Below are 72,089 nucleotides of genomic sequence, written 5' to 3'. Positions count from 1 at the left end.
GTATGACCCTTGATCAACCTCTTGTCAATTGGATTGAATGCTCTTATCACGAGAGTTCTTCTCATTATATGGAAAATGTTAGCGATGTACAAGACTGATTTTCAGCCATAAATCCAGGCTGATTACTAGAAATCTGTTTAAATCAATTTGTTAAATCAGGAAGGTATAGTTATACTATTAATACAATATATTTACAGCTAAGGAAATTATATCTATAATATATTTACAGCTATTAATTAAGGCTTGATATGTGTTGTCATATATGCTTCATTCTTGATATATGCTGTCATATATGATGTAATCCCCCTCAAATTGATGCTAGTCGATCAAGAAGCATCAATTTGCCTACTAGAAACTGATGACGTTTTCATGTCAAGTCCTTAGTAAATATACCAACTATATGAAGGTTGGTGGAAATATGAGTAAGAGAACTAATGTGTCAAAGGCTTCGCGAATAGAGTAACAATCTATCTCAATATGCTTAGCACGCTTATGATAAACAGGATTAGTAGTAATCTGAATGACACTAGTGCTATCAACATGAAGCGGAGTAGACTGAGAGAAACCAAGCTTAGCTACAAGACCACGATATTCGGACTTGATAGAAGATTTATAGAAACACGATCTTGCTTCTTACTCTTCCAAAAAATTAAGAAATTACCGAGAAACTCGTGATAGATTGGCGACTATCAAGCTAAATCAACGTCACTATAGGCAACAAGATGAAGAGGAGAACCAGCTGAAAAAACAATCCATGACAAGGTATCCCACGAAGATATTGAATGATTCAATGAATAATAACTAAATGTAGATGATGGGGATTTGTCATGAATTGACAAACTTGTTGAACAATAAAGGAAATGCCCAGTTGAGTAACAATCAAATAGTTCAAGCTGATCACCAATTGTTGGAATATAGTAGGATCAGAAAGAAGATTACCCTCACACTAGTACTTTGTGTTTACTTCAAGTTGAGTAGCTATAGTAGAAGCATCTTGGAGACCAATTAAATGAAGTAAATTTTGTGTGTACTTATGTTAATGCAAAAAATACCAAAAGAATCAGTATGAATTTCCAACCCCAAGAAATAAGTAAGAGGACCAAGATCCTTCATATGAAATGAGGCTTGAAGATGTTGTTGGTGCAGCGGGACCGGCAAGAGGGGAGGGGTGAATTGCCTGCAAATAAAACAAAACCCTCCTCGTACTTTCAACTCAAAAATTAGCAACAATAAAATAAAAAATAACAGAAAAGAAGGAAATGGAACTCAACAATTGATTTGGTTACAACCAAAAAGGTTGTTAATCCAAGGTGGTTGAACGACGCACTAAAAGTCTCCTTCTCTAAAGGCGGAGAAGCCTTTTACACACTTAGAGAGCTCAAGAGTTGCTAGGGATTGATTACCAAGTTGATTGCTTAATTCCTAGGTCCAGGGGCTTTTATATAGCTCCTGGAAACTCTATCTCGAGCCTTGAGGGATCCTCCAAAGGGGTTGAGGGCGCCTCTAGCCAAGACATTGGATAAAACTTTATCCAAAGTTGAAACGGTCAAGTAGACTGGGTAGAAGGCGCCTTCAATGACATTGAGGGTGCCTTCAATGTTGAGGGCGCCCTCAATGCTGTTGAGGATGCCTTCAACCTGCATGGTATAAATAACTTTCAGCTTCTCTTTTTCTTCTTCTTCCAAAGCTTCGATCGCTTGGGTGATTTCGGCCAACCGAAATAGGGCTCACCCGAACCCAATTTCCGGCCTTCTCCTTGAGCAGGCTTCCATCCCGGCTTCTTGTCCCTCGAACGTCACGCACGTTCTTCTCGTCCACTGGAGTACTCTTCCGCAACTCTTTCATCCTTCGGACGCACCGAGCCCGTCGGCTCTCTTCCCGTGCCGTCCTTCTCGCTAGCTGCGTCTTCCGCTCGACTTCCTGCGCTCCAAAGCTCCTGCACACTTAGACACATGATCAAAAATCAAACAGGGCCTAACCTAACTTGGTTGATCACATCAAAACAACCACGGGGTCCAACAATCTCCCCCTTTTTGATGTGCATCAACCCAAGTTCAAGTTAGGATAAACCAAACAAGTAATTTAAAGAAATTACAAAACTAACATTTCAAACATAAAGTTTGCAATTAAAAATAAATTGCAATACTAAGTATAGAATTTATCTATAAAAATTCAAAAGAATAACTTAAAAAAAATTTAACTCCCCCTGAACTTGTACTACTAACTCTCCCCCTTTGATCACATCAAAAAATAGGGGACTAATTTCCAAGTTAATGAAGTAAAGAAACTGCCTAAGTTAAAGCAAACTTTTAACACTATTTTTAAGCTTTTCAAAAAAATTCAAATAATTAACAAGAATTTTAAAAGCATTAACCGATATTTTATGATTTATTAGATTGTCTATTAAATATTTAATTCAATAATCAGCTTCCAGGCTGTGGTGAGGCACTAGACCTTCTTGGTTATTGGATCATCAACCACTTCTAGATAAAACTTTTTAAGGAATTTCAATATTTAATTTCTTCTGAAAGGCTTGATTAACAGAAGTTTTACTCTAGATATGATTTTATAACCCAATAGAGGTTCCTTCTTACTGGGTTAGTTAAAAACTTAGGGGGTATATATTCTTTAGATATTTTTCTAAGTTGACCGTGGTGATGTTTGATATACAAATTTAATTTACCATAAATTCTAACTTTTGATTTTTGAAATTTATTTAAACATGCATAACTATTTTCAATTTTTCATTTTCTGAGTTCATATTATCTAACAATATTTTTAAATGAGCAATTTCTTTTTCTGATTTGACTAACTCTTTAGTAAGTACTTTGATAAAGCGAAAAGATTGCTTAGGGGTTAGCGCACGTACTTGACTTACCTCTATTTCTGATACTCCCCTTTCATTGCAGTTTTCTTCTTCTGATGATCCTTCCCCTTCATCTATGTTCATTTCTGAACTGGTCTCATCTTCTTCTACTTGATGTTGGCCATCAGTGCTAATCCCGAGAAGGCTTCGACTTCATATTCAGAGGATGATGATTCATCCCATGTAGCCTTCAGACTCTTGCGTTTAGTGGTCGTCGATCTTTGGGATTTCTCCTTGTCCCTTTTCTTCAACTTTGGGCAGTCATCCTTGATGTGTCCTTCCTCATTGCAGTTGTAGATCTGACCGTCCTTTTATTGCGTTGATGCTTTCTTGACTGCGATCTAAATTTATTAGTCTTAATAAATTTCTTTAATTTTCTTACCAATAGCGCCGCTTCAGTTTCATCCATTGACGCTTCGGAGTCGGGATCGTCCATCTCGGTTGTAGGGCAACATTGAGGTTTGACTTCTCTATTTGTTTCGGTTATGCAATTTGAGACTCGTGAAGTTCGAAAGTAGAAAACAAGTTTTCTAGCGTACTTATCTCAAAGTCCTTAGAGATGTAGTAAACATCTACTAAGGACGCCCACTCTGGAGTTCTTGGGAAGACGTTGAGTGCATACCGAATAGAATCTCGGTTCGTTACCGATTCTTCGAGATTGGTCAGTTGAGTTATCAACTCCTTAATTCTCGCTTGGAGTTGCACCACCTTTTCGCTATTATTCATCCGAAGATTTGTCAACTGAGTCTGGAGGATGTCACGTCTTGCTAACTTCGCTTCTGAGGTGCCTTCGTGGAGTTCCAGGAATTTTTCCCAGAGGTCTTTGGCGGAGTCTTAATTTCGGATCCGACTTACCTCCTGGGGCGGCAGGACACTGAGTAGATGGAATTCTATCTTTCCGTTAGCCACGAAATCGGCTTGCTCCTTCTTTGTCCATTGGAATTCTTCCTTATCTTTTGGGATTGAAAAACCATATTTCATAGTTAATAAAATATTGAAATCTGTTTTGAAGAATACCTTCATTCGGCGCTTCCATGTCGCGAAGTCTCCGTCGAATTTCGGGGGATGAATACTTGTTCCGACCATCGTCTTGATCTTTGTTGCTTCAGACAGCAGTTAGTCCTTCTGAGGCGGTCTGGCTCTAATACCACTTGTTGGTGCAGTGGGACCGGCAAGAGAGGAGGGGTGAATTGTCTGCAAATAAAACAAAACCCTCCTCGTACTTTCAACTCAAAAATTAGCAACAATAAAATAAAAACTAACAGAAAATAAGGAAAAGGAACTCAGTAATTGACTTGGTTACAACCAAGAAGGTTGTTAATCCAAGGCGGTTGAACGGCACACTAAAAATCTCCTTCTCTGAAGGCAGAGAAGCCTTTTACACACTTAGAGAGCTCAAGAGTTGCTAGGGATTAATTACCGAGTTGATTGCTTAATTCCTAGGTCCAGGGGTTTTATATAGCTCCTGGAAACTCTATCTCAAGCCTTGAGGGTGCCTCCAAAGGGGTTGAGGGCGCCTCCAGCCAAGGCATTGGATAAAATTTTATCCAAAGTTGAAACGGTCAAGTAGACTGGGTCGAAGGCGCCTTCAATGGCATTAAGGGCGCCTTTAATGTTGAGGGCGCCCTCAATGCTGTTGAGGGCGCTTTCAATGTTGAGGGTGCCCTCAATGCTGTTGAGGGTGCCCTCAATGCTGTTGAGGGTGCCTTCAACCTGCATAGTATAAATAGCTTCTAGCTTCTCTTTTTCTTCGTCTTTCGAAGCTCCGATTGCTTTGGTGATTTCGACCAACCGAAATAGGGCTCACCCAAACCCAATTTCCGGCTTTCTCCTCGAGCAGGCTTCCGTCCCGGCTTCTCATCCCTCGAACGTCACGCATGTCTTCTCGTCCACCGGAGTACTCTTCCGCAGCTCTTTCGTCCTTCGGGCACACTGAGCTCATCGACTCCCTTCCCGTGCCGTCTTTCTCGCTAGCTGCGTCTTCCGCTCGACTTCCTGCGCTCCTAAGCTCCTGCACACTTAGACACAGGGATCAAAAACTAAACAGGACCTAATCAAACTAGGTTGATCACATCAAAACAACCACGGGGTCCAACAAATATTTCAAACGAGCAATTAAGATAGAATCAGTCTCAGTCATAACAATATCATCAACATAAACTAGGAGAATAACAACACTAGTAGATTAGTAGATGTCTTGTAAAGAAATAAAGATGAATCATATTGGCTTTGTTTGAATGAAAATTGGAGCAAAGTGAATATGAATTTATCAAATAATGCTCGAGGAGCTTGTTTTAACCCATTTAGAGATTTTTTTTCAACTTACAAACATCTAAAGAAGAGGAAGAAGACAACGGTGGAACTATATAAATCTCTTTTTTGAGATCACCATAAAGAAACACATTCTTAAAATCTCTCTGATGAAGTGGTCGTCCTTGTAAAGCAACAATTGAAATAACCATCTGAAGTATTGACATCTTGCAAAAGTCTCGTCATAATTGATGTCATACTCTAGTTTGTTACCCAAGGCAACTAATCGTGTCTTATATCAATCTAGAGTACCATCTGAACGAAGCTTGATAGAGCAGACCCATTTACAACTAATACCCTTAACATTTAGGGGGCATAGGTGTGATTGTCCACAAGAGCTTGAAGTTCTTCCATAACCTTGAGTTAACAATCATGTTTAGAAACCTTTGAATAACATGAAGGAATAGTGATGCCGGGTAGGATAGTAATTATTTTGTAGGATAATAAGAAGTGGAGAATCAAGGAGAAGACAAGAAGAGAACCCAAAGAAATAAAAAGAAATCCGTCGTTTACCAAAGCATAAATTTTATTAATAATAGATGATCCTCATACAGCTAAATAGGTGTTTATATAGATTCTAAATCCTAAGGAAAGAAACCCTAATACATGAATCTCAATTCCTATCTTGTAAAGAAAGAAAAGAAATTCTATCATAAAAGAAAATTTCTTAATAGAAATTCTAACAAAAAGAAATTAATAAAACATGGCACTGATATAGACAAATCATAACCTATAAATATTAGAAATACCAAAATTACTCTAAATACCATAAAAATAGAAATTACTAAAAATAGTAAAAAAATCTTCAGAGGCTTCAAAAAGGGCTTAAATGGTGCTTTTTGGATCCGAAACTTGACGGTTACGACCCTAGTAATAAATGTAAATATTTAAATTTTACTCGCGAGTCAAAAGTTATAACCCTTTGAAGTTCAAAGGTCATATTGGGTTGATTCTGGATTAGTCTCCTCGAGTTGAAAAGAACTTGCTCTCGAGTTTATAGTAGCCTCATTAGCATCCACCAAATATGGAGTCAAGTGTTCACATTGAAAACATCAAAAGTCTTCAAATGATTAGGAAGGCGCAACTTGTATGCATTGTCGTTGATTTTTTGTAGTATCTCACATGGTCCAATCTTTCGATCCTTCAGCTTATTATACTAGCCAACAGGGAAACGATCACGAGTTAATACAACCCAGATAATTTTTGACCTCAAAAAGTGCCTGATGACAATGACTATCAACCTGAGTTTTGTACTTGCTATTGCTCTCTAGAATTTTTAGTTTTACATGCTCATGAATGCCTCGAAGATGCTCTATCATCTTATCTACTTTAGGACTAAATCGTCATACCGTGGAATAAGGGCTAAGTCTAGAACCCCGGATAGGTTCCACCCATACACAATCTCAAAAGGACTCAAACCTGTATTCTTGTTTCTCGATCTGTAGGTAAACTCTGCATGAGGTAATGCCTACTCCCAGTACTTTGGCTTAGTTCCTCTGAGACATCTCAGAAGATTGCCCAGACTATGATTTACTACCTCGGTTTGTCCATCGGTCTAACGGTGGTAAGTATTGTTAAAGTTCAACTGTGTGCCCAATTTTCCCATAAGCTCTTCAAAAGTGTACAAGCCTACATTAGTGAGCACCCTCTTAGATCGCTCGCATATAGTCGGTCTACAAAGTGAGCGACATTGCTAGTTAACTTGGCCAATAAAAATCAGAAGAGATGAGGGCCAATGTCTTATCACGATTGAGTGTCCCTCATTATGAAGCTCGCTCATGATCTGTTGCTTTAGAGTAATTTGGAACATATAATTGTAAATCACGAAACAGATAGTCATTATGTAAAATAAAATCATGTCGGTGGCCATCATGTACTCTTGGAATATCTTTCCGAATGAGTCAACTGCGTATATATTTGGAAAAATCTTAAAGTTTGCAACGTTGGTACACATGGTGGTGAGTAATGAAGAATGACGACTCAGGGCATGTGCGACACGATTTAGACTTTCAGGTTCGTGTCTCATCATAAGGTGAACTCTTGAAGGTAAGCTACCCGCGTGGCATGTTGCCTGCTCAGTTTGTGTTGACCTTTGATGTACTCTTCATCATCAATAAACAGGATAAACTCCTTCTGTACTAGGTAGTGATGCATGTACTTTAAGGACTGAACAACGATATAGAACTCCAAGTAGTAAGTAAAATAATTCCTCTCTATCTGGACAACTTCTCACTGAAGAAAGTAACTGGACACCCAGAACACCTCCTATACCAATGCTAGATGCATCACAGTTGACCTCGAACACTTGGTATTAATCAGGAAGTCGTGCCTCAGCCATCTTTTGCTTGACAAGTTGGAAACTAGCTTCTATTTTTTAGACCACTTGAAATCTCGTCCCTTAGACAATCGGTGATGGAAGTAATCAAAGTGTTAAAATTTCTAATGAACCGACAGTCGGCTAAGGCCACTCCCAGATGACATCTATATTTGCTTGATCTCCATGCACATAATCACTAGACACAATAAAATCAAGAAAAATTACCGATGTAATAAAGAAAGAACACTTCTTCATGTTAACAATAAGCATTTTGTCTTCAATTTTTCAAAAACAGCACAGAGGTGATTGAAGTATGATGCCCATGTCGGACTGTAGATGAGAATGTCATCAAAGTAAAATCACTGCAACATTTTTTGAAAGGACACAGGATTTGATGTATAAACCTCATGAAGGTGCTGGGTGCATTGGACAATTTAAAAGGCATGACCATCCACTCATACATTTCATATTGTGTCTTGAATGCGGTCTTCCATTCATCTTTGAACTTTATTCTAATCTGGTGGTATCCAACATGTCTAAGCGGGGAATCAAAAACCTATACTTCATTATAATCTTGTTGATGACTCAGTTGTCAATGTACATACACCATAAATCATCTGTCTTCGGCACTAGTAGGGTTGTTGTAGTTCGGCATTAACTCAACGTCCGTGGCTGGGACATCGTGCATGGCAACAAAGTAAAGACAGCCCCTTCATACTGTTAGGATCTTCGGATCGCGGCTAGAGAGAGGGGGTGTGAATAGCCGACCCCAAATTCAAGTTTCTTCCTACAATTTTAGTTAGCGCAGCGAAAATAAAAGATAGAAACGAAACAGGAGAATATCAAACCTCAAACGCGACGATATAACGAGGTTCGGAGATGATACTCCTACTCCTCGGCGTGTCCGTAAGGTGGACGAATCATATCAATCCGTCGGTGGATGAGACCCCGGAAAACTGGCTAATAAAAACTCTTTCTGGGTGGAGAAACCTCGCCACAATCTCTCTTGCAACAGCAAGATCGGAGTACAAAGATAAAGCAAGAAGCAAAGAACAATATGAATGTAAAAACACTAGTTTGCTTGCCTTCTCGTCGACTGGTGATGAAGCAACCACTTCACGGATGCCAACAACAGTAGCAACTGATCAGTTGGAGTCCAGCCGAGGGAAGCTCACACGAAGCTTCAGCAGTGGAGAGCTCAATAAAGCTCAGATCGCAGGAGCAAGAAGAAGTCAACCTTTCTATAGAGGCCCTCCACCTCTTGTTTTATATGAACCTGCGAAGAAGAAGACACAGACACAGAAATCTAGCTGTTGTGACTCAACGGCTAGACCTGGACCGATCAGGCTCCACCCTGATCGATCCAGGACGGATCTGATCGGTCAGGGGACCGATCAGGCCCTAGGCTGATCGGTCCCCAGACTGATCCCAACTCTCACAGAGAGTTGGTTGCAGAGCCCTGATCGGTCTGTGGACCGATCAGGCCATAGGTGGATCGGTCCACAGACCGATCCCTCCTATTCCTTCTCCCAATCTGTTTGGTTACTGATCGGTCACCAGACCGATCAGATGACCCACAGTGAGAATCAGTGTATCACTGGATCGGTCAGCAGACCGATCCAGATACCCATAGTATCACTGGATCGGTCACCAGACCGATCCAATTTCCCAGCCTTAAACCCTAAAGCCTTCCTGATCTAGAGAACGAGCTACCGAGCCCTCTCTAACCTAGTTCGGAGAACAAGCTACCGAGCCCTCTCCGACTTCCACGTCCGGCCCAGAGAACGAGCTACCGAGCCCTCTCTGACCTAGTCCAGAGAACGAGCTACCGAGCCCTCTCCAACTTCGTCTGGTCCAGAGAACGAGCTTCCGAGCCCTCTCTGACCTAGTCGGGAGAACGAGCTACTGAGCCCTCTCCGACTCCATCCAGTCCAGAGAACGAGCTACCGAGCCCTCTCCGACTCCATCCAGTCCAGAGAACGAGCTACCGAGCCCTCTCTGACCTAGTCCGGAGAACGAGCTATCGAGCCCTCTCTGGCCTAGTCCGGAGAACGAGCTACCGAGGCCTCTCCGACTCCATCCAGTCCAGAGAACGAGCTACCGAGCCCTCTCCGACCTCCCATGCCAAGCTTCCATACTTGGACTTTTCTCCGTGCCTAGCTCCCTGCTTGGACTTTTCCCGTGCCAAGCTCCCTGCTTGGACTTTTCCGTGCCAAGTCTCCATACTTGGACTTTTCTCGAATCAGGTCAACTCAAGTCGGGTCAACCAGGTCAACCTTGACCAAAGGTTGTACCCACAATCCCCCAAGTTCCTATTCTTGTCAAACATCAAAATATAACTTCTCTATTCTTGTCAAACATCAAAATATACCTCGAGTCATGTCAACTCGAGTCGGGTCACCTAGGTCAACCTTGACCTAAGGTTGCACATACAATCTCCCCCTTTTTGATGTTTGACAAAAACCATAATCAAGTTAGGTTAACCCGATAACCTAACTTAGGTTTTCCAATAGTTCTCCAATGTTCTTCCTTGAACATTCTCTGAATATTCTCCCCAAACTCCAATGTTCTTCCTTGAACATTCTCTGGACATTCTCCCCCTTTTTGACACACATCAAAAGAAGTGAATCAAGGTCAAGAGTTTCTTCCTAATGAAAGTCCCATACCTTTCATTGAAACCCTTAATTTCCCCCTTGATACTAAAATCAACAATCAACTTAGTGATAATCACTTATAAAAAAACTTGACGAGCAAAAATTCCCCCTAAAAGTCAACTCCCCCTTGACCATTAGGTAAAACTCCCCCTAAAGGTCAACTCCTCCTTGATCATTGCACCAACAATGTCTTGGAGAGTTTCAACCCTTTAGAAATCTTAAGCACCAACTTCCATAGCTGAAATTTCAGACAACAATCGAAAACTAGCATTTTGGCACGCTCTGATCGGTCACCAGACCGATCAAAATCTTCTCTGATCGGTCCACAATTCTCTGATAAGAATTTCTGATTTTTCTCCCGAAATTCAGAAACCCCTAAAAAATTACAGAGAATTCCAAAAATTGTAAAATTTTGAGGATACATTCCTCATAACATATATTATCATGGAAAAATAGTTTTCTATGAAAATAACTCTCATTTTTTAATCTTGATACAAAGTTCGAAAGACTTTGAAATAGCTCAAGGTTAATCCATCTTTGTATCAACTTGCTCAATGATGAATGTTATCACTAGAAAAGCTTCATCAAGGTTTTTCAAATCAATTTTGAAATGATCTTAAACCATTCAATTTAGGACCACAATCTTAGGGCTAAATGTACATGACTTGTACACAAGTTTTCCCTATGATCCTCAAATTCGAATTAGGCTCATCTAGGTACAAGAACTATACACCTTGATCCTAACTCATAATCCTAATATCTCACACACATCTAAGGTGTATCAAACACATCCAAGTCAATTTTGATGTGAGATATGGGTTTAGGTCATCTTAAGCTAAGTTCTCATGCATTTTCTAAACAACAATTTGATCTCCATATCAAATTGTGTTTCTATCCTTAAATCAAATTAATTGATCATAAATACAAGAGATGATGACATGGCATAAAATAATATCATAAGTGGAATCATGTGCCAATGTCATGATGTCATGTCATCAAGTATGAAACTTAAATAAGACATGACATATAACTAACCTAAGCATTATCATGACATTTCAAATGATAATAAAATAAATATGATGTCATGACATGACATATGACAAACAATGTATGGCAAATAACATATAAAGGTATAGAAAATATCTAATTCTAGCCTTAGTTGCTATTTTTGATAATTTTGATCATTTTACCATAAATTCTATATTCCTAAGTGTAATAGACCTAAAATCATATACTAAAGATTTTTAGATCACTATGTGCCAATTAGATTGACCCTAGAAAACTCCTCAAATGTGGTTGGCACATTCTAATCACCTTAGGAATAATTTTTAATTTCATTTTCAAGGCTTGATTACACCTTGAAAATTCCTAAAATATCACCTTTTGCTATGAGTAGGTTAACTACCTATCCAATTAAGGTTGGCACACCCTAAACCATCTAGCGTGAAGGAATCACGCTCCTAGGAACCCAATACCTATTTGAGCTCATTGGGTTCACTAAATATTCACTAGGGATGACTTCCCTAGCAACTTTCCTAATGACCCTCCTAGGCTTTAAAGCATTGGTCATTTGGGACTCATCAAGATCAACTCTAGGAGTGACTCCCCTTGTGACCTTGATGATGGTCTTCTTAGCCTTAGGTCTTGTTCCATAATCGAATGGAACATTATGATAAGCGGGCTTGACCACTTGAGACTTAGGTTTGTGACCCAAACCTCATGTCCTTGGGTTTTGATTTTTGACCCTTAGACCCTAGAGTTGACTTCTCCAAATTCTTAAGAGTCTTTTCTAAAGTGTCAAGTCTTGACCTCAAGACTTGATTTTCCTTCTTTAATACCTCAAGCTTTAATTTTCCATTTTTCTTTGAGGTATTCCTAGGCATATGTCTAGTTGTTTTGGGATTCCTATCTAGGTTTTCCTTAACCTTAGATGAGTTAACTCTAGGGTTGGCATTTCTAGCATTGTTCTTATCTAGGCTAACATGTTTGGCACCTAAGCACATGTATCAATTTCTATGGTTATCATGCTTATCATTATTGACAATTGTAATAAAACTACTAGCATATGTCTTATTAGAATTGCAAGAATGTACCTTAAAGGATACCTTAGGGTTTGCCTTTGCCCCCCCCCCCCCCCCCCCATAGATGTGCTTGGTCTCTTGTCCTTGTGAGGTTGCCTCCCCCTTGGACATTGACTCCTATAATGTCCTCTTTGCTTGCATTGGAAGCACACTACGTGCTCCTTGCCCTTGCGTATCGGGACTCCGGCTTCCTTGACTTTTGGTTCCGGTGGAGTCTTCCTAATCCTCTTTGGACATTTACTTTTGTAATGCCCATATTCCCTACACTCAAAGCACATTATATGTAATTTACTTGAAATTAAGTTGCTTGAGTTACCTAGGGTTGAGAATGGATATAAGCTCTCTCCTTCATCCCTTCCGGAGGTAGAGGCTTCTTCTTCTTGCTCCAGTCTTGAAGAAGAACTCTCCTCCTCTTCTTCCTTAGATGTTGAGTAGCCCTCAACTTCTAATTCCATACCTCCATGATGTGAGCTACTTGGCTCACTTGACTCCTCTTCATGACTTGAATTAGAGCTCTCCTCATGGAACTTAGCCAAGTTGTTCCACAACTCCTTGGCATTGTTGTATCCACCTATCTTACACAAGATATCATTAGGTAATGAAAATTCAAAGATTTTTGTTACCTCGTCGTTGATTATGGATTGGTGGATTTGTTCCTTCGTCCACTTCTTCTTCTCGAGAGGTTCTCCTTCTTTATCCACCGGAGGAATAAAACTTACTTGTACACAATTCCAATTTACTAGGTTAGTCATAAGAAAATACTTCATTCTTACCTTCCAATACGCGAAGTCGTCGCGATCGTAGAAGGGTGGAATCGTGACGTCTTCTCCAAGTTGATCCATTCTCTAGCTCGTGCTCCCCCGGGTGTTAATTCGACGTAGAGCGACCTCGCTCTGATACCACTTGTTAGGATCTTCGGATCGCGGCTAGAGAGGGGGGGTGTGAATAGTCGACCCCAAATTCACGTTTCTTCCTACAATTTTAGTTAGCGTAGCGGAAATAAAAGATAGAAACGAAACAGGAGAATATCAAACCTCAAACGCGACGATATAACGAGGTTCGGAGATGATACACCTACTCCTCGGCGTGTCCGTAAGGTGGACGAATCCTATCAATCCGTCGGTGGATGAGACCCCGGAAAATCGGCTAATAAAAACTCCTTCTGGGTGGAGAAACCTCGCCACAATCTCTCTTGCAACAACAAGATCGGAGTACAAAGATAAAGCAAGAAGCCAAGAACAATATGAATGTAAAAACACTAGTTTGCTTGCCTTCTCGTCGACTGGTGATGAAGCAACCACTTCACGGATGCCAACAACAGCAGCAACTGATCAGTTGGAGTCCAGCCGAGGGAAGCTCACACGAAGCTTCAGCAGTGGAGAGCTCAATAAAGCTCAGATCGCAGGAGCAAGAAGAAGTCAACCTTTCTATAGAGGCCCTCCACCTCTTGTTTTATATGAACCTGCGAAGAAGAAGACACAGACACAGAAATCTAGCTGTTGTGACTCAACGGCTAGACATGGACCGATCAGGCTCCACCCTGATCGATCCAGGACGGATCTGATCGGTCAGGGGACTGATCAGGCCCTAGGCTGATCGGTCCCCAGACCGATCCCAACTCTCACAGAGAGTTGGTTGTAGAGCCCTGATCGGTCTGTGGACCGATCAGGCCATAGGTGGATCGGTCCACAGACCGATCCCTCCTATTCCTTCTCCCAATCTGTTTGGTTACTGATTGGTCACCAGACCGATCAGATGACCCACAATGAGAATCAGTGTATCACTGGATCGGTCAGCAGACCGATCCAGATACCCATAGTATCACTGGATCGGTCACCAGACCGATCCAATTTCCCAGCCTTAAACCCTAAAACCTTCCTGATATAGAGAACGAGCTACCGAGCCCTCTCTAACCTAGTCCGGAGAACAAGCTACCGAGCCCTCTCCGACTTCCACGTCCGGTCCAGAGAACGAGCTACCAAGCCCTCTCCAACTTCGTCCGGTCCAGAGAACGAGCTTCTGAGCCCTATCTGACCTAGTCCGGAGAACGAGCTACCGAGCCCTCTCCGACTCCATCCAGTCCAGAGAATGAGCTACCGAGCCCTCTCTGACCTAGTCCGGAGAACGAGCTACCGAGCCCTCTCCGACTCCATCCAGTCTAGAGAACGAGCTACCGAGCCTTCTCTGACCTAGTCCGGAGAACGAGCTACCAAGCCCTCTCTGACCTAGTCCGGAGAACGAGCTACCGAGGCCTCTTCGACTCCATCCAATCCAGAGAACGAGCTACCGAGCCCTCTCCGACCTCCCATGCCAAGCTTCCATACTTGGACTTTTCTCCGTGCCCAGCTCCCTGCTTGGACTTTTCCCGTGCTATTCTCCCTGCTTGGACTTTTCCGTGCCAAGTCTCCATACTTGGACTTTTCCCGAATCAGGTCAACTCAAGTCGGGTCAACCAGGTCAACCTTGACCAAAGGTTGCACCCACAATCCCCCAAGTTCCTATTCTTGTCAAACATCAAAATATAACTTCTCTATTCTTGTCAAATATCAAAATATACCTCGAGTCAGGTCAACTCGAGTCGGGTCACCCAGGTCAACCTTGACCTAAGGTTGCACCAACACATACTCCATCTCATCTAAGAATATGGATATAGAAAGTAGATTATTAGTTTTGGTTACCGGAAATGGGATGGTTTCTTGTCGTTGTAGTGCTAACACAATCTTCTTTCCCTTGATGTAAAGAGTGTAAGTATTCTTTCGTCCATCGTGGATAACGCTGCGATAATACTACCAAGGGCATCCCAACAGTACATAACATGCATTTGTGGCCACCACATTACACCAAGTACTATCAAAATATTTACTACCAATTGAACAAGGTACCAAGTATCGTTTGTCTACTGTTACTTTTAGTCAGCCACGACAACTTGTATGACTTAAGATGACATTCAGTCTTCAACCGTAATTTTTGGATAACCTCTTCGGATACTACTCATACTACATTCTCATAACTACCGCTCGATAATCATTTTGCAGACATTATTCACGACGATGCATGTATTGTGAAAAATATTAGTTTTCAACCACTCATCCCTTTAATGATCTTTGGGAGTTAGCAGACTCTTGCGTACGACCGAAGTCTCACGGTCATCATCGTAAAGCATGTCGTCAGCTTCATACTTTGGTCCGCCAATTGTTGTTATATCTTCTATCATGTTTTCCTTGATAAGTAAATGTTTGCCCTTTAGATTAGTAGAGCAGGATTTTTGTATTGGTTTGTCCTAGGTCCATGTTAACCACATTGATAATATCTGATAAGGACCTTAGAGTTAACCTATGGTGACTACTGCTATAAAGGACGAGAATTTGGAGGGTGGACTAGCTAATTGTTTTGGTTGTTTCTCCACACTAGTTTTCGATTTTGCTGTTTTTCAATCGCTAGTGCCCACTGATAGGCCTCTGAAACCATTAACAATGAATGAAAGCTGAGGACATTTTGCAAAGCTAGGCATACCCCCCCCCCCCCCCCCCTAACTATCATGCCACCATCTGCTCCTCTGTCTCGGACAAGTCATTTCGAGCAACCAACTGGATAACTCCATATATTCGTCAACTGATCTCACACCATGTCTCAAGAAGTGAAGTTGCTAGAATAGAGCTTGGGTGTAGCCGAAAGGAAGTGTTCTCTCATCTTCATCTTCTCCTAGATGGGTTATTTGGGATTTGTCATATCTGTTCTGTGGGCGCCGCATTTACTCCCACCACGTCGATGCTCGCCCCTTAAATATTTATGGCAATCAACTTCACCTTCATCCGATTTGGAACTTGCTTATAGTCGAAGTTTGCTCCACTTCAATGATCCAATCAACGAAATCCTTTGTTTGCAACGTACTAGAAAATTCAGACAATTAAACCCCAAAATCAAGATCTCAATAGGGCTCCTCCCGACCACGGTGTTCTTGGTATGTAGCCCGTCAGTGATATGAGTTCTCGAAGGTAGACTCAGATACACGATCTGAAATCTCACTATCCTCTAGGTTCGCATCGTCGTGATATGAGCACTCTGCGACTTGTCTCTATAAATCCTCAATCGATATTATGTCATGAACGTTACGATTACGATGCTTGGCTTCCACTATCAGAACTTGCTTGTTGTTGCAATCATGACCACGACCACGACGATCTTCGATCTAATTCGTTCTGTTACCAACTGAGGATAACGATTATCTCAAGGAGACGGTAAGAAGAGAACTTGAAGAAATAAAGAGAAACTCATCGTTTGTCAAAAAAAAAAAAAGTGTTTATATAGAATTTAGACCCTAAAACTTATAAAAATAAAAAAAATAATATATGAACCTAAATTTTTATTTTATAAAGAAAGAAAAAAATCTTACCAGAAAAGGAAATTTCTTCACAAAAATCCTAATAGAAAGAAATTAACAAAACATTGACGCTAATATATACCATAAAAATTACCCTAAATATCATAAAAATAAAAATGGCTAAAAAAAAAATCTTTGAAGGCTTCAAAAAGGGCCTAAAAGTGATTTTGGGGCCCAAAATTTGGTGGTTACTCTAATAATGTAAATCTCTGAATTTTGCACGAGTAAACGCTAATAGAATCTGATTTTGAGTCCTAACACAAATGTTATGACCCTTTGAAGTTCAATGGGTTATATTGGGTTGGTATGTATCAAATTGGAATAGTGGACAAAGTAATATGAAAAGATGTATGGGAAAAGTTGTATCGATCTGGTGGACGGGTGATTTTGAAAAAAGTGTCGTGGAATGGCATGTCAAAGCTAATTGAAAGAAGCAGTTTGAACAGACGTAAATGTCAGATCAAACTCAGAAAGGAGTAAAGTTGGACGTCGTCGTTGAAACACAAAGCGAACTTGATTCAGTCAAAAGTGTTAGGTAACTCATCAAAATTAGGAAGGATAGGTGGCTCTGGCGAAGACTCAATATGAGTAGAAAAGAAATATTAATTTTCAAAGAAAATAACATGACAAGAGATACATAGAAGCACATTTGACAGATTAAGTAAAAAGTTTATGGTGTTCATGAGGTGACAAATGAACAAAGTAAACACAACCAAAAATATCCATGTCAAGATAGTTGGAATGTTTATGAAAAAGACGATAATATGGAAATTCAAAATTCAAGACACGTGAAGGCAAGTGATTAATTAAATAAACTATTGTAGATAAGGCCTCAACCCAGAATTTAGATGAAACAAAAGATACAATCAATAGAGTTCGAAATCTAACAAATGTCGGTTCTTACGTTCAACCATACCATTTTGTTGCAGTGTATCCTTACAAGTGTTCGGAAGCAACGCGCTTTTTTTAAAATTTTTTGAGAGAATCATGAAATTCATGAGACATATTTGCCTCCAGAATAAGACCTTAGCACTTTTATTTTTGAAGAAAATTGGGTCTAAAGGTAGACTACAAATGTTTTAAAGACAATAAAAATCTCATATTTAGAACAAAGAAAATAAATCCAGTAATCGTTAATAAATGTGACAGTATTTGTAATTGACATGAAATATAACGGGAGTAATATCTCTCACATTACTATGAATCATATCAAAATAGCTTTTTGCACAACTACAAAAGGAAAAGAAAAAGACTCTTACCCAATTTACATGTAGAGTAATCAATGGAAAGATGAGATGAAAAATAATCTTTATTGCCAAAGACACTAGAATTTAAGAAGTGAGATAAGACAACAGAATTAGAATGACCTAAACGTTTGTGCCATACTTCGCCTATTTAGTTCATAGTACTACAAGCAAAAGAAAATAAACATCCAATTTTAGGTCCCTTCGCTAGTATCTTTCCCGACACTTGATTCTGTACAACACAATCATCACGAGAAAATTGAACATCACAGTCATTATCAACCAATTGTCCTATCGAAATGAGACTAGTAGAAAGCTCAGGAGATACCAAAAGATCTTTGATTGAAGAATTAGTATCCCCAATAACATGAATAGGTAACTTACTACCATTAGTGATCTAATATTTCTATGATATTTTTTAGCATTGCTGAGAACCTCAAGAGAACTAGTCATATCATTGGATGTGTTAGAATCCATTAGCCACAATAAAGATGGTGTAGTAATTACAATATATTTACTGCTAAGGAAGTTACAACTATAATATATTTATAGCTATTAATTAAGGCTTGATATATGCTCCATCCTTGATGTATGCTGTCATATATGCTATCACCTCTGAAACATATTTGGCGAGCTAAATCTCATCCAAGAGTTTCCTATTCACCTCGGCCGGATTGTGGCTATCTTGGGTGAAAATCAATTCCCAATCCACTTTGAGCAAGTTGTGTTCACCTAAGGAAAATTGAATCAAGCTTCAATTGACATCAACCAAACTCAACACTTCTTGTACTCATTTGTCTATAATTCCTGAATTAAGGTCCTAGCCAACTTAATATAATTGTTAGACCTTAATTTGTTTGAACTTAAAAGGAGTGTTTTGTTACTATTGCTAATTATTATCATGGTAGTTTCTTTTTTGTCATTCATCTTTTTTGTCTTTGTTTCCTTAAGAGTGTCAACCCTTCCTCCAAAATATGAATATTTTCATGGAGATGTTTTTTTAATATATTTTGTCATTATATTTCCTGTTACCAAGCATGCATTACTAAGAGTATTCTCAGTCTATGAGTTAAAAGATTGAACAACAACATCCAAGTTTTATCCCATTAGATAGAGTCGGCTAAATTAAAAGATTGAAGGTTAGAATATAATTCTGGTTTTCGCATTCAAATTTTAGGAGCAACTGTTGGTCCCTTGGTGGCCGGTAAGAGGGGAGGGGTGAATTGTCCTAAAAAACAAATCAACCCTTTCTCGACTTATAGCTTGAATAAGAACACTTGCAATTAAAAATAAAGAGACTAATTAAAAAGAAATAGATACAAGAGGAATTACTTGGTTTGCAATCCGAAGATTGCTAATCCAAAGAGAATGAAGCGCACTTTTCTGAAGATCTCCTTTAGCGGAGTAGCCTCTTACAACGTTAACAACTCACAAACAAAAGTAGAACAGAAAGAATGGAATTACAATTGTTGTTCTAACTGTTGAAGTCAACGTTATATTTATAGCATTGTTCCGGGTGCCTGGACTCTATAGGCTCCACATCATTTTTCCCCGACACTTCTATCCCCGACGCGTCGGTCAACGTCCACATCACTTGTAATAAACTTTGGGTTCCAGGCGCCCGGACTCTATAGGCTCCGGGCGCCCGGACCACAAAAGTCAACAAGGTTGACTTTTTACGATCCAGTTCCTTTGCTCCAGTTCTGTTCGTCTCAATCCGGGTCTTCCGCTCCAGCTCCGCTAGCTTGGGTGATCTCGGCCATCCAGAATAGGGCTCACATAAACCCAACTTCCGACCTTCTCCTCGAGCAACCCTTCTCCCCGGTTTCTCGTCCGTCGAACGTGGCGTATGTTCTTCTCATCCGCCGGTGTACTCTTCCACAGCACCTCATCCCTCGAACACACCGAGCCCGTCAGCTCTCTCCCGTGTTGTCCTTCTCTCTAGCCGCGCCTTCCGCTCGACTTTCTGTACTCCTAAGCTACTACACACTTAGACATAAGGGCTAAACCAAACAAGACCTAACTTAACTTGTTTGATCACATCAAAACAATCTTGGGTTCCAATAATCTCCTTATTTTTTATGTGAGCAATCCAAGTTAAGCTAGGGTAAACAAAATGCAATGTAAAAAATAAATACAAATAATTTTGCAAATAAGTGCAAAAAGATTTTTCAAATTGGATTATACCTCCCCCTAAACTTAATATCCTTCTCCCTCTTTGATCACATAAAAAATGGGATTTCTTAACAAGTCTAAGGGTAATTTCTCAAAAAAAAAAAAATTGCAATAAATTAGAACGTTTTTAAGTGTTGCAAAAAAAAAATTTCTAAGTTAAAGATAAAATTGTGCAACGTATCAAAAAAAAATTAAGTTAAAAAAATTTAACAAAAATAATTAAAATGAAGTTTACAAAAAAAATTATATTTGTTTAAAAGAAATTTTAACAGAATGTTAAATCATTGACAAATATTGAAAGCATTTTATTTAACTATTTCATGCTTATTAGTTTGTCAATTAAATATTTAATCCAGAAATTGGCTTCTAGGCTATGGCGAGGCACTAGGCCTTCTTGGTTATTGGATTATCAACCACTTCTAGACAAAGTCTTTTAATGAATTCAACTATTTAATTTTCTACCTGAAAGCCCTAAGTCTAATTTCACTTTTGATTTAAATAAGTTTTTGGAACTCAATATAAGTTCCTTCCTACAGGGTTAATCAGGTATTTTCTGTTGGTGCAACCTTAGGTCAAGGTTGACCTGGTTGACTAGACTCGAGTTAACTTGACTCGAGTTGTGTTTTGATGTTTGACGAGTTATGTTTGACAATGTTTGACGTGAACAGAAAAGTTGTATCTTAATGTTTTACAAGGATACAAGCTTGGAAGATTGTGGGTGCAACCCGTGGTCAATGTTGACCTGGTTGACCCGAGGTGAGTTGACATGACTCGGAAAAGTCCAAGCAGGGAGCTTAGCACGGTAAAAGTCCAAGCAGGGAGCTTGGCATGGGAAAAGTCCAAGCAGGGAGTTTGACATGGTGAAAAGTCCAAGCAGGGAGTTTGGCATGGTGAAAAGTCCAAGCAGGGAGCTTGGCACGGGAAAAGTCCAAGTGTGGAGACTTGGCACGGAGAAGTCCAAGTAAGGAAGCTTGGCACATGGGAAGTCAGAGAGGGCTCGGTAGCTCGTTCTCCGGACTGTGGTCAGAGAGGGATCGGGAACTCGTTCTCTGGACCGGATGGAAGTCGGAGAGGGCTCGGTAGCTCGTTCCCCGAACTGTGGTCAGAGAGGGCTCGGTAGCTCGTTCTCTGGACCGGATGTGGAAAGTCCTGGTGAGTGAAGCCAGGCATACGGGAAAGTCCTGGTGAGTGAAGCCAAGCAGTGGGAAAGTCCTGGTGAGTGAAGTCAGGCAGTTGTGAAAATCCTAGTGAGTGAAGCTAGGTAAAAGTCCTGGTGAGTGAAGCCGAGCAGGGGAAAATCCAGATGGATCGAGGGTGATCGGACATCTGGTGTTGAGAAGGTCAAGTAGGTCAAGGAAGTGACCGGATACTTGACACGAAGAGAAAAGTCCAAGTGGGTCAAAGGGATTGACCGGACACTTGGTGGGGAGTCTTAGCAGGTCAAGGGAGTGACCGGATGCTAAGCATGATGTACCAAGAGGTCAAGGTTGACCGGATGTTGGTTTGGAAGGCTTGGGACTTGGTTTGGGCAAAAAAGCTCGGATCGATCGGTGGATCGATCCGGATACATGAGATCCGGATCGGTGCGGTGACCGATCAAGTAACAAACGGTAGCTCATCGAGTGTTATCGATCGGTCTGCGGACCGTCGAAACAACGATCGAAGGCAAGAAGTTCGGGAGAAAAGGAAGGACATGCATGTTGATCGGTCCCGGGACCGATCAGGGTCCGCACAGGGACTGATCGGAGGAAGCTCTGATCGGTCCCCATGACCGATCAGCAGCACCTTGGACCGATCAGGCCTAGCCGTTGTGACTCAACGGCTAGGCTATTTCGGGCTTCTGTGTTCTGGCCTTTTTGCCTTGCAGGTTCGCAGGTTGGCTCAGGATATCAGAGGTTATAAAAGGATCGAGAGGCACTACAGAACATACTTCTTCTTCTTCCTCTTCTTCCTACTGACTGCTGAAGTATTTCTGCTTGAGCTTTGTTGAGCTCTTCTTCGCTGAAGCTTCGCGTGAGCTTCCCTCGGCTGGGACTTCAACTGGACAGTTGCTGCTGTGGTTGGATTCCCGTGAAGTTGCTGCTTCATCCAGTCGACGAGAAGGCAAGCTAGGGTTATTACATTTTTGTATTGTACTTAGTTTCTTGCTGTATTCTTGTACTCCTGTTTATCTTGCTGTTGCAAGACATTGTGGCGAGGTTTCTCCACCCAGAAGGAGTTCTTATTAGCTGATTTTCCGAGGACTCATCCACCGACGGATTGATAGGTTTCGTCCACCTCACGGACACGCCGAGGAGTAGGAGTTTCATCTCCGAACCTCGTTACATCGTCGAGTTCGAGTTTGAGGTTTGATCTTTCCTTTTTACGTTTCTATTTAGTTATTTCCGCTGCGCTAACCCTAATCGTAGGAAGAAACGAGCAATTTGGGGTCGGCTATTCACACCCCCCCCTCTCTAGCCGAGTACGACGATCCTAACATTTTTTAGGAATATAGGCTTTTGTTATTTTTCTGATCTGTCCTTTGTGAAATCTATAATACTAGTTTAATCCTCTATATATAGTTTCTAAAAATAGAAACATTTGGACATGCAGAATTTTTTAAGTTATCTATTTATTCCTTTAATTTAGTATTTTTCAAGTTTTACTTTTTCAAAATCTTCTATCAAACATGATTTTGCTAAAATTCTTTTTATTTTTAAGTTTTCATTTTTTTTTATTTATTATTTTTACTTTTTAACTTGTATATAGATTTTGCCATAGACCTAATACCAAAATAAAGTTGATCAGGAGGTAAGAGGCATACCTCACTTATCATATCAGACTTGAAGCCTGACTTCCCCTCTGCTTCGCTGCATTCATCTGAAGTCACTCTCCCTTCAACGATGCTAGCTTTTGAGGTGCTTTGCTCTTCATGGTTTGTCATCAGTGCTAGCCCAGCATATTCTCTTATTTCTAATTCTGATGAAGAGTTGTCGTCCCAAGTAGCAGTTAAAGTCTTGTGTTTGTTTTACTTGGGCATCTTGCCTTTTTTCCTTTTTCAGTTCTGGGCAGTCCTCTTTTAAGTGTCATTCCTTTTGACACTAACATCGGACCCTTCTTCTATTTCTTGAATTTTTCTTATTCTGTATTTCTTTAAATTTATTAGATCTAAATAATTTTCTAAAATTCCTTACCATATAAGCGCTTCTTGATCTTCTTCTGAGTCTGACTCGGGTGCATCCTTCTTGGTTGCATTTAGTGCCATAATTTGGCTTGAGTCTTTTGTTGTCCCTGCACATCTAGTTTCATGTAATTCTAGAGAAGAAAAGAGTTCCTTTAGGGTACTTACCTCTAAGTCCTTTGAGATATAGTAGACATCGATTATTGAGGTCCATTCTGGAGTCCTGGGAAAAGCATTGAGTGTGTAGCGTATCGTGTCCTGGTTGGTTACCATTTCACCGAGGTTTTCGAGTCCGGTGATTACTTCTTTTACCTTCGCGTGTAGATCGACTACCTTCTCACTTCTTTCCAGACGAATATTCGTTAGTTTGTTCCGAAGTATGTCTCTTCTTGCGAGCTTAGCTTCGGATGTGCCTTTGTGGAGTTCCAAGAATTTTTCCCAAAGTCCTTTGGCCGACGAGTAGCTTCCGATGCGGTTGACTTCTTGAGGCAGCAGCACACTCAGCAAGTGATATTCTACTCGGTTATTTGCTACGGAATCGTTTTGTTCTTTCTTCATCCAAAGACTCTCTTCCTTCTCCTCTCCATTTTGATTCGTAGGAGCTACGAAACCGTACTTGATTATTAAACGAATTTCAAAGTCTATTTTTAGGAATACCTTCATCTGACATTTCCAATATGCGAAGTCTCCCTCGAATTTAGGTGGAACGATGCTTGGTCCAGCCATTGGTTTCTTTGCTTCGGTCGACGGTTAGTCCTTCTAAAGCGTCCTCACTCTGATACCACTTGTTGGTCCCTTGGTGGCTGGCAAGAGGGGAGGGGTGAATTGTCCTACAAAAACAAATCAACCCTTTTTCGACTTATAGCTTGAATAAGAACACTTGTAAGTAAAAATAGAGACTAATTAAAAAGAAATAGACACAAGAGGAACTACTTGGTTTTCAATCAGAAGATTACTAATTCAAGGAAAATGAAGCGCACTTTTCTGAAGATTTCCTTTGGGCGGAATAGCCTCTTACAACGTTAACAGCTTATAAACAAAAGTAGAACAGAAAGAATGGAATTACAAGTTGTTGTTCTAACTGTTGAAATCAACGCTACATTTATACCACTGTTCTGAGCACCTAGAAGAGTTCCGGGCGCCTGGAGTGGGATAGAATTCTATCCCCGACGCGTCGATCAACGTCCACGTCACTTGTGATAAACTTTGGGTTGCGGGTGCCCGGACTCTATAGGCTCCGGGCGCCTGGACCACAAAAGTCAACAAGGTTGACTTTTTACGGTCTGGTTCCTCTACTCCTGAAACATCCCTAGATTATCCCTCAATTTTTTTTTTTAAACTATCCTCTCGTCAACTGCTATGTAGATAACCACAGTACAATCCCATCAAAAAGAACCATCTTAACCAATGAAAATGACTGCATCTCAAACAAGAGTTTAATGAATGAGGGCAATAATTCCCCAAACATCCCTCTTCACAAATAATGAAGAAAAATCTCTCGCAATGAAACCAGTATGCTCTGCACTCCTAGGCTTTTGGACAGTACCATACGTCTATCCCGCCTCCTCGTCTACTCCATCCGTAGGCCTTCTGTCATATCTTGGGAGACATCCTCATCTGTAATGTAGGCATCATGAGTCTACGGACCCAGCAAGTACAATCTTATATGAATAACATGACATCCATAAATTAGCAGAAATAGTAACTAGTAGGCATATAACTTAACTCAAATACAGTAAACCGAAGAAGGGTACGATATGTAAAAGTTCCTACATAGCTAATAAGGATGAATATGTCACATATCCGGTAACCACTAATAGAGTCAGTCAAATAGTCTCATGACCCTGGAGGTACCTCCTACAGAACATGCAGTCATATAGCCGAAGCTAACAATAAATTACAGTATCAGTCATGTTTGGAAGGGCCCTCCCCGGAGCTCATCCCGGGGCATCCAATCCGTACTGTCACCACATATGCTCATACTCATCCAATTACCCATATAAAAAGAAACATAAACAACCCACGTTATACTATAACAATAGCACCTTCCATTCATTCTATAAACATACCAACCTTAAAAGAAGACAACAGAATCATGCATCCATGAAAGAGAGTGATACGACATGGAAATTCAACACCTAAACATATAATAATACTTGAAAGGAAACAACCAATACATATTGGTGTCATGGTTCTATTAAAAGGAAATGAAATCCGAAATCATCACAAGAAGCAAGAACCACAAGGTTGCAGTTGACTCAATATAAGCCAAGATGACCCTCGAATCAAACTTCAAACAAACTATACTATCCTGGAATTTTTAGAACCCACAAGGAACATGGAATCACCTTGGAGACGCACTAAAATCTACCAAAATCAATTCCCAAAAGCCACACAAGTCTGTTGCCTTTCAATGAACAAAATCACAACGAATTGAATCCAGCATTACATAAACAATAGATAAACAAAGTCATCAACATTCTGTCTGTAGCTTCCCTGAACATTAGAAGGGAACAAAACATCAACCAACCAACCAAATCATCAAAATCCTGATTCCGAAATTCAACGGTCATGTGATAAACCGATCAAAAACCAAATATACTGACCTGATCTCGAGTAATTGCAAAAAAAAAAAACAGAACGACAACGATTACAAACACAAATGCCTAATCGGCGACTGGAAGCTGAATTCAATCACAAAACTACAACCCTTTCAAAAGAACCAACACCAAATCACAGCTAACCGAAGAACAGAACACTCCAACTTGAATCCACGACTTCCAAATCAATCCAACATTTCAAAAGCAATAGAGAAATAAAACCACAGTATCTCCGATCAAGGCCTATAGCACTAGCAATCGGTCCAACTCCTTCGGAAGCAAGGAAGGAAAAAAAATTAGAACATCATCAATCGAAGCTTCATCCACTAGAATCGGAGGTAGTGAGGGAAGAACAAGCTAGTACAACAATAGCTTTGCCGAGACCTCTGAATTGCCGACATGAAACAACGCAACAATGAATTCGTCCTAGGTCCCAAATCTGTGCTAGAATACCCCGTTCACGCCCAAAGCTAAATTCCTCTATCCCAAAAATCGATCAGCCATCAGGAATCCATTCCTTTCCGATGAAGCATAAGAAAAACCAAGCTATCGAGCAGAGCAAAACCTCCAGAAAACCAATTACAACTCCTAAAACCAACCGGAAATCCAGAAGCTATCATGAGAACCCCAAGCAAAACCCGATTCAATTACAAAGCCCTAATCCATCGTAGGAACCGAGGAGAAGTCTCCGATAGAATAAGAACAGCACAAGAAAATCCGATCGCGATTCATTCAATCAATCGATCATCCTAAGCAAACATAACATCCTCTCCTAGGTTACTATCCTTACCTCCACGGATCCCATACCATCATATAAAAATGAACTTGTCTTTCCCTTCTCGTGTCACCATCGAAATCCCTAGCCGGTGAGGTCGCGCCGACAGGGAGTATGCGAAAGTCCTTGTGCCCGGTCGCCATGTCCCTCGTAGCTCGCCGGCGTGTGGACGTTGATCGGCCGAAGCTCGGCGCCCGGTGAGGAGTTCCGTCGCGGATGGCGGAGTGAAGCAGGAGTCGGTGATTTTGAGGGAGTCGTCCGTGAGGATCTTGTAAGCTAGGTTTATATATCTAGGTTAATATATATACATAGGTTAATTAAATCCTAATCTTCTGTAATTAAGCTTAATCAACTCCTAACTTAATTGAGCATCATATACTTCCCTAAGCTTAATAGTTCTATCCCCTTAAAATATGTCATACCATTTCATTTTAAATCCCGAGAAATTCTCAAAAATTGTAGAAATTTATTTGTGCTCGTGAGACCTTAATTTATTATTATTATTTTTAATTTAATTCCTTAATTAATGCTTGGGAGACCTTATAGCTCCGGTTCTGCTCGTCTCGATTCGAGTCTTCTTATCCGGCTCCGTTAGCTTGGGTGATCTCGGTCATCCGGAATAGGGCTCACCCGAACCCAACTTCTGACCTTCTCCTCGAGTAGCCTTCCTCTCCAATTTCTCGTCCTTCGAACGTTGCGTACGTTCTTCTCGTCCACCGGTGTACTCTTCCGCAGCACCTCGTCCCTCGGACGCACCGAGCCCGTCGGTTCTCTCCCGTGCCGTCCTTCTCGCTAGCCGCATCTTACGCTCGACTTCCTGTGCTCTTAAGCTCCTACACATTTAGACACAAGGGTTAAACCAAATAGGACCTAACTTAACTTGTTTGATTACATCAAAACAATCTTAGGGTTACAAGAGCACTGCGTTGATTGTTCTCATACCCCTACCTTGAGTACAACATATGTAAGCAGTGGTAGTTTAAAACATGGAGAGCACCTTTACTCAGAAGGCTCTAATATAAGTAGTAGCTCCATTCAAATGAAGTCATATAGACGGGGGTCTATTTCTCTGAAACCCGTCCTCTGGAGTCGATATTTATCTTCTCAGGCTGGAGCAAATTCAGGTGGTAAGGAAGACGATCTAGAAGATGGGTTTTCTGACCTGGAGATACCACTGGAATCTGCTGATTGGGTGTATGGTTCAGGAAAAGAAGATGATGAAGAGCTCATTTCCAAAGGGGAGTTATCCTAAGAAGCTGCAGATAGTTCACTTGACTTGGTAGATGTTGAAGCAAATGAAGCTGGGGCAAAAAAGGAGCGGTTGAGGCTCTCACATTCTCCTATTTTCGAGTTAATAATTGAAACTCCAAGAAATTCATTAACAAGTGCACTTGATAAGTATGTTGAGGAAGGGAAACCTCTTGGAAGAGGTGAAATATCTATTGCTATGCTTAATATGAGGAAGCGGTTACTCTACTCAAGGGCACTGCAGGTGATTGTATCTTTACCCTAGTATTTATCTGAAATTTTGATGTTTCAAAAATGAATTTTGACCTCTGTTATACAAATGGAAGATAAAACTTCACTTTTAGGAACATTCACTGTTAACAAAGTGGACCAGGGCTTTCTCTTTCTAGTTATCTGATTGCATATGCCCATACCATACAAAAACCTCCTGTCTTAGATTTTGCTTGGGGCCTGCAATTCATAGTTTTTTTATATTTGGTTTTCTTTGTTAGTTTTATTCCTCGTACTGAATCATTATCTTCAAAATTCTCTTCCTCTTTATTTCTCTTACTTTTGTAGTATCCATTACTTAACTTTAACACATGCCTAATTATACTAATATCTAATTTAAACACATTGGGCATGAGCAAAAGAATCAATTAATGTTAAAATCTGTATTGTTTCAAAGGCTAATTGCCTGCTGTGCCTGGACAGAATGTAATCTTTATTGTGTCAAGTGTTAATCCATTAAATTCATGTTGCACAGTCAAATGTCGCCTTTTAAATTTATGTGCTGAATCAAATTATCATTCATTTTCCATAACAACTCTTGGTTGATTTATGTCGATGTTTATTCTTGCTCTGTGTTTTCTAATTGTAGTTTGACATTTGTAAATCTTCAGGATATGAGTTTTAATTCTTTGGAATATTGGTTTTGTGCATGAAATGAAATAAATGGAAATGTTTACGTATACCATCTTCTTCAGGATATGACTTTGCTTTTTTGGTTTGACATTCTTTCATCATGTTTTTACTTATATTTTTCTTTTAGATTTTTTTTATGGTCTAAAAGTTTGGACTTTTTTTTTGTTGACATTTGCAGTTTGTTGAATGGCTGGAAGCTAGAAATAAAATTGAACTTGTGGAGCGGGACTACGCATCTCATTTGGATTTGAACGCAAAGGTTAATGGTCTACTAGAGGCTGAAGAGTACATCAAAAAAAAAACATCCCAGAATCGTTCAGGAGTGAGGTGGTTTACAGAATTTGTTGGTTAATTGTGTTGCTGTTGTCAACGTCAAATCAGAGATCTTGGTCTTCCAATCACACCTTTTGCTTGTAACCAGTTGTTGCTGCTCTACAAACGGGTAGACCGTAGAAAGATTGCTGATGTACTCTTGATGATAGAAAAGGAAAATATAAAACCTACGAGCTTCACTTATAAGATGCTAGTCAATGTCAAAGGCAAATTCCATGACATATCGGGTATGGAGCAAATTCTGGAGACAATGAAATCTGAAGGTGTGGAACCTGATTTGCTGATCAAGAACTCGGTTGCAAAAGCTTACATACTCGCTGGTTTGAAGGAAAAAGCGAAAGCGTAAAAGAGATAGAAGGCGATGGCGTCCAGGAGAATCGCTACCTTTGCAAAGTTCTTCTCCCTCTATGCTGCCTTGGGCAAAGCAGACGTCGTTGTGAGAATATGGAAAGTGTGAGATACGTGTATAAATTAAGAAGAAGAAAAATTAATCATATTCTAAAATTGATAATTGAAAATACATAGTATAAAAATTCTAAATTCTAAATATAAAAAGGAAAGAAAAATTGACCTAAAATTTATAAATAAATAAATATATATAATTTAACATCTCCCTCAAACTTATGATGTTATAGCTAGAAGCATTGAGAGCTTGTCAGATAAGAAATAAAAGCATGAAGCAGAATGTGACTTGATAAACATATTAGTAATATGTAATTTTGAAGGAACAAAAGACAATGTGATGGTGTTAATCTAAAGATGCTGACGAATAGCGTGACAATCAATTTCAATATATTCGTCCGCTCATAAAAAATTGAATTACGTGTAATTTGAATAGCACTCTAATTATCACAATATAACAGAGTAGGTTGATAAAAAAAAATTCATATCTGCAAGTAACCAACACAACTAAACCATAGTTTGTAAAATAGCTATCCGGATCGTAGGATCGTACGATTCTGCGATCTGGATCGTAGGATCGTATGATCCTACAATCCAGAAACCTAAAATTGATCTAGAATCGTGCAAAATTGATTTTTATAGTAGGATCGCAGCAGGATCAGTAGGATCGGAATAGAATCGGTAGGATCAGAACAGAATCAAAGCACGATCGGTGGAAGTTTTGAGAGGTCATAACTTTTGACTCGGATTGAACCATGGGGCTTATAATATATCAAATCAAAGCTCGTTTAGAGATCTTTAATAAATTTCAAAGTTTATCCTTAATCACCCTATTTCAAACTCAAAAAATATCATTTAAATCTTTTTTTGGATGTCTAGAAGATTTTATCTTTTTTTATTATTTTTTTCATCTTATTAGAGTTTTAAATTATTTAAACATATGTTTAATTATTTTTGAGTTAGTTTTTTATCAATAAGATTCTGTCATTTCTTTTTCCCAAAATGATGAGTTTTTGGATGCCTATTGTCTAGTATTGTGTGACATCAATCAGTCTTTAAAAGATTATTTCCGGCGTTCATATTTGAATCAAAGAATTCAATAGCTTCTGTTATATACGTTAGGTGTTTTGTTGGTCTTTAAATTGAATTATCTTATAAACCAAGAAAATTTTTTTGATAATGAATGTGTTATTATTATTGTGTTAATAGAAATTTTATATTCTTTCATTTTATGATATGAAAATATAAATATTATCACTATTCGAGAATGATAGTTAAATTACAAGTTAATTTAAATTTATACATGTAGTAATGTATCTAAGGTGTTGAATGTAAATGATTGCATATATATACAAAATTAGTTATATATTTATATTAAATAAGGGTTTTTGGTAGTATCGTACGATTCTACGATCCGATTCTGACCGATCCGATCTTGACTCTAAATCGATTCTACGTAGGATCGCGATTCTACAAACTATGAACTAAACTATCTTACAAGTAGTTTAGGTCATGACACGATACTCAACTTCTGTGAAAGATCTAGAAATAACATATTGCTTCTTACTCTTCCAAGAAATAAGGGAATCACCAAGAAAAACGTAGAAGCGAGTGGTAGATTTACAATCCGTATAATCATTAGCCCAATCTATATCAAAGTATGCACGTAGTTCAAGAGATTAAGTAGATGGAAATAAAATGCTTTGAAATTGAGTGCCCCGAAGATACCTGAGAATATAAAGAACAACATCCCAATAAACTGTAGTTGGTACAGCGACAAATCGACTAACCATATGAACAGCATACGCAATATTTGGACGAGTTACAGTGAGATAAACCAAGCTTCCAACAATAGTTATGTACAAACTAGGATCCGACAAAGGTGAGCCATCAGATGGAGAATATCAAGCATTAGTCTCAATAGGAGTATCAACAACTCTATTATCAGTAAGACGAGCACGCTCAAACATATCAGATATATACTTTGACTGGGATAAAAGATAACCATTCGAGGTATAAACAACCTCAATGACCCAAAAGTAGCGTAGTATATCCAAGTCTTTTATAGCAAAACGACGAGCCAACTCAGACTTTAGGAAAGCAATTCCATCAGAATCATTATCAGTAATAATCATGTCATCAACATATAATAATAAAAGAATACGACCTGTACTCGTACATTTAACAAACAATGTTGAATCATGATTGCTAGGATGAAAACCAAGTGAAGTAATTACTGTAAAGAACTTCTCAAACCAAGCACGAGCTGCTTATTTGAGACCTAAAGCGTTTTATGAAGCCTGCAAACTTCACCAGGTTGGTGTGAAATACCAGGAGGAGGTGTCGTATAAACTTCTTCATTAAGAGCACTATTTAGAAATGTATTCTTGACATCCATCTAAGATATTCTCCATCGACGAACAGAAGCAACAACAATAAGAGTACGAACAGTCGACATTTTTGCAACAGGAGCAAATGTTTTCTCATAATCCATGTTATACTCCTGAGAATAACCTTTAGCGACGAGATGAGCTTTATATCGCTCGATAGATCCATCAAATTTAGTTTTGATCTTTTATACCCAACAAGAACCAATAGTGTATTTTCTTGGTGGCAATGAAAGCAAATCTCATGTATGAGTTTGATGTAAAGCAATTAGTTCCTCAGTCATAATACTCTGCCAAAGTGGGTTACAAACAGCTTCTTTATATGATACAGACTTAAAAAGACAATGAATAGATGCATCAAATAAAGCAAAAGAATGAAAATAACAAGAGTAAGCAAAATTTGATAGTTTAGTAGACTTACGAATGCGAGTGGATTGACAACTGTGGAGAGAATGATCATCCGTAATCTCAGGAGATGATTGGGTAGTAGCAGAAGGAGGAGCTTGTGGAGCAGATATCTCAGGAACCAAAGTACCAGATTCAGTTGAGCTACTAGTAAGAGCTGTGGGTGAAACTTTCTCAGTGTTAGTATTGAAAAGATCAATACAAAGTAGATTTGACTTTGTCATATTATGCGAATTAGCTGGAATAGAAAAGAATGGAATATGCTCAAGAAACACAACATGAGGAGAGACATATAATTTTTGACTAACAGAATCAAAACAACGATATCTTTTTTGAGTAACACCATAATCCCAAAAGACACAAAGAGCAGACCAAGAGATTAATTTATTATCCTCGACATGTGGAAGAAGGACAAAGCAAGCATAACAAAAAAACACGCAAAGAGGAATAGAGAGGAGCATGCCATACAATTTTTCAAAAAGTGACAAGCCTAAATTGTGTAAGGTTGGAATTCTAATAATCACGTGAAAAGTTGTAAGGATTGCTTTCCCCCAAAAGGTACTAGGAATACTGGCAGACAATAAAGATGAATGGGTTGTTTCAACAAGATGCCTATGTTTTCGTTCAGCCACACCATTTTGTTCAAGAGTATTTGGACAAGAGGTTTGATGAATAGTACCATCAGAAGCAAGTAATTGTGAAAAATAATTTAAAGTATATTATTCACCCCCCAAATCACAACGAAACTACTTTATGACACTAGAATCTTGAGTTTTCATAAAAGCTCTGAAATTGTTAAACATTCTAAGATAATCAGACCTGTGTTTCATAAGATAGACTCAAGTGTAATGAGTGCAATCATCAATAAATGAAACATAATACCTTGACCCCCTCTTTTGCAGGAATAGGAGAGGGTCCCCACATATCAGAATGGATATGATCAAATGGAGCAGAAGAAAAAGAATGACTTTTAGAAAATGGTAAAGTTTACAACCACTACAATCAGAAATATCAAAACTTTTTAAAGGTCCTAATACTTCTGTAGAAGCTAAAAACTATAAAAGAGATGTTGAAACATGACCTAAATGAGAGTGACACAAATAAAAATCAGAAGATGAACGATTCAGATGAAAAGATGATAAATCCACACTCGAAGCTACAACTTCTGTACTTTGAGTTAATCTAAAATATAGAGTCCTCCTTGTATTGGTATCCCAAGGTGGATTTGATGTGATCAACTAAGTCAGGTTATGTCCTATTAGTGTTTAACCCTATGCCTAAGTGTGTAGGAGCTTAGGAGTATAGGGAGTCGAGTAAAAACACAGCTAGCGAGAAAGACTGCATGGGAGAGAGCTAATAGGCTTGGTACATTCGAGGGATGATATGTTGCAGAAGAGTGCACAGGCGGATGAGAAGGAGATGCAAGGTGTTTCCGAGGGACGAGAAACCGGAGCAGAAGCTTGCTTGAAGGGCTGAAGTTGGGTTCAGGTGAGCCCTATTCCGGAAGGCCGAGATCACCCAAGTAGAGTCTGAGCCAGAGCGGAAGACCCAAACCAAGGCGAGCGGAACCGGAGTAGAAGATCGGGACCGAAAGTCAACATGTTGTTGACTTTCTTGGTCCGGGCGCCTGGAGTCGCCTGACTCCGGGCGCCCGGACCAGGATTTTTATCTAGATCACGTCAAACGCGATCCATTACGACAGGGATAAATTTGTATCTCCTTTCAAGCGCCTAGAACCCTTCCAGGCGTCCCGACCAAGGCTATAAATATAGTCCTGATTCCAGAAGCCAGAAAACAGCTAAAAAAATGAGAAACAACACTTATAGTCGCTTCATTTTCTGTTTAGCTTTGTGTTAGTGAGCTTTGACTACTGTAAGAGGCTTCTCCACCCGAAGGAGATATTACTAAGCTTTTTCTTCCTTCGATTAACCTCTCTGGTTGTAACAAAGTAAATTTATTGTGCCTCTTTTCTTTATTTAAATTCTTAATTCTTTTTATGCAAGTGTTTTATTTAATTAAGCTATAAAAGATCAAGAAAGGTTCGTTTATTTTGTAAGTTATTCACCCCCTCTCTAGTCGACTTCTAAGGGACCAACAAGTGGTATCAGAGCCCAACAGGTTCAGGAGGACTAACCGCCAAACGAAGCACTCGAGATGGTCGAATCGAGCATCTACCCACCAAAGTTCGAGGGGGAATTCATGAGTTGGAAGAAAAGAATGGATGTATTTTTTATGACAAATTTTGATTTACTTTTAATAATGGAATTTCGCTTTATTGCACCCGAAGGGAAAGAAAAATACCAATGGATGAAGAAGGAGCAAGCTGACTTCGTGGCAAATGGAAAAGCCGAATTTCATCTGCTGAGTGTCTTATTGCCACAAGAAGTTAATCAGATCGGAGTTTACGGGTCTGCCAAGGAGCTCTTGGAGAAATTCCTAAAACTACACGAAGGAACTTCGGAGGTGAAACTCGTGAGATGAGATCTACTTCGTAACCAGATCAGCAACCTTCAATTAGAGGAAAGTGAAACTGTTGCACACCTTCACTCAAGGATCAAGGAGCTCATCACCGGACTCACGAATCTCGAGAAAAAAAGTAAGCAATCGAGATTCACTAAGGCACGCGCTTAATGCATTCCTTAGAAATATAGAATGGGCATCATTAGTAGATGTATATTATATCTCTAAGGATCTATAATTTGTTATTTTAGAAGAATTATTTTCAACTTTTGAAGTCTATGAAACAAGATGTACAGATTCGAAGGAGTCGAAGCACAACATTGCCTTTAAGGCAAAAAATGGACGAACGAGATACGGAATCTTCTCTCGATGACGACGAAACGACACTGATGGTAAGTAAATTTAAAAAATTATTTAAATATAAGCAATTTAATCAAGTGCAGGGTAGAAGAAAAAGAAGGATAAGATGCTACCACTGCGATGAAGAATGACACGTAAAAAACAACTGATCTAAATTGAAGAATAAGGACAAGAGCGCAAGAAGCTAGCCTAAACGAACAAGTATAAGAACCTAAAAGCAACGTGGGATGAAACGTCGTCCGAATTAGAGATCGAAGCAATCGCCGGACTTGCACTAGTACCAAGTCACCAAGAAGATAAAGATGAAGCAAGCTCGTCCGAAATGAGCATCGAGAGCCTTGATGAAGGGAGGGCGACATCGGAAGAAAGTTGCACTTCAGAGGGAGTTTCGGATTGCGAGATCAATGAGGTAAGTCAAGTACAGTCTCTTCCCCCTGACAAGTTATTTAAGTTTGTTAAATTATTATCAAAGAATTATTGTATGTTAGAAAAAGAAAAGAAAATATTAAAATCAACTTTAGTAATTTCTTGTCGATTAGAAGATTTTGATAAGTTGAAATTAGAAAATAAAAAATTAAGTAAAGAAATAGAAAATTTGAAACATCATACTTGCTTAAATGTTCAACAAACTCAAAATTATAATAGACTAAGCTGGTATCTTAGATATCATAAGGGTCAAATCATAAAACTGTCAACAAAATATATTTCTAAGAAATTTTTGATTAACCCAATTGGAAGGAACCTATATTAGGTTCCAAAATCTTTCATAAATTAAAAATTGGACTTAGTACTTTCAGAGAGAAAATTAAATATTTAATTTATTTAAGAGGCTTTATTTAGAAAGTGGTTGTTGCTCCAATAACTAAGAAGGCATAGTGTCTCACCACAGTTTGGAAGCCAACTATTGAAATAAGTATTTAATTGATTAACTGCTAAATATTTAATTATCATGCTTTAAATGTTTGGCAAAAATTCACTTTAGAAATTAATAATTTCATCAATTAGAAAATTTTAAAGTTTTTTTTCATAGAGTTAATTTTGAAAATTATTGTTTTGGGAAATTTTTCTATCTCAAAATTTTCTTACACTTATAAAATTTTATATTAAGTCAAAATTTTTACCATTGTTAAATAACCCTTAGACTTTTTATCATTGTTAAGTGAAATGTTTTTTGGTTGTCCATTTTTAATGTGATCAAAAGGGGAGTAATAAAAATTAAGTCTAGGGAGAGGGTAGTATTTTAAATTTCAATTTTTTTTTGTACTTACAAATTTTTTTAATTATAACTGTTGTTTGTTTACACTAACTTAACTTGGATTTGATCATATGAAAAAGGAGGAGATTGTTGGTACCTCAAAGTGGTTCTGATGTGATCAACCAAGTCAGGTTTGGTCCTGTTGGTGTTTAACGCTGCGTCTAAGTGTGCAGGAGCTTAGGAGCGTAGGAAGTTGAGCAAAAGACACAGATAGCGAGAAGAACGACACGGGAGAGTGCTAATGGGCTCGGTGCGTTCGAGGGATGAGGTGCTGTGAAAGAGTATGCGGGCGTTCGAGAAGGAGGCGCACGAAGTTTCCGAGGGACGAGAAGCCAAAGCGGAAGCTTGCTTGAAAGCCGGAAGTTGGGTTCGGGTGAGCCTTATTTCAGAAGGTCGAGATCACCCAAGTGGAGCCGAAGCGGAAGACTCGGGCCAAGGTGAGTGGAACCGGAGTAGAAGACCGACCCCGAAAGTCAATAGGTTGTTGACTTTCTTAGTCCGGGCGGCCGGACTCATCGGACTCCGAGCGCCTAGACTCGCCGGACTCCAGGCGCGCGAACTCGCCGGACTCCGGACGTCTGGACCAGGATTTTTATCTGGATCACGTCAAACGTAATCCGTTGCAACGGGGATAAAATTTTTTCCCCCTCCAGACGTCTGGAACCCCTCTAGGCGCCTAGAACCCTTCCAGGCATCCCGACCAGAGCTATAAATACATATATGGTCCCAGAAGTTAGAAACACCTGAAAAACAAGCAACAACACTTTTAGTCGCTTCATTTTCTGTTTAGTTTTGTGTTAGGAGCTTTGACTATTGTAAAAGGTTTCTCCGCCCAAAGGAGATATTACCGAGCTTTTTCTTCCTTGGATTAACAACCTCCCCGGTTGTAACCAAGTAAATTCATTGTGCCTCTTTTCTTTATTTAAATTCTTAATTCTTTTTATGCAAGTGTTTTATTTAATTAAGCTATAAAAGATCGAGAATGGTTCATTTATTTTGCAGACTATTCACCCCCTCTAATCGGCCTCCAAGGGATCAACACCTTGCTTACGACCTGTCCCAATCAACCTCTGAGATTGCGGGTCCTGAACATAACAATTGGATGAAGAAAAAGAGACTAGGTATCCAGACTCACATAATTGACTAACAGAAACAAGATTTAAAGTAAGACTCGGAATATAATAAACATCAGTAAGAGAAAAATAAGATGTAACAATTGAACCGACACCTCCTAATGACATAGGAATACTATCAACAATCACAATAAATATAGATAAACGGGGAGAAAAAGAAACAAAAGATGATAAATTAGATGACATATGATGGGAAGCACCAAAGCCCAAGATCTATAAGGATGAAGATATACCTAAAATACCAGATGATGACAAACCTATATGAGAGGAAGCTGACATGACAGAGGCCTGTGAAGCAAGGAACTATTAAAACTGCTCCAACATATATGGATCAGATTTCCATGAAGCATCTGTATGACCAGGCATGATGATAGACGAATAATGCTTAGAATAACCAAACGTAAGGATACACATCTGTACGATCCGTAAAAACTAGTGTCAGGATGACCCATGGTCTCACAGAGAATTTGAGATAGAAAAGGATGTCAAACGTAGAAATCGACAACACTGAGCGTCAGTGTTGAAATTAGTAGAAAATGACATCAATACCAAAATTGGTAACACAGGATGTCGGTACCAAAATCGACAAAAAAGAGCATCAATGTCGAAATCAGCAACATAGGACGTTGATGTTGAAATCGGTAGAAAAGAGCGTCGGCATCGAAATCAGCAGAAAAGAACGTTGGCGCCGAAATCGACAAAGCAGGTCGTCGGCGTCGAAATTGGCAGGACAAGGCATCGGCGCCGAAATCGGTAGCAACAGGAGGAGACGACAGTGGGGCAACAGTAAGTATAACAGGGGACGACAGAAAAAATTAGGTCAGAGAAAGAAAACCTTGCTCTGATACCATATAGAAATTAAGAAAAAAAGAAAAACTAGCTATATTATTGAATCCAAAATTGATAATTGGAAATACAGAGTATAAGGTCTTTATATAGTTTAGTTAAGAAACCTTAAACTCTAAATATAAAGGGAAAATGACCAAAATGACCCTAAAGTTATAAACAAATAAATATATATAATCTAACAACATGAAACCTTATTTGGGTGAGTGCTTAGCTGCAATAGAGGCTTGGGGTAAGCTTGGGCAAATCAAAAAGATGGAGGAAGTCTTTGAGAAGATGATCGAGACTTGGAAGTGTTGGACCCCGTGGTTATTTTGATGTGATCAACCAAGTTGGTTAGGTCCTGCTTTGTGTTTGATCCCTGTGTCTGAGTGTGCAGAAGCTCAGGAGTGCAGGAAGTCGGACGGAAGACGCATCTAGCGAGAAGGACGGTACGGGAAAGGAGCCGACGGGCTCCGTGCGTCCGAAGGACGAGAGAGTTGCGGAAGAGTACACCGGTGGGTGAGAGGAACGTGTGCGACGTTCGAGGGGTGTTAAGCCGGGGGAGGAAGGCTGCTCGAGGAGAAGGTCGGAAATTGGGTTCGGGTGAGCCCTATTTTGGTTGGCCGGAATCACCCAAAAGAACGGAGCTTCGGAAGTTGAAGCAAAGAAGTAACTGAGCTGGAAAATCTGCTCAAGACGCCTTCATCATGGCTTGAAGGTGCCTTCACCTTGAAGGCGCTTTCAAGGCTTGATGAAGGCACCTTCAACTGGTTAAAAGTGACCGTTTGTGCACGAATAGAGTTTTATCCCCTGACTCGGTTGGAGGCACCTTGGACCTCTGTTGGAGGCGCCTTGGACCTCTGAGATTGACTTTCTAGGGGCTATAAAAAGGCCCCTGAAGCTAGGAATTAAACATGAATTAAGAGCTCAACTTTGTAATCAATTCTTAGCAACTAGTGAGCGTTCTAAATATGTAAAAAGGCTTCTCCACCTACAGTGAAGGAGACTCTGCTAGTGCGATCTTCGACTGCCTCGAATTAAAAACCATCTTGGTTGTAACCAAGTTAAACTTCTGTCTCCTCTTTTATTTTCCGTCTTAATTTTACTTATTGTTGCTGTATTTTTGAGTTGAAAGGTTTGAGGAGGGTATAGTTTAATTTTGTAGGCAATTCACCCCCCTCTTGTCGGCCTCCGCTGCACCAACAATTGGTATCAGAGCCAGACCGCCTCAGAAGGACTAACCGTCGAATGAAGCACAATGATCAAGACGATGGCCGGAGCGAATATTCATCCTCCGAAGTTCGACAGAGACTTCGCGACGTGGAAACACCGGATGGAGGTATTTTTCAAGACAGAATTTGATATTTGTTTAATCATGAAATATGGCTATGCAGTTCCAAAAGGGAAAGAAGAACTCAACTGGACAAAGAAGGAGCAGGCCGAATTCATGGCCAACGGAAAGGCGGAATTCCACCTACTCAGCGTGTTGGCGCCCTAGGAGGTAAGTCGGATCGGGAGCTACAATTCCGCTAAAAACCTCTGGGATAAATTCCTAGAGCTTCACAAAGGTACCTCAGAAGCTAAGCTAGCAAGACGCGACATCCTCCGGACCCAGTTAACGAACCTTCGGATGAACAACGACGAGAAGATAGCGCAACTCCAAGCAAGGATTAAGGAGCTAATAACTCAACTAAACAATCTTGGAGAAGAAGTATCGAACCGAGACTCGATCCGGTACGCGCTCAACACCTTCCCTAGGACTCTAGAATGGACGTCCTTAGTAGATACATACTACATCTCCAAGGACTTCGAGGTAAGCACTTTAGAAAATTTATTTTCAACTTTTAAACTTCATGAATCTCGAGTTGCAGAGCCCAGTGGAGTAGTGAAGACTAGTCAGAACATTGCCCTAAAGGCAATATCAAATGATTCTGACTCCGAAGCCTCGATCGACCAATAGGAAGCAACACTACTGGTAAAGCGTTTCAATAAATTTTTTTAATTCTAATAAATTTAGGTCTCAGACATAGAGGCATCAGCAAAGAAAAAGAACGGTTCGTTGTTACAACTGCAACGAAGAAGGGTACATCAAAGATGACTGCCCAAAATTAAAGAAAAAGGAGAAAGAGAAGGAAAAGACAAAGTACAAGAAACCCGAATCCTCCAAGCAGAAGAACCTGAAGGCCACTTGGTCATATTCGTCTTCTTCTGAATCAGACGTCGAAGCCTTCTCTGGGTTAGCACTAATGGCTAACCATCAGCTTGAAGAAGAGTCAAGCTCAGAAATGAGCATAGATGAAGAGGGAGGAATTTCAGACAAAGAAAGCGACGATGAAGGGGGAGCATCACCGAGTCAGGTACGTAATCTAACCCCTACTCAATCGTTTCAATTTATTAAGTCTCTTTCTAAAGATTTATTCAAATTAGAAAAAGAAAATGCTGAATTGAAATTGAACCTAGTAAAAGCATGCTCACTAGAAATGTATGATAATCTAAAATTAGAAAATGAAAAATTAAAAGTTGAAATTGAGAAATTGAAGAATAATGATGCATGCTTAAATAAATTTCCAAAATCAAAATTAAGAATTTATGGAAAATTGAATTGGTATATTAGAAAACATCATGGACAACTTAGGAATGTCCCCAGAAATTATGTACCCCCTAAATTTTTGAATAACCCAGTAGGAAGGAATCTATACTGGATTCCAAAATCCTTGCTAGATTAAAATTTTTGTAAGGCTTTTAGAAGAAAAATTAAACGTTAAAATTTCTTTATGAAGCTTTGTCTAAGGAAGTGGTTATTGCTCCAATAACCAAGAAGGCCTAGTGCCTCGTCACGACCTGGAAGCTAAAATATTGAAATAAAATGTTTAATTAACTTTCTGAAAAAACATTAAAACTAGAATTAAATAATGGTTTGAAAGTTTTCAAATATTTTTTGGAAAATTCTAAAAATTAATTTTGACTTAGAAATTATTTGAAAATTTCTAAAAATTCAGTTTACATAGAAATTTTTTTTACTGGAAAACTCAAAAAAAAAAATTCATTGTTGCTTAGATATTTTTGGAAAATTCTAAAAATTCAGTTTACTTAGATATTTTTGGAAAACTATAACCCCGTTTTTGCTGTGATCAAAGGAGGAGAGAAAAGTGCAAGTTCAGGGGGAGGGAATTTTTTAAAATTTTAAAATATTTTTGAAAAATAATATTTTTGAAAAATTCGGCTTAACTCTTAATTAACTGGTTGCAATTTTATTTATTGCAAACTTATGCTTAACATGTTAATTTAGTAATTTTCTTTAAATTACTGTTTGTCTATTTTTACCCTAACTTGAACTTGGGTTAATGCACATCAAAAAGGGAGAGATTGTTGGACCCCGTGGTTGTTTTGATGTGATCAACCAAGTTGGTTAAGTCCTTCTTTGTGATTGATCCCTGTGTCTGAGTGTGCAGGAGCTTAGGAGCACAGGAAGTCGAGCGGAAGACGCAGCTAATAGAGATAAAAGAGAAATTATCTAGATTAACCGGGTCAAATTACCAAATCAACTCAAATTAAGTATTAGGATTATTCTAATAATTCTGTTATAATTATTAGAATAATTCTAAGAATAATTTTTAGAATTATTCTATTATTTGTTAATTGGTTAATTGACCGAGTACTTGTTTAAACCCTATATATTGTATTGTCCTTAGGGCAAATATCAATGAACAATAGATTTTATTGCTCTCATGTTATTTCTTGCTCTCGCTCTCTCCCTCTTCTTCTTTTAACATGGTATCAGAGCCATATCTCTTTCCCTCCTCTCAAACAGAGATCTAAAACCAATTTTTTTTTTTAATCTTATCCTTTGTTTTCTCTCTCCACAAAAGCAATCCATTACACCTTTGTTTTTCAGCCACATCACCTTTGTTTTTCTGCTGCCGCCGTTTTTGGTTTTCAACAGCAATCCATTACAGAAGCTACTGCCACCTTTATTCTTCAACAACAATCCAGCGTGCTGTTCACGCCAAGAACCATATCGCCGAACGCCGCGGATCCCAGCAAGCCAGCAACAGCCACATCCCAGAGGTGATGTGATTTCGCTCCTCCTCAAGCTGTTGATCTCTGGAGTTTCTGCCAATCTCTGGAGTGTCCATCATCCACCATCCCAGAAGAGAAGCTCCAGCTATCTATTTGCTGCTTGTCTTGGTTTTCTGCCACAAGAAGCTCCGACTGTTCACATTGGTCACAACGCATATTTGTTCTCTTCTTCACCACAGATAAGTTTGCATTACACAGCTCATTCCTTTTATAATGTCAGAACTTTCTTCTCCATCTTCCACCACAGAAACAAATTTTGCGACACAATTCTCTTCCTTACCCCTAAATGTCATGTCTTATTTACCCATCAAACTCACCAATGATAATTATATGCTTTGGAAGATGCAATTTATTTCGCTACTTCGTGTTCATGATTTACTCGGAATTATTGATGGCACTTCTCTTAAACCGCAAGAAGATGATTCAGGCTATACTATATGGAATAAGAAAGATCAACTAATTATGACATGGCTGATTTCAACAATTAGTGAGCCTATACTCCTGCGATTGTAGGGCTTGTTAACTCTCGTCAAATATGGGAAGCTCTTGCTCGAACCTTTCCTTCACAGTCTCAAGCACGTGTTCTTCAACTTCGCATGCAGTTACAATCGGTGCACCGAGGAGACAAATCCATCAATGAGAACCATTGTCAATAATTTAGCTGCGATTGGCAATCCTATTTCAGATCCAGATTTATTAATACATGTTCTTGCAGGATTGGGGCCTCAATATGATAGCTTTATTCCTAGCATAACTAGTCACATCGATCAAGTGTCACTTGATACCCTTCATGGCTTGCTTTCTTCACATGAGATACTTCTACAATTACAATCTCAAAGGGTTTCAGATTCTATTGCTCTTATGGCATGCAAGACTGATGGTACTATCCACCAAGGAAATCAAGGAGGTCGAGGACAAGGACAAGGACGAGGACAAGGTCGAGGACGAGGTCGAGGACAAGGATGAGGTCAAGGCCGAGGACGAGGACGTTGTCAGATTTGTTTCAAGATTGGTCACTTTGCTCATCAATGTTATAAGAGATATGATCCAAATTTTACTGGAGGTTTTGCATCCACATCTCAAGTATCAACCTCAACTTCATCATATCACCCAGGGGCATTTTCTCTTGCAAGCAACCCTTATGTACCTACGACAAATTCTTCAGTCTCAGGATGACATCCAGATTCTGGAGCAACTCATCATGTTACATCAGATTATGACATTCTTACAGAGGCCTCCTCCTATCATGGTCCTGATACTGTACAAGTAGGCAACGGTTCAGGTTTGCAAATTGCTCACCTTGGAAACATATTTTTTCATTCATCTGGTCGACTCTTTTCCATGCGCAATACACTTCATGTTCCTTCTATCACTAAAAATTTACTTTTAGTCCGTCAATTTGCTCTTGATAATAATGTGTTTTTTGAATTTCACCCTCACTATTGTCTTGTGAAGGATCCCACAACCAAAACCACCCTGCTCAGAGGAGAAATTAGAGATGGTCATTAATATCTTCAACCTACATCCGCCAAAGCTCTAGTTGGAGAACGCACAAATAAAACCTCCTGGCATGCACGACTTGGTCATCCATCTCTACGTCTTGTTCAAGGAATCATCAATCGGTTTGGCCTACCGACATCTTTATCATCCTCATCTCATTCTTGTGAAGCATGTTTGAAAGCAAAAAGTCATAAATTGCCCTTTGTTTCTTCTTCTCATATGTCTAGTTTTTCTTTAGAACTTATTCACTCTGATGTTTGGGGCCCTGCTCCTATTTTGTCGAATCAAGGTTTCCTTTATTATGTGATTTTTATTGATGACTTTAGCAAGTTTACTTGGATATTTTTCATGAAATGGAAATCTGATCTTTTTGATATCTTTTGTCAATTCCAAAGACACGTAGAACGTTTCTTTGACCGAAAAATACTTTCTCTACACTCTGATTGGGGTGGAGAATATCAAGCGCTTCATCGTTATCTGGGCTCTTTGGGCATTCTTCATCGAGTCTCATGTCCTCACACTCCCGAACAAAATGGCTCTGCGGAAAGGAAACATCGTCATATAATCGAAACTGCCTTAGCTCTTCTCAATCATGCATCAGTTCCACTCAAATTTTGGGATGATGCGGTTCAAATTGCTGTTTATCTTATTAATCGTCTACCTACTCCATTGCTTCACCATAAATGTCCTATGGAAAAACTCCATAATCAGTCTCCTGACTATACCTTCTTACGTATCTTCAGTTGTGCATGTTATCCATGGCTACGACCTTACTCCAAACATAAACTTGATCCTCGTTCTCAACAGTGTGTTTTCCTTGGTTATAGTAATTTGCACCATGGGTACCGTTGTCTACATATACCGACAGGGCGCATATATATATCTCGGCATGTTATTTTTGATGAATCTCTGTTTCCTTTTTTAGCCACAACAACAACTCCATCCTCAAGCAGTGGTACCTTCTTACCACCACCTAATATCCCGTCTGAATTACCACAGGTTGCTCATCCAATTAAACACACTGGAAATGTGAGAAGAGATGGCATCCTGGGGTCTGCTCCAGAATTCTCTACAAATTCTCCTAGATCACCAGAATTGACCCGAGTGGCTACTCCATTGAGACCAGGGCATACTGATGAGAGGAATAATGCTGTGGAACCTATTCCGTGTCCAATTTCGGAAGCCTCGCCAGTTATGGATAATATACTCTCTAGCTCTGGATCGTCAAGTAATACAAGTCCATCATCGGAATCACCATGTCAAACTAGTTCCTCTTCCTCGTCAACAAGTGATTCGTATGATGGTCATCCTCGGCGCGTGCTTCCCTTAAGTGACATATATGCACGATGCCCTCAGATAACAACTCGACATCCTCTTCCTCGAGCTTTATTGGTTTCTTCAAAGTCTATTGAACCGACTTGTTTTACACAGGCAAACAAGGATCCAAATTGGCGTAATGCAATGACTATAGAATTTGATGCACTTCTTCGCAATGGAACATGGAACCTAGTTCCGCGTACTCCCTCCATGAATGTGGTGGGCTCTAAATGGGTATTTCGTCTTAAGCATCGAGCTGATGATTCTCTTGAACGACATAAAGCTCGACTCGTAGCCAAAGGATTTAGTCAACAACCAGGTATTGACTTCAATGACACTTTTAGCCCAGTCATCAAAATTACATCTGTCAGACTATTGTTATCAATAGCTGTTAGTTCTAATTGGCCCGTACGACAATTAGACATTTCAAATGCGTTTCTCCATGATCATCTTGAGGAAACTGTCTTTATGGAGCAACCACCTGGGTTTATTCATCCACAATTGCCATCTCATGTTTGTCAACTTAAGAAATCATTATACGGTCTTCGACAAGCTCCTCGTGCATGGTTTCATCGATTATCTAATTGGTTACAAACTCAAGGATTTACTGGATCGAAGACTGACTCGTCTTTATTTTACAAAAATAATGATGGATTTATGATATTTTTTTCTTATTTATGTGGATGACATTCTAATAACCGGTAATAATCACAAGGGTATCACAACTTTATTAAGTCTACTCAATCAAGAATTTCCTACTTGAGATTTGGGCTTTGCTCGTTTTTTTCTTGGCATTGAGCTTATTCCACATGAGGATGACTATCTTCTCTCTCAGAGTAAATACATTACTGGACTTTTTCAAAGAGCTAAAATGGATGGGGCACGTCCGGTCTCTACACCACTTGCTGTAAACAACTCTCTATCTTCATCTTCTCCTGCTCTGTCTGATCCACAAATTTATCGAAGCATTGTTGGAGCCTTACAATATGTCACTATCACACGCCCTGATATTACTTTTGCAGTAAATCGTGCTTGTCAATTCATGCATGCTCCAACTGAACAAAATTGGGATAATGTAAAAAGAATACTTCGTTATCTCAAAGGTACTATTCTACATGGTCTTCTTCTACATCGCCAATCGTCTCGAGATTTACATGCTTATAGTGATGCGGATTGGGCTAGTTCTCCTGAAGATAGACGCTCTACTAGTGGATATGCGATATTTCTTGGACGAAATCTTATCTCATGGAATTCGAAAAAGCAACCTACGGTATCTCGTTCAAGCACTGAGGCAGAATATAAAGTTATAGCAAATACAACGTTTGAGATTATTTGGCTTCAATCACTTCTCTCTGAACTTCATCTTGCATCAAATATTCCACCAAAAATTTGGTGTGATAATATTGGAGCAACATATCTCTCAGCAAATTCGGTCTTCCATGCTCGTACAAAACATGTAGAAATTGACTTTCATTTTGTTCGTGAGCGTGTGACAACTCAACAATTATCTGTCTCTTATATCTCTGCTGAAGATCAAATTGCTGATATATTTACTAAGCCATTATCCAGACACCGTTTCAACAAGTTAGCAAGCAAACTCAACGTTAAAGATCTCCCGTTAAGTTTGTCGGGGGGTAATAGAGATAAAAGAGAAATTATCTAGATTAACCGGGTCAAATTACCAAATCAACTCAAATTAAGTATTAGGATTATTCTAATAATTCTGTTATAATTCTCAGAATAATTTTTAGAATTATTCTATTATTTGTTAATTGGTTAATTGACCGAGTACTTGTTTAAACCCTATATATTGTATTGTCCTTAGGGCAAATATCAATGAACAATAGATTTTATTGCTCTCATGTTATTTCTTGCTCTCGCTCTCTCCCTCTTCTTCTTTTAACAGCAGCTAGCGAGAAGGACGACACGGGAAGTGAGCTGAAGGGCTCGGTGCGTCCGAAGGACGAGAGAGCTGCGGAAGAGTACACCGGTGGACGAGAAGAACGTGCATGACGTTTGAGGGACGTTAAGCCGGGGAGGAAGGCTGCTCGAGGAGAAGGCCGGAAATTGGGTTCGGATGAGCCCTATTTCGGTTGGCCGGAATCACCCAAAAGAACGGAGCTTCGGAAGTTGAAGCAAAGAAGTAACTGAGCTGGAAAATCTGCTCAAGGCGCCTTCATCATGGCTTGAAGGCGCTTTCACCTTGAAGGCACCTTCAAGGCTTGATGAAGGTGTTTTCAATTGGTTAAAAGTGACCGTTTGCGCGCGGATAGAGTTTTATCCGTAGACTCGGTTGGAGGCGCTTTGGACCTCTGTTGGAGGCACCTTAGACCTCCAAGGTAGACTTTCCAGGGGCTATAAAAAGACCCCTGAAGCTAGGAATTAAACATGAATTAAGAACTCAACTCTGTAATCAATTCTTAGCAACTAGTGAGCGTTCTAAGTGTGTAAAAAGGCTTCTCCGCCTACAGTGAAGGAGACTCTGCTAGTGCAATCTTCGACTGCCTTGGATTAACAACCGTCTTGGTTGTAACCAAGTTAAACTTCTGTCTTCTCTTTTATTTTCCGTCTTAATTTTACTTATTGTTGCTGTATTTTTGAGTTGAAAGCTTTGAGGAGGGTATAGTTTAATTTTGCAGACAATTCATCCCCCTCTTGTCGGTCTCCGCTGCACCAACAGGAAGCTTTCTTTAAAGTACTATAGTGCCATGTTAATGGTTTACGCAAACAAGCTGTTGGCCAGAGGAAAGGAACTGGTTAATCGGATGTCTGAAAGCAGATATCGAAATTGTCCTTTCAATTGGGATTCGCTAGTGAAACTCTATGTCGAATCTGGGGAGGTGGAGAAAGCGGACTCGGTATTGAATGAGGCTTTTCATCAAAGCAAGATTAGACCTTTCTACGGGTCTTTTATAACCATGATGAATCAATATGCTAAAAGGGGCGATATCCATAATGTCGAAAAAAATTTTCACAGGTTGAGGCAGATTTGCCATGTCGGCAGAATGAAGCAATACTTCACTATGTTCCAGGCCTATGTGAATGCAAGGAGACAACCTGCCTATGCCTTCTTAGAACGGATGAAACGGACAACGTGCTCCCTAACAAGCTTATGGCCGTGCAACTGATGGCTAACAATGGGTTCAGGAAGAGTCTTATTTCGGAGTTGCTTGACTGAAGGTAGATCACAATCTAGTTTCTGGTAAATTACTGTTACGATCTATCATGTATTCTTGTGCATGGGCATTGCATATCTTGATCTATGCATATCGAATTGCAAACAATAAGGCCTGTTGCACTCTTGAGAGAACTCTGGCTTAATCTTGTAGTACTTGTGTAAATGCATGAAAATAGAATATTGTGTTTGTTCTTCATTGTTGTTGGATGCATTTGTTCTATTGAATTTGGTATATTACACAATTGGTATTTTGTATTGATATATTAAAAATTAAAGTTCATACTAAATTTATTAAGGAAAATAATATGTACAAAGAAAAAATCTCAGAGAAATATTCCAGGATAGACACATAATATGATATGACCCACAAAAAGTGAAATGATTGGTCATGAATTTATATGTCTATCTTGAGCATTTCCTTGAGATTTTTCCATGTGCATATAATTGCTCATTTATTAAAGTAGACAACAAGAGTATTCCATTCATAATTGATATTTGAAATACTTTGTTGTGCTTCATCTTTATCTTGAGGTAATTTTGATCAAATTGAGTCGAGCTTAAAATAACTAAGCGGTGAAAAAGATTGCCTAAGCTTAGTTTGATTTTTCTTATTCAAGTTTGGTTTAGATTTGGTTCATTTAAAATGTTATTGAAATTTTTATAGTTATTAAGCTTGATAATATAAGTTTGTTAGCTTATTTTGAAGGAATCAATTTTTGGAGACACATGTCTTTGGGGAAAAAAATTTCTCCCACCTTCTAGTCATTTTGGCGATCAATGATTTCGTGATTTGAGATGAGCGTAATCACTTTTTGCTATAATTATTAAAGAGTTTTGAGCTCGAGCGAGTTTGTGAATTGGAGCTCAGCCTAAAAAATTGAATTAAAATGACAAAAGACGTTGTACATGCTACGATTCAAACCTTAGGCTACTAGCAAATTCAATGAAACCTTCTAGTCACAAACATCTCCTCACCTTATTATTTATTTTTAAAGTAGTCATTATTTTAAATATTAAAATATTGAATTAGTCTGGTTTAATAAGGCTCGACGAGTCATCGATTCAATATAGAATGAGCTCACGATCGGCTCGAATATTAAACGAGTAAGCTCGAACTCGACTCGAATATTAAACGAGCAAGCTCGAGCTCAACTTGAGCTTGATTAACTCTGAGCTCGAGTTAGACTTTGACTGAGCTACTCATGAGTAATTCACGAATAATTTAACTCATTAACACCCCTAGTACAGAGGACAATTGTTTTAATAAGTTTTAAAAAGAGGATGAGGTTTCGATTTTATGTCAAATATAAATTTTATTTATTAAATTTTGTAATAACCATTTATCATGATAAATCTATCCCAACTATTTTTTGTAAAAAAAAATAAACAAGTAAATAATTCCTTAATTTGAATTTAGTTGAAATTATAAATTGTTGACTAGAAATGAGGCTAAGGAATTAACATTTGGGCCAAGCCAACAAGAAGCCCAACAAATGCATTTCTGCCCCGTCTCAAACCCTAATTTTGGCGACGGCACAAGGGTTCTCAAATTCCATTTTTACCTCCTCCCCTCAATAACAAAAGAACAAATAGATCTGGAAAATGAGGGTATTTTAGTATTTTAGTATTTTCGGGATTCACTCGCTTCGATAAACCCCTCCTTAACCCCTATCTCGTGTTAGCTTGTTTCACCCAGCTAGGGCTGCCCCCAGAAAAGTGGTCTTCCGACGTTCGTCCCAAGTCGCCGCCGCTTCTGCTTCTCGACGACGTCAATGGCGAAGCGTCAAATTCCTTTGCTCAACCGTGTTCTCGCGGAGAAGATCGTCCCTCCCTCCAAGACCAGCGCTGGGGTCCTTCTCCCGGAGAAGACAACTAAGGTGATCGTTTTTTAGCCTTGATTTTAATCGCCTTTGATTTGGCAACGATGTGTGGCTGTTTGTGCCTATTGTTTCTGATTTCGCTGCGTCAATGAAATCTGCTCAGTATCTTGTGATCAACTACTCTGAGTTGGTTGCCTCTTCCGGAGAGTGGTTTTAGCTGTGTCCCTTTCTGAGAATCATTGATTTTCAATTGTAAATATGCTATTAGGGAAGATGCCATTTGGCCGCGTTGGTATTGAGGGCTCGTATAGTCGTGGGATATTGAAATTGATATTTTTTTGCCTGGTACTTTTGTATTTCATATCAGAGATTGTAGTATGGATGTTCACTTGATCTTTGATGGTGGGTTTGATTATTTTCTGACTGTGATCCTACAGATGATATCATGATCCCCACAGCACTACACCTGAGGAATCTGGAAGGAATATAGAACAATATTAATTCTGACTTTTCTTGTGACAGTGGATTTTATAACATTTTCTTCTACTGGAACATAATTACCCTATTAGTGACATTTTGACAGTATGTTATCCATCAAGCTGATGATTCTTTTTGAATTCTGTGTTCCTTTGAGGAAACAGAAAGGAACAAGGTAGCATGAAACTCAATTTTGTTTTGAAGAGGCATCTATTATAGCCATCATACAAGAAAGAGACATCGACTAATTCAAATTAAAAACACCATGTTCTGTCAAGTCAAAGCAGAAAAAACTCCATTGGATTTTCATTGATGATAAACATATTGAGTTGATTACTGTTTTTTAAAAAAAATTTACATCAAACTGTAATCATGACTATTATTGAATGGTACAGTTACAATTTTGTCCACAAGTAATTTTTTTCGGTAATTTGTCTAGATTTCTTAGTGTCGTATATTTTACATTGTTCTAATGCTCTTTGTGTTGTGTTGAAATATTACAACTGCATAACTTTAACTTATTTTCAATCTTTTGTTTTGATATTTGTCTGGGTTCTCCATGTGCTTGAGAGCTAATCTGTCTAGTTGAATTAAGATGTTTGCATGAACTTGTGCATCTAAATTACTGCATTTGTTTTTATTTATTTGACTAATTGCCAATTAAGTGACATCATGTTGATTCTCCATTGGCCACTTGAAGAATTTATCTCATCATCTTTTCATAAGAATTTATTTCATGTTTTTTTCTTAACTATTAATTTACTCTGTGCTTTCTTCTACAGTGTGATTATGGAGTAGTAGTAGTAGGTTCTGAGGTGTGTGATAAAAATGGAAATCTTAATCCTGTGAAGAATGGATATACTCTTCTCCTGTCAAAGGGTCATGGGACTGAGCTAAAGCTGGGAGGAAGGTACTGTAACCTTGTCACTTAATTTCCAAAGTAAAGTAGAACAAACGTAAAGGTCTCTAAATGTTGGTAAAGTAGTTTTTGTTTGTCAATCAAGTTTTAATTTTGTAATGCTACAATACCACTTTATACATGATCAAACCTGCATTACAATTGAGGTAGAGTTTAGGTAGGGGTTGATGAGATTCTTAGTAGTTATTTTTGAACAATTAAATGCCGTAATTTACCTAAGGCGTTGAACTAGCTTTTACAGAATAATTATATCATTTGTGTATAGGTGCATTGCTTTTTCCCTCCCTCCATCCATACATTATAACTATTTTGATTCAAGTTGGCCTCAACATAATAGGGAGTGAATTATGTAGGATCGAGATGCGCTAGAGAGGGGGGGGGGGGGAATAGCGCTCGTGGCTTTTTCATTCGTTTCGAATAAACACGATTGCGTAAGAGTTAGTGCAGCGGAAATTAAAGAGTGAAAAGAACAAAAACCAAGTTGACACCTTTGATTTTACTTGGTTCGGAGCTTGTGGTGACTCCTACTCCAAGGCCCGCACGTGAGAGTGCTTTCGTTAGGTAATCCACTAATCAATCTGGAAATTACAAGTACAATAATTAAAATACAATTGAAAGTATACCGACAACTAAGAACAAGGAATTTCGGCCTTCCAGTTGTCGGAGTCGTGTTACGGCTTCGTCAGATCGTCTTTTGAGTAGCGTATAGTAGAAAGAATGCGAAGATCAAGTGTGGTGAAGGCTCTACTCGAACTTGCCTTAAATAGGCTGTTGAAGGTGCCTTCAGCCTCCATGGAAGCCACCTCCACCTTGATTCTTATCCCCGCAACTTCGGTTGTCGATAACATCTGTGTTTTGTGAATTTTATTTCTCTGAAGGCGCCTTCAAGCTCTATGGAAAGTGCCTTGAACACTGTTCACCGGAGGCGCCTTCATTCTCCATGGAAGCTGCCTTGAACACTGTTCACCCGAGGCTCTTTTGTGCTTTCCACTTCCTGCAAGACATATTAGTCCAAATACAAAATATACCTTGCAAAATAAAGTTAGCACAATAAAATATGAAATAATAAATTATTTTGACAGTCTTCTGACTGTCTTGTTCTGACCTTTGAGTTTCGCTAAAACTCTAGGTCGAACCAACGCCTACTGTTCCCTCTTCGGGGAACGTGTCCTCACCTACTAATGGAGAGTTTACCTATTGCCAGACCGGTACCGATTGGACTTTTGCTAAGCGTCTTAGTCTTCGGGACTTTTCTGTCGGACGTTCGATCCCTGACCCTAGGGTCTCACTAAGACGCTTTTCTGCTAAGCGTCCTAGTCTTTGCGACCACCAAGATTTTCACCTAGAGTCTCTGACTCTAGGATTTCGCCTAAAGTGCTCGACCCGCCAAGACTTCGCCTTGTCTAATCGTAATTAGGACTTTCCATCACCTAGGATTACCTCCCCCTGGGATCTAGGGTTTTCCACCTGCCTTAAATACACTAGGACTTTTGTCTAAGAACACTTAGGATTTTCTTGCAAGTTCATTCACACTTGTTAGATAACAAGACATTTTAACTTTGGACCTTTTGTCATAATCAAAACTTAGGTTCGATCGTCTGGTGCTCCCTGTACCAACAATCTCTCCTTTTTTGATTATGACAACCTGGTTCAAAGTTAAGTAAAATATAACAATAATTAAAAGAATAATAATTTTAAAAAAGGGAAAAATTATGCTCCCTCTTTCATAAAGATTATGATTAACTTAACTTTAACCTCTCTCCTCCTTTGACATATATCAAAAAGGAAAAAAATACTAAGAGAGGGAAAAAGAATCTTTAATTAAGAAGGAAAAAACTTGGCTAATTTTTAAGCTTTTAAAGTGACTTGGGGTTTTCCAAAAAAAAACTTTAGCTAAATTCTTTTTTTTTAAAAAAAACTTTTGTCAAGTACTTAGCGTTCAAAAGATTTTGATGCAAATTTAGCTTTTAAAAGGATTTTGATAAACTTTTAGATTTGAAAAAGATTTCCTTGTAAAAATACTTAGCTAAAATACTTTATCAAATATTTAGCTTCTCGAAAAGAGATTTTAATAAAAACTAGGGTTTAAAATGACTTTGATAAAAGGTTAGCTTTTATTTTGATAAAAATTTATTTTTCTAGATACAAAAATAATTAAATAAAAAAAATTGAACTTTTTAAAGATCTACAAAATTAACTTTGAAATATTGGAAAACAATGTTTCAACAAAAAGAATTAAAGCCTTAACCTTCCTTTCACTCTCCCCTAATTAATGCAAAAAATAAGTGCTTTTTAGGGTATCCTAGAGTCCAAGCATGTAAAATAAGAACATAAAAGTTATTATTTATTTTCCTAATTTTCTATCTCACTCATTCTATGTTATCAAGCATGTTCAGCTTACGAGTGTGTGTGAGATGGAGTTAAGTTGATTTTATATTTAACTTTGAAACATATTTATGATATTGCAATATATTTCAAAAATAATTTAAGTTAAATTTGGATTTCAAAAATATTGAATTTAAGATTTTAAAATATAAGTTTGAATTTTGAATAAGTTTGAATTTCGAATTTTGGAATATAAGTTTAAGTTTTGAATAAGTTTGAATTTTGAATTTTAGAATATAAGTTTAAGTTTTGAATTTTGAATTTTAGAATATAAGTTTAAATTTTGAATTTTGAATTTTAGAATATAAGTTTAAATTTTGAATAAGTTTGAATTTTGAATTTTAGAATTTTAAGTTTTGAATAACTTTGAATTTTAGAATTTTAATTGAGTGAGTTTAATTAATTTGGGTTTGATTAACTACTTTATATTTTAAAATTAGATCTATCTTATTCTTTTCTAGATTTTCAATCAGGGAACTTTAATAGTTTTGTGAGATGATTAATTTAATTTTCAATTTAAATTATCATGTAAAGATTGATTTATATTTGAGTTAGACTAAGGTTTTACAGTTAGTCAATTAAATATTTATTTCAATGATTGACTTCCAGGTTGTGGCGAGGCACTACACCTTCTTGGGTATGAGATCATTCACCACTTCTAGACAAAGCCTTTCAAAGAAATTGAATATTTAATTTCCTTTTTGAAAATTCTAGTTTTAACTAGTCAAGTGTGAATTAAGCCTAGGTCCTTATCTACCCTAGTCTAAGCATGTATAGTGAAAGCAGTAAAGCATACATCAAACAAATCTATCTAATGATAAAAATGATCTTTCTATTAGTTCCCTCTAGATCATGGCTTCGATAGAGTCTATCAAGGTAGTGAATTTGATCCTTAGGGATCCAATATTGACCAAGTCTAACTTGATTAGTTAGATTAGATTTGGGGATCCATGCTTGGATTAAGTTTCTATTTGAGCGTTTTACCAGAGACAAATAAGATCTGAATTTATGTTTAGCCTTATATCCTAGTTTGGAACCCAAAGTGAACCATTCCAATGAGTCCTTGAGTTACTTGAGTTTTAATTTGGAATTCTCTTCCTGAACTTGCTTAGTCAAAGAACTCGAGTTAGTCACTTCCTTAAGGGTTGTTACCTCCTTTTGGAGTGACTTGACTCGGACGTTGGATTTGACTAGCTTTCTTAATAAATATGAAACTAAATTTTGTAAGTATCTATCTGAGTATAAAAAATTAGGGAACTTACAATGTTGTTAGGTCCTTTGGAAACGGATACAGATCCGTGACTTCTTTCGAACTCTGTTTCTGATTCAGCTCCAGTTTCGGATTAGGACTCGGTTTTGACAACGTAAGCTTGTTTCGGTAGGGCAAGGAAGCTTGTTTGCTTGTCTTCTTTGTCGGAATCTTTCGATGATTCGGACCACGTTGCTTGCAAGGTCTTCCTTCCTCTTTGCGTTTGGTTTGGACACTCCGGTTTGTAGTGTCCCTTTTTATTGCAGCCGTAGCAGGTAACTCCAGATTTGGCTTTTGTGTTCGATTGAGTCACCTTTCATCACCATCTTCTTCTGAGTCCGATTCATTTTCAGTCTCGGGTTCTGTCCGACGTTTGACTTTTGGTTCCTTCCTTCTGTTTATACCTGCGACAAAGGTAATACTTTTCTCGAACGAAGGTGCATTAGTCTGTTCATGTAATTCGAATTATGACAATAATTCATCTAATATAATAATTGAAAGATCCTTGGATAATTTGTAAGCATCTACCATGGATGCCCACAAAGTGTTCCTTGGAAATGCATTGAGTGCATATTTGGTGACATCGCGATTTTCCACCTTTTGTCCTATTGCGTGAAGACCGTTGGGGTGGTCTTGGATGCGAGCGTGAAGTTGGTTTGCTGATTCACCATCCTGCATTTTTGTATTATACAATTTATTTAATATCAAATCACGCTTACTTACTTTGGTGTCGGAAGTCTCTTCATGCAGTTTGATTAGCTTCTTCACAGTTCCTTTGCGCTTGAAAATGGGCCGACTCGATTCAACTCTTCTTTTGTTAGGCCGCATTGTAGGGCTTGAGTCGCCTTGGCAACAACCTCGATTTTCTTCATTAGACTTGCGTCCTAGTTTACGCATGATACTAGTTTGCCAACGTCGTCGAGTGGAAGCACGAGGCCGGTTTGGACGATTATCCACATTTCTATCTCGGTCTTTAGATAATACTCCATTCGGCCCTTCCCATAGCCGAAGTCTTCGCGGAGAAGAGGGGAGGATGTGTAGTGCTATATCCTTCTTAGTGAGCCATTAAGGAAAAGTCTCTTGTAAAGAAAAAAATGATAAAATTTATTCCAAGACTTAGTTTTATGGTTTAGGGTTTAGGGTTGGAGAAAATAAAATAAGAGTGTTTTACGAATTTTGAAAAAAATAAAAAAATAATAATAAATAATAATAAAATAATATTAAAAAAATATTGTGATAGATTTGGTTAAATGCGATATTTCACTAATTCTAACTAATGGTGAAAATTTGAGAATGGATTTTTCCAAAAATTTGGAGGAAAAAAAACGAAAGGCTAAGAATATTTTTTAAACACAAACGATATACAATTTTCTTTTTCAAAAAGGAACTCCTGCTTGATTGGTGGTTTCACAAATTCAGAGCGGTCTAGCTCTGATATTAATTGTAGGATCGAGATGTGCTAAAGGGGGGGGGGGGGTAAATAGCGCTTGTGACTTTTTCACTCGTTTCAGAAAAACACGATTGCGTAAGAGTTAGTGCAGCGGAAATTAAAGAGTGAAAAGAACAAAAACCAAGTTGACACCTTTGGTTTTACTTGGTTCGGAGTCTGTGTCGACTTCTACTCGAAGGTCCGCACATGAGAGTACTTTCGATGGGTAATCCACTAATTAATCCGGAAATTACAAGTACAATAATTAAAGTACAATTGAAAGTATACCGACAACTAAGAATAAGGAATTTCGGGCTTCCGATTGTCGGAGTCACGTTACGGCTTCGTCGGATTGTCTTTTGAGTAGTGCACAGTAGAAAGGATGCGAAGATCAAGTGCTGTTAAGGCTCTACTCGAACATGCCTTAAATAGGCTATTGAAGGCGCCTTCTGCCTCCATGGAAGGCGCCTCCAGCTTGATTCTTATCCCGGCAACTTCGGTCGTCGATAACATCCGCGTTCGGCGAATTTTATCTCTCCGAAGGCGCCTTAAAGTTCCATGGAAGGCGCCTTGAACACTGTTCACCGGAAGCGTCTTCAATCTCCATGGAAGGCGCCTTGAACACTATTCACCCGAGGCTCTTTTGTGCTTTTCACTTCCTGCAGGGCATATTAGTCCAAATACAAATATACCTTGCAAAATAAAGTTAGCACAATAAAATATGAAATAATAAATTATTTTGACAGTCTCCGGACTGTCTGGTTTTGACTTTGAGTTTCGTTGAAATTCTAGTTCGAACCGACGCATACTGTTTTCTCTCTTCGGGGAACGTATCCTCACTTACTCCTCTCAGTTTACTTGTTGTCAGACCGATCCTCTAGACCGATTGGACTTTTGCTCAACGTCCGAGTCTTCAAAACTTTTCTGTTGGACGTCCAAACTTCCACCTGGTTTGCGACCACTAGGATTTTTACCTAGAGTTCCTGACTCTAGGATTTCGTTCAAAGTGCTCGATCAAGACTTCGCATTCTCTAATCGTAGTTAGGACTTTCCATCACCTAGGGTTACCTCCCGTAGGGTTTTTCACTTGTCTAGAATACACTAGGATTTTTGCCTAAAACGCTTAGGATTTTCTTGCAAGCTCATTCACAATTGTTAGATAACGAGATATATTAACTTTGGATCTTTTGCCATAATCAAAACTTAGGTTCGTGATGCTCCCCGCACCAACAAATTATATAGTCCATGTCAAAATATTTGTACTTTATTTCTTATGTAATAGTGGTAGATGGCCCAATTGCTACTATTTCCTTAATACACAGAATATAGCTTGTCACATAAGTTTCCATTTATGTGGGTAATACTAACCGCCAGCCTGACTACCCTTAAACAGCTTCTACATTTACAACCCTTGATCAACCTCTGAAACATATTTGGCGAGTTAAATCTCATCCAAGAGTGACCTATTCACCTCGGCCGGATTGTGGCTATCTTGGGCAAAAATCAATTCCCAATTCACTTTGAGCGAGTTGTTTCACCTAAGGAAAATTGAATCAGGCTTCAATTGACATCAATCAAACTCAACACTTCTTGTACTCATTTGGCTATAATTCCTGAATTAAGGTCCTAGCCAACTTAATATAATTGTGAGACTTTACTTTGTTTGAACTTAAAAGGAGCTCTTTGTTAATATTGATAATTATTATCATGGTAGTCCTTTTTCATTCATCTTTCTTGTCTTTGCTTGCTTAAAAGTGTCAACCCACCCTTGCTCCAAAACATGCATATTTTCATTGATATATTTTTTCTAATATATTTTGTCATTAAACATATTAGAAAAGGCTTGGTTGTTGTTGTTGTATTTTGTCATTAAATTTTCAGTTACCTAGCATGCATTACTGAGAGTATTCTCAGACTATGAGTTAAGAGATTGAAGATTAGAATATAATTCTGGTTTTTGCATTCAAATTTCAGGAGCAACTGCATTGGTTTTCCTCATAGTCCTACCTTGAGTACATATGTAGGCAGTGGTAGTTTAAAGCATGGAGAGCGCCTTTACTCAGAAGGCTCTAATATAAGTAGCAGCTCAATTCAACTCAAGTCGTATACATGTGGGCCTATTTCTCTGAAACCTGTCCTCTGGAGTCGATATTTATCTTCTCAGGCTGGAGCAAATTCAGGTGATAAGGAAGACTATCTGGAAGATGGGTTTTCTGACCTGGAGGTACCACTGGAATCTGCTGATTCTGTGGATGGCGCAGGCAAAGAAGTAGATGAAGAGCTCATTTCCGAAGGGGAGTTATCCGAAGAAGCTGCATATGGTTCACTTGACTTGGTAGATGTTAAAGCAAGTGAAGGTGGGGCAAAAAAGGGGTGGTCAAGGCTCTCACATTCTCCTATTTTCCAGTTAATAATGGATACTCCAAGAAATTCGTTGACAAGCGCACTTGATAAGTATGCTGAGGAAGGGAAATCTCTTGGAAGTGGTGAGATATCTATTGCTATGCTTAATCTGAGGAAGCGACGACTCTATTCAATGGCACTGCAGGTGATTACTTACCTGAAATTTTGATGTTACTTAAATTGATTTTTTGTCTGGTATATAAATGGATGATAAAACTTGGCTTTTGGGAACATTTACTGATAAAACTGGATTTTTTCTCTTTCGAGTTGTTTAATTGCATGGCCAAACCATACAAACAACTTCTGTCTTAGATTTTGATTGGCGCCTGCAATTTGTAGTTTTTTTGATATTTGGTTCTCTTTGTAAGTTTTATTTCTCATCGTACCTCATCACTATCTGCTCTTCCTCTTTATTTGTCCGACTTTTTTAGCATCCATTGCTTAACTGTAACACGGTTGATTATACTACTGTCTAATTTCAATGCATTGGGCATGCTTGAGCAAAAGAATTAATTAAATGTAAAATCTGCATTGTTTTAAAAGACTGAATGTATCTTTATTGTGTCAAGTGTGTGGATCCATTAAATTCATCTTTCACAGTCAAATGCATTGGGCATGCTTGTCAAGTGTGTGGTCCATTAAACTTGGCTTTTGGGAACATTTACTGATAAAACTGGATTTTTTCTCTTTCGAGTTGTTTAATTGCATGGCCAAACCATACAAACAACTTCTGTCTTAGATTTTGATTGGCGCCTGCAATTTGTAGTTTTTTTGATATTTGGTTCTCTTTGTAAGTTTTATTTCTCATCGTACCTCATCACTATCTGTTCTTCCTCTTTATTTGTCCGACTTTTTTAGCATCCATTGCTTAACTGTAACACGGTTGATTATACTACTGTCTAATTTCAATGCATTGGGCATGCTTGAGCAAAAGAATTAATTAAATGTAAAATCTGCATTGTTTTAAAAGACTGAATGTATCTTTATTGTGTCAAGTGTGTGGATCCATTAAATTCATCTTGCACAGTCAAATGCTCTTCTAAATTTATGTGCGCTGAATCAATTTATCCTTCATTTTCCATAGCGACTCTTGGTTGATTTATGTTGATGTTTATTCCTGCTCTGTAGTAACTTTTTTTTAAAAAAAAAAAAAAAAATGGAGATTGCATAAGCAGCTGAAATGACATAAATGTGTGTTTCTAACCGTAGTTTGACATTTGTAAATCTAAAGGATATGAGTTTTAATTCTTTAGATTATTGGTTTTGTGCATGAAATGAAATAAATGAAAATGTTTATGTATATAACTTTGCTTAATTCTCTCAATTTTTGGGTTTCACATTCTTTTTCATGTTTTTGCTTGTATTTTTCTTTTCAACCTTTTTTGTTGTTGACATTTGCAGTTTGTTGAATGGCTGGAAGCTAGAAAGAAAATTGAACTCACAGACCGGGACTACGTATCTCATTTGGATTTGATCGCCAAGGTTAATGGTCTAACTAAGGCTGAAAAGTACATAGAGAAAATCCCAGAAGCTTTCAGGGGTGAGGTGGTTTACAGAACTTTGTTGGCTAATTGTGTTGCTGCTGTTAATGTCAAGAAAGCCGAGGAGGTGTTCAACAAGATCAGAGATCTTGGTTTTCCTGTATCACCTTTTGCTTGTAACCAGTTGTTGCTGCTCTACAAAAGGATAGACCGGAAAAAGATCGCCGATGTACTCCTGATGATGGAAAAGGAAAATGTCAAGCCGACGCTCTTCACTTATAAGATTTTAGTCGATGTCAAAGGCCGTGCCAAGGACATATCAGGTATGGAGCAAATTGTGGAGACAATGAAAGCCGAAGGCGTGGAACCTGATTTGCTGATCAAGACTTCGGTTGCAAATGCTTACATATTCGCCGGTTTGAAGGAAAAAGCAGAAGCTGCATTAAAAGAGATTGAAGGCGATGACATCCAGGAGAATCGTTATGTTTGCAGGGCTATTCTCCCTTTGTATGCTGCCTTGGGCAAAGCAGATGACGTAGCAAGAATATGGAAAGTATGCGAAGTGAAACCGTATCTTCCTGAGTGCATTGCTGCAATAGAGGCCTGGGGTAGGCTCGGGCAAATTGAAAATGCAGAGGAAGTCTTCGAGAAGATGGCCAAGACGTGGAAGTTGTCATCAAAGTACTTCACCACCTTGTTAAAGGTTTACGCAAACAACAAGTTGTTGGCCAAAGGAAAGGAACTGGTTAATCGAATGTCTGAGAGTGGTTGCCGAATCGGTCCTTTGACTTGGGATGCGCTAGTGAAGCTGTATGTTGAATCGGGGGAGGTGGAGAAAGCTGACTCGATATTGAACAAGGCTTCTCAGCAAAGCAAGACTCGACCTCTCTACAGCTCCTTTATGGCCGTGATGGATGAATATGCTAAAAGGGGCGACGTCCATAACGCCGAAAAGATTTTTCACAGGCTGAGGCAGATTGGCTATGTTGGTAGAATGAAGCAATACCACACTCTGCTCCAGACCTATGTGAATGCAAAGACACCTGCTTATGGCTTCAGGGAACGGATGAAAGCTGACAACATGTTTCCCAATAAGACTTTGGCGGCACAACTGATGTCTAACGATGCGTTCAAGAAGACTCCGATCTCGGAGTTGCTCGATTGAAAGGCATATCACAATATAGTCTAGGCATTCAAGACCATTGCTACTCTTTAGATTTTATGTATCTATAAGTCTGATCCTTCCGAAATGAAGTCTTATGCATCAAATTTTGTGAAGGGACCTCCCCCAACCAGCCTGTTGCCCTCTTAAGAAATATCGACGGAAACTAGTTGTTTTAAGTGCATGAACATCAATGAATATTGCGGTTGTTCTTTCCATATTACATGCATGTTTTATTGAAGTTGGTATAATGCGCACTTGTGGCAATGTAGATCTAAGTGAAGTTTGGCTTATTGGTTTGATGTTACGATGGATTACAATATAGTTTAAAATGTTGATATAACAATTTCATGACAAATAGCATAAACTTTTATAATAAATTTTATAAAATAAAAATATTAAATGTGTTGTCTATTTGATTTGATTAAAAGTCACAATGCGGTAAATTTTACTTTATTATTTTAATTGATTATATATATTTTTAAACACTTATATATTCTTAAAAGAAGATTATAAGGGCATCTTTTATTATCTCATCCCTTTATTAAAAAAATATCAAAATATTATTTTACTTGATATTATTTGACTTGACTACGCCGATTTAATTTTCTTAATTTAAAATTAATATAGACTATGGTTGGATTAGTTGGTTAATATCTTACTATAAAAGTATTAAAAATTTCATTCAAAATTATTATTTATCTTCATTGAGTTCTGTGTTTTTTTTATTATTATTAGATATTTAGTTTTCTTATTTCGTTTCATTTTAAAGTTTCTTTTTTAAGTTATTGAACATTTGTTATTTTTCACAAGTTGATGTCTTCCAAATGTATTTTTAAAATACAATATATAGCCCTCATGACACAATGTGATGGTAAAATATGAGGCTCTTTCTCATAAAGGGTTCGAATTTCATGTTGAATATTTAGCCTGCGGAGTTGGTTTCCACGGGTGAATTTGGGACCTCTTTCGCAATTCAGATAAATCTGCTCTATAATTTTTGGTCCCTTCCTAGTCTCTATATACGTCAGATGCCTTTTTATTTAGTAAATTCATTTAAAAAATTAAAATTCTAAAATGTCTCAATTCTATGTATAAATTATAATTTTTAAATATTTTTTACCTACCTTTAAATGTATTCAATGAAGTTTTTTTTTCCAACTTTATCACTGAAAAAGAAAAAAACCTCATTAAATATATTTACAAGATAAAAAAATACTAAAAAAATTATAATTTAGATATGGAATTGAGGCATTTTAGATTTTTAATTTTTTTTGGATGAATTTACTAAATAAAACAATATCTGAAGTGTGTAGGAAACAAGAAGGGATAAGGAATTATGTGTTGATCCTTTGTGACCGGTAAGAGAGGATGAATTGTCTGAAAATAAAAATATAAACTTTTCCTAATCTTATAACTTTATTAAAACACTTGTAAAAAATAAAACAACTAATTAAAAAGTAGAAGGAAGAGGCAGATTTTTTTACTTGGTTTACAATCAGGAGTTTGCTAATCTAAAACTCGTTTGAAAGCTCACTAAAATCTCATTCTGGCGGAAAAACTTCTTACAACTGTTAAAGTACTAGATCGCAAAGCTAAACTGAAAGAAGATTAGTTACAAGTGTTGTATTTAGCTACTGGGATTAGGACTGTATTTATGCCCTGATCCGAGCGCCTAGGTATGGATAAAATTTTATCCACGTAGCAACAGATCGCAATAGCTGGTGACTCGATAAAGTTTCTAGTCCGGACGCCTGGACCAAGTTCGAGTACCCGGACTGGACTGAACCAGCCTCGACTAGGGCGTGAGCCCGGGATGCCCTGGCTGCCCCGGGGGGGGGGGTGTTGGTTGCTACTCGGAAAACCTAATGGTTCCACTGTACAAAAAATTTGTACAAAGGTCTGAACCTTTTCCTAGCTACTATGTGTTCTTTTAAATTAAACTTAGATCGCTTGCGGAACTTAATACGTTTGATCCAAAGTTTAATTTATTTGTTCTTTTAGGTTTAGACTCGGATCTCCTGCGGACTTAACACATTTGATCCAAATCACCTAGGTTATTAATTTCATTAAATATTAATTTCTAAAATTGGTTTCCAGTACTGACGTGGCGAGGCACATGACCTTCTTGGATATGGGAACAACCACCACCGACTAGACAAAGCCTTTTAAGGAAAGTTAATATTTAATTTCCTTAAATAACATTAGGTAAACCGAAAAGAACAATCAAATCACAAGGAAAAGAAAAAAAAACAAAAGAACATAACATCGAAAATAAATTTGAAATACTAGAATCGCATGCCTCTTGTATTTGGTATTATTTCCAAAAATAACTAGTATGATGCGGAAAGGAAAAATACTAGTTATACCTTTTAGAAAGACCTCTTGATCTTCTACCGTATTCCTCTTCTAACCTCGGATGTTGTGTGGGCAACGATCTTCTGAAATGAGAAACCACCAAAGCACCTTCTTCTCCTTTCTTCAAGTTTCGGCCAAGCACAATGCTTCCAAAAGATGAAGATATTTTTCCACCAACCAAGCTCCAAGGGATGCATGAAACAAGACTCCTTTCTCTCCTTTTCTCCAAGCTAGATCCGGCCACTTCTATGCCTCTAAGAGATGATGAAGTCTCGGCCACAAGAAGGAGAAGAGAGAAGGAGAAGGGGAACCTCTAGGGGTCGGCCACACCAAGGAAGAAAAGAGAGGAAGAAAAAGAATAGAGTCATTCACCATGAAGCCTCCTCTACCCCCTCTTTTATAATCCTTGGTCTTGGCAAATAAGGAAATTTAAATAAAAACTTCCTTAATTCTTTTGCCATAAAAAGGAAAATTTATTTAATTAAAAATAATTTTCTCTTCTCCAATTTATTTGGCCGGCCACCTCTTTCCCCAAAACAAGGAGAGTTTTAATTAAAACAAAAATTAAAACTTCCTAATTTGTTTCTAGAAATTTATAAAAATTTCTCCAATAATTTTAATCCCTTCATGATTGGTTAATAAAAAGAAATTTTATAAATTAAAATCTTTCTTTTGTGGATAATTTCCAAAAAGGAAAGTTATCTCTAAAAATTAAAATCTCTTTTCAATCTACAAATAAGGAAAGATATTAAATCTTTTCTTAATCTTTCGTAGAAACTAATAAAAGAGAATTTTTAATTTTTAAACTTTCTTTTAAATTATGAACATAATTAAAAGGAAAGTTTTTACCAAAATTAAAATCAACCTTTTAATCTACAAATAAGGAAAGAGATTTAGCTCTTCTCTAAATCTTTTGTAGAATCTTATAAAAGGAAAGATTTAAATTTTTAAACTCTCTTTTAAATTATGTTATCCACATAAGAAAAATTTTAAAAAATAAAAATCTTTTTATTTTAATTTGGGCCGGCCACACCAAGCTTGAACCCAAGCTAGGGCCGGCCACCTTGAAGCACCGATGAACCAAACTTTGGCCGGCCCTAGCTTGGTCTCCAAGCTAGCTTGGCCGACCCCTATGGGATGGGTAAGAAGGTGGGTATAAGTGGGTATAGTACTCTATAATTAAGAGGCTACGATAGGGACCGAGAGGAGGAATTGGTTTTGGTCTCCCGATAAAATTAAGCACCCGTGTTCGCCCCGAACACACAACTTAATTTTATCAATAATAATTCATTCCACTAGAGAACTATTATTGAACTACCGCACCAATCCCAAATTACATTTTGGGCTCCTTCTTATTATGAGTGTGTTAGTCTCCCTGTGTTTAAGATAACAAATGTCCACTAATTAAGTAAGTTACTGACAACTCACTTAATTAATATCTAGCTCCAAGAGTAGTACCACTCAACTTCATCGTCATGTCGGACTAAGTCCACCTGCAGGGTTTAACATGACAATCCTTATGAGCTCCTCTTGGGGACATTCTCAACCTAGATCACTAGGACACAGTTTCCTTCTATAATCAACAACACACACTATAAGTGATATCATTTCCCAACTTATCGGGCTTATTGATTTATCGAACTAAATCTCACCCATTGATAAATTAAAGAAATAAATATCAAATATATGTGCTTGTTATTATATTGGGATTAAGAGCACACACTTCCATAATAACTGAGGTCTTTGTTCCTTTATAAAGTCAGTATAAAAGAAACGACCTCTAATGGTCCTACTCAATACACTCTAAGTGTACTAGTGTAATTATATAGTTAAGATAAACTAATATCTAATTACACTACGATCTTCCAATGGTTTGTTCCTTTCCATCTTGGTCGTGAGCTACTGTTTATAATTTATAAGATACTGATAACATGATCTTCTGTGTGTGACACCACACACCATGTTATCTACAATATAAATTAATTGAATAACTACATTTATCATAAATGTAGACATTTGACCAATGTGATTCTTATTTCTAGATAAATGTTTATACCAAAAGCTAGGCTTTTAGTATACATTCTAACAGGGGGCGTCCGTGCACCTAGAGTCAGGGCGCCCAAAGCTATTCCAGGTGGCCAGACCACAGTTAACTTCTGGTCGACTTTTCATCCATGTCTTCTGCTCTGACTTTGTTCGATTGAGTGATTTCAGCCATTCGGAATAGGGCTCACCCGAATCCATTTTCCGGCCTTCTCAAGTAATTTTCTGCTTCGACTTCTTATCCCTCGGAAACGCCGCGTGTTTCCTTCTCATCCGCCAGTGTACTCTTCCGCAGCACCTTGTACCTCAGATACACCGAGCCCGTCGACTCTCTCTTGTGTCATCCTTCTCGTTAGCTGCATCTTTCGCTCAACTTTTTGTGTTCTTAAGTTTCTGCACACTTAGACACAAGACATCGAAAGACAACAGGACCTAACTTTGACTTGGTTAATCATATCAAAACTACTACGGGGTACTTATAATCTCTCCCTTTTTGATGTGAACAACTCAAGTTAAATTAGGGTAACAAAAAATAAATGATAGTAAGGTAACAAGTACATAATTTGCAATTAAGAAAAAATGTTCAAAAATCAAAATGTACCCTCTCCCTAGAGTTGACCTCTAATTCTCCCACTTTGATCACATTAAAAAGAGGGATAAGCTATGAAAGTAACTTGATATAAATTTAAAACAAAGTTTAAGAGATAAAAATGTAATGACTAGCATCCAGAAAGTTATGAAGTTTTAAATTTCAAAAAATTTGGATTTTTATAATTTATAAACAATTTTTAGAAAAAATAATGTGAAAAATATTTTTAATCGTGAAAAAAATTTTGAAAATTTTTTATAACGGTAAAACAGACATAATCAAAGCAGAGATAAAATTTTCACTCAAAATTTAAAATTAATTTAAGTAGTAATAAATTCTTTTTTTTACATAAAGACATATTTTTGAAAAAAAAATTCTTAAACATAGTTTTTAAGTTTGAAAAAAAATTTAAAAAATTTTTGAAGTGTGTATTATAGCAAGTAACTTTGCAAAAAAAAAAAAATTAAAACAAATTTCAAGAATTTTTAATATTAAAATATAGTATTTGGATAAATAATTTAAAAAAAATTCATCAACGGTCAAAAAATTTTCTAAGTTAAAGAGAATGATAATGTTTCCTAGAAAAATAAAGTTTTGAGAAGTATTTTTAAAATAAAAAATATGATTTGTTTTAGAAAATTCATAAAAAATAATATAATGATTATAAAAATTTAAAATTTTCCTACATATAAGTGATGAAATCCTCTTTCTCAGAAAAAGTAAAGAAGAAATTAATCTTCAACAGAAATTATATGAAATAATTTATTTAGATAATTCTATGTAAACCAAAAAAATAAATCAAATTAAAAAAATGACATGCATAAAAATTTAATTTAAGCATGATTTTGGAATGCAAAATTGGTTTCTTCTAACCGGATTAATAAAAAATTTTCTAGGGATATATTTTAGTGATAATATTCTAATCGAGCTCTTATGATATTTAAAATACCAATTAAGTACTGAATAATTTCTAATTTGTTGAACATGTGCGCATGCATAATTCTTCAATTTTTCTATTTCTATTTCTATTTTTTCATTTTCAATTTTTATCTTGTCGAAATTTTCTAATCAACAGGATATTGTTAAGGTTAATTTTAAATCATCATTTTTAATTTTCTATTTTGAATTTCTAATTTACAAGAATTTTTTGACAATATTTTTATAAAATTAAATAACTGGTCGGAGGTAGTAACCTTATCTGATTTACCTTGTCGATCGTTGATGCTCCCCCTATAGAGCTGCTTTCTTTTGACGTTGCTCCTCCTTCATCGATGTTCATCTCTGATGAACTTGCTCCGTCGTCTTTTTAGTGACATGCCATCAATGTAAATTCGGCATAGGCTACGACATCCGAATCTGATAACGATGTTTCGTCCCATGTTGCTTTTATATTCTTGTGCTTCTTTTGGGTCACACTTTTGTCTTTTTCTGTGTCATTGTCTTTGTTCTTCAGTTTTGGGCAGTTGTGTTTAATGTGTATTTCTTCATTGCAGTGGTAGCATCTTACTTTTCTTTTCCTTTTTTAACCCTACACTTGATTAAACTTATTAGTTTTAATAATTTTTTTGAACTTTCTTACCATAAAAGCCATTTCATCGTCATCGAGAGACATTTTGAATTCTAATTTGTCCATTTTTTCCCTTAAGGCAATATTGTATTTGGGCTCCTTCTTCAAATCTACACATCTAGTTTCATGCACTTTAAGTGTAGAAAATAATTCCTCTCATATACTTGCTTCTAGATCCTTAGAGATGCAATATGTATCTATTAAGGTTGAACATTCAGGAGTCCTAGGAAAAGCGTTAAGCACGTATCTTAGTGAATCTCGGTTGGTTACCTTTTTCCCAAGATTCGTGAGACTGGTAATGAGTTCTTTGATTCTTAAGTGGAGGTGTGTGACAGTTTCGCCTTCTTCTAATAAGAGGTTGCTGATCTGGTTCCGGTGCAGATCTCGTCTTGTGAGTTTTGCTTCCGATGTCCCTTCATGTAGCTCCAGGAATTTCTCCCAAAGCTCCTTGGCTAACTTATAGGTTCTGATCTGATTGACTTCTTGTGGCGGTAAAACACTCAGTAGATGAATTCTGCCTTGCTGTTTGCCACGAAATTGGCTTGCTCCTTTTTAGTCCACTGATGTTCTTCTTTGCCCTTTGGTGCTATAAAATCAAACTTCATTATTAATAATAAATCAAAATATATTTTAAAAAATACCTCCATCTTCTTTTTCCAATTCGCGAACTCCCCCTCGAACTTAGGCGGGTTGATGCTCAGTCTGGCCATCGTCTTGTTTGCTTTAGTCGGCAGCTAGTTCTTTTATGACGTCCTCACTTTGATACCACTTATTGGTCCCTTGCGGCCCACAAGAGGGGGTGAACTACCTGAAAATAAAAAAGTGCAAACCTTTCTCGATCTTATAGCTTTATTAAAACACTTGCAAAAAAAAATTAATTAAAAAGAAGGATGAGACAGATTTTTTACTTAGTTTGTAATTAGAAGATTGCTAATCTAAGACATTTTAAAGCTCACTAAAATCTTATTCTAGCGGAGAAACATCTTACAGTAATTAAAGCACTAGCTCACAAAGTTAAACTGAAAGAAGATTGGTTACAAATGTTGTGTTTAGCTACTGGGATCAGAGTTGTATTTATAGCCTTGATCCGGGCGCCTGGAAGGGTTCTGGGCGCCTGGGCGTGGATAAAACTTTATCCACGTCGTAACATATTACAAAAGTTGGTGACTCAATAAAGTTTCTGGTCTGGGCGCTCGGACTTGGCTGAACCATCCTCGACCAGGGTGCGAGCTTGAGGCACCTTGGCTGCCTCGGGGGGGGGGGGGGGGGGGGCCGACCCAATCCTAGCACACGGAGTTCGGGCGCCCGAAATATCTCTAGGTGCCCAGACCACAGTTAACTTTTCATCCGAGTCTTCCGCTCCTTCGCACGCTTGAGTGATTTCATCCATCTGGAATAGGGCTCACCCGAACCCATTTTCCGGCCTTCTCGAGCAATTTTCTGCTCTGGCTTATCGTCCCTCAAAAACACCGTACGCTTCCTTCTCATCCGCTAACGTACTCTTTTGTAGCGCCTCGTCTCTCGGACGTATCGAGCCCGTTGACTCTCTCCCGTGTCGTCCTTCTCGCTAGCTGCGTCTTTCGCTCGACTTCCTGTACTTCTAACTTCCTGCACACTTAAATACAAGCCATCAAAAGACAAAAGACCTAACTTTGACTTGATTGATTACATCAAAACTACTACGAGATACTTACATTATGAACTAAGAGATCCGAACTTCTCTTTGGCTCACGTGTGCTTTCTTGATTTAATTGATGGTCGATTTGTGGGAGTGGACTGGTATAATTAATAAAAAAGAATACAATATATAAAAATTGAAATGTTTTTTTTAAATCTAAGATTAGAAATCTATTTTTTAATTACTCTTACTTTTGAAAAAATAAATATTTTTTAATATTAATTAAAATTTAATGGGTATTTTAAGAAAAAGTTGGTACCTTTCTTTTTATTTTTGTAGATTTTTTCTTCCCATTTTTCTAAGGGCGAGTTGTCTTTAAATCCCTAATAATAATTTCAACTTCCTTGTCAGTCCCCAGGTCAAAGAAAATATGTTCCCACTCCCTGACCAAACATATTCATTTGTTTCAACTCCCTAATGGATAGAAATTTACCTCATTGCCCTCAGTTTTAATTAAACCTTCTAATACCTTTTCCCTCTCGATTCCCAATATCTGCTTCTACCCTAAACCATCAACAACCATGTCACCATGTCAATTGAATGGAGTTGGCGGCCAAAATCAGAGAGGTGACTAGACCTTTGAAGTGAAGCAGCACCTTACTTACTTTGTTCAAACCAAGGGAAAAACTAGTGAACAAGAGAAAAAGTAAGATTTTTTACTAGACTTCATAATTTTTTCCATTTAAATTGCAGCTTTATGAGTGAGTTTGTATTTGATCATTTTTAATTGAATGATTCTATGAGATTTAGAATTAGTTTTCTGATTAGGTTTGCATAATTTGATGTCAATTAAAGTGAAGCAGCGCCTTAGTTTTTGGCTATTGATTTCATGCCTGATATTAGGGTTTAGTTTTCTGATTGTATTTGTATTTTATCTATATCCATTGTGGAGTGGTTATTTAGAAATTCTTTAGAGTAGTCGATTTTGCCCAATTTTTATTGTTTAGGTCTTGAATCGAAACATTATTCAATTTTTAGGAATTCTCTTGAAAATTTATTTTTTGTCTTGAATTTTATATGAATGAAGCTTTGATATATAGTTTTTATATTATGAATTGAATGTTATATTTTTGTGGATTAGGTTGAAAATGGATTTTGGAAGTGGGCCTTGCAACCTTACATTTTTGGGTAGTTGTAAATGCAAGAAGCAGTTGTGATTTCAATTGTCAGTGGTTGTAGTTTGATAGATATATTTGTGAGTCTTGACAACAAATATGTGGATATTACTCCCAAATCTATAATTCTGCAATGCATAGCTCCGCAACATAAGATGTATGTGACTTTGAACGATGATGATGATGTCCTTAATATGATACATCTTTATATGTGTATGAAACTCAGCATGATTGATTTGAGGGTAGAGAGTAGAAACGAACATGTCGGCAACCTAATTTTTGGGAGGTAAATTATTATATTCCTTTTCATATTATGGTTTTGATAATATTTTATATTACATTTGGCATAAGTGTATATGATATCATTTATTTTACACTACTAATCGTATTTACATTCAATACTTTTATTATGTATGTATGATATGTACCTATTTTATAGTTGTTTGTGTTTGATGCATATATCTTAATAATTTTGTATCAAATTGGTAAGGGTTGAGAGGCAATCAAGGGGTGATGAGGAGATTAAACAGGCTCTATTGCCAAATACTCTAGATACTTGGATTAATTGCATCCATGGCGAAGGGGAAAAAAAAATTTAAAAATACTACTGATTTTAGAAGATGTGTTAAAAACTATGTGGTTACTATAAGATATTTATTTTTGTATAGAAAAAATGATAGTGAGAAGATTATTGCTATTTGTAGTTAAAGGAGTTGTGGATGGAGAATTTATGCTTCAAAATATAAAGCAGATAGTATATTTGGGATCTGAAAATGCAGTTTGCAGCATACATATGATGAGAACAATCTGAGTAGTAGAGGGTATCCTAAATCTGATGCAACTTGGATTGCTAATGTGGTGAAAGATAAATTGAGAGTAGAGCCCTCTTATTGCCCTTGCATAATTCAGAAAGACTTGCAAACAGATTATGTGATAGAGTTAGACTACCGCAAAGTGTGGAAATGCATGAAGTTAGTGATGCAAGATATTCATGGCATAGAGAAGGTATGCTACGACAAGCTAAGATGGTATTGTCATGCTATTCGAGAAACAAATCCTAGC

At 38.0% G+C, this 72,089-nt stretch overlaps 1 protein-coding gene, 1 long non-coding RNA gene and 1 pseudogene across 2 annotated transcripts; 2 read left to right on the top strand and 1 right to left on the bottom strand.

Moving 5' to 3' along the window:
• Positions 1-24,588: 24,588 nt before the first annotated feature.
• LOC122052093 lies at positions 24,589-26,826 on the bottom strand. The gene is made up of 2 exons (XR_006131809.1): positions 26,579-26,826; positions 24,589-24,805 (listed from the first exon to the last, which is right to left on the bottom strand). It is a non-coding gene; the product is annotated as an uncharacterized LOC122052093 (long non-coding RNA).
• Positions 26,827-27,602: 776 nt separating this feature from the next.
• LOC122050528 lies at positions 27,603-48,352 on the top strand (annotated as a pseudogene).
• Positions 48,353-50,027: 1,675 nt separating this feature from the next.
• Positions 50,028-61,900, top strand: LOC122052092 (pentatricopeptide repeat-containing protein At1g80270, mitochondrial-like). The gene is made up of 4 exons (XM_042613490.1): positions 50,028-50,229; positions 51,432-51,559; positions 58,606-59,179; positions 60,436-61,900. Exons 1-4 carry the CDS (start codon positions 50,125-50,127, stop codon positions 61,678-61,680), a joined length of 2,052 nt encoding a protein of 683 aa, XP_042469424.1. The 5' UTR covers positions 50,028-50,124; the 3' UTR covers positions 61,681-61,900.
• Positions 61,901-72,089: the final 10,189 nt, after the last annotated feature.

This window comes from Zingiber officinale, chromosome 3A (assembly GCF_018446385.1).
Source record: "Zingiber officinale cultivar Zhangliang chromosome 3A, Zo_v1.1, whole genome shotgun sequence".
NCBI classification, from domain to species: domain Eukaryota; kingdom Viridiplantae; phylum Streptophyta; class Magnoliopsida; order Zingiberales; family Zingiberaceae; genus Zingiber; species Zingiber officinale.
Note: the sequence above shows the minus strand (reverse complement) of the source record. Positions and strands in the feature narration are given on the sequence as shown.

Bases quoted from the DNA above. Each gene is read 5' to 3' on its own strand.
- LOC122052092 (XM_042613490.1), top strand. From the start codon at position 50,125: ATGGCGAAGCGTCAAATTCCTTTGCTCAACCGTGTTCTCGCGGAGAAG. The intron at 51,560-58,605 runs GTACTGTAACCT...TTCAAATTTCAG, and splicing joins GAGCTAAAGCTGGGAGGAAG to GAGCAACTGCATTGGTTTTC. The intron at 59,180-60,435 runs GTGATTACTTAC...TGACATTTGCAG, and splicing joins TCTATTCAATGGCACTGCAG to TTTGTTGAATGGCTGGAAGC.